The following is a 60,948-nucleotide window of genomic DNA, read 5'->3' as shown; positions in this document are numbered from 1 at the left end:
TCTCTTGATTTTGATTTATCACTCTGCTATTGGGTTTTTAATTTCAGCTGAGAGCTTTCAGTTCTCAGGGCTTTCTCTTGTTTTCAGATTGATTGTTTTTCATGGCCCTCTCGGAAGAATACCAAGGGAGGAGGGCCAGGGGAGTGTAAGAGTGGCCTGGTCTCCTCACTGTACCCTTTCCCTGTCCCCTGAGGGCCGCCTCTGAGGTCCCTCATGGCTCCTCCAGTTTGGACTCTGGTGCTGCTTGTGGGGGCTGCCTGGGGCCAGGCTCCCTTGCCCGCCCCTATCTGGTAAGCTGGGCTCAGAGGTGGGTGATGTATCAGGGGGTGGCAGAGGCCTGGGAGGAAGGCAGGGAGCCTGATGGGCTGGGGAGAAGTTACCTTACAAGCAGGGAGAGCACTGATCCTTGAGCCCCAGAGCGTGGAATTGGGGAGAAATGAAGGAGGGTACAGAGCTAAGGAGACAGACTGAGGCTGGGAGAGGAGGAGAGGCAGGTCAGACCCTTGGAAAACAGACAAAACTCAGAGTAGGCCCAACTGATAAGTGAGACTTCAAATAGGAGGCATCTAAGAAATGATGGATGTTGCCGGGCGAGGTGGCACACACCTGTAAATAAGCAGATAGGGAGGCTGGGGCAGGAGGATTCTAAATTCAAAGCCAGCTTCTGCAACTTAGTGAGATCCTAAGCAATTTAGCAAGATCCTATCTCTAAATAAAAAAATATAAAAAGGGATGGAGATGTGGCTCAGTGTTTAAGCACCCCTGGGTTCAATCCCTAGTACCAAAAAGAAAAAGAAAAAAAAAAAAAAAAAAAGGATGGTGTGGTGTCCTGGCGCTGGTGGGTAGGGATGGGGAAGTGGGCTGAACTTGAACAAAGAAAAGAAAGGGCTGTTCTATGTGGGGCAAGAGCCTTCTCTGTGGAATTGGTGAGGTGAGGAGGAAGGATCAGGGAACATCTTTGTTGCCCATTTATATGTTCAGTCGGGTGTAGCTGGCAAGATACCACCCACTACCCACTAGCAACCTGGGATCCATGCATCTCTACTCTCTGGGCAAAAACTTGGGCTATCTAAAAAAAAAAAAAAAAAAAAAAGACCTCAACCCAAAGGAAAGAGACCCCAGTGTGAAAGCCAGACACTGCATGAGAATTCCCACGCCCAGGAAACCGGGTCTGCGATGGGAGGAGGTAGAGGAGGCCTGCTTCTTAGGAGAGTGGGAAGAACTTTAGGGGAAGAGGCTGAAGGTGACCTTCCTGAAATCCTGAAGAAGACAATGCACGCTGACTGTGTGAACGCTGACATACTCAGGGAAAAAAAGAGAGAAAAAAAATTGCCCGTTCATGACTGCTCAGAGAACTCTCAATCAGAGTCTTCTAATTCTCTGGAATAACAAGAGTGATATTTTTGCTTTTTCCAAACCAATCCCAAGGACACAGAAGCCCCAGGATTTGAAACCTGCTGCTCTCAACCCAAGGGAGAAAGGTGAGTTGGAACCCGGATGACTCAGGCCTCCTCTCCCTCCCTAGGACTGAATGCTAGTCCCTAGCCCAGGGTGGCCATTTTTAGTTATCCTTGGGATAGGGCAGTGGCATAAACATGGGACCATTGTGCAAAGGGAGGCCCTTGGACGACAGAGGGCAGAGGGAACGGTGGGGCAGAGCTTCATGTTTATAAGGCAGAGAAAGGAGGGGACAATGGAGCTTTTCCTGAAAGGAGGCAGCTCAGGAAAGGGGTGCAGTCTGGAGTCCGAATTCTTGAATTCCAATCTCAGTCCTATGATGACAACCTTGTTGTCTGGCCCATTCCATTCCCCAGCCCTGAATTTCTCCCCAAAGATCTGTCTCCCAAATCTCTGCTTTGGATCCCCCAATCTTAGTGACAGCCTTCTCTAAGTTTAGTGACCCTGCTGACCTCCATCTCCCAGGGTGGGTCTGTGGTCTTGGCCCCTGCCCTCTGCCCTCTGCCCTCTCTGAGGCCTCACAGGGGCTCTTTCTTTCCAGCCATTATCTCCCAGTGTGATTTTGACGATAATTCCAAACCCCTCTGTGACTGGTCCCAAGAGTTCACTGATGATGGGGACTGGATCCGAGCCAGTGGTCCCTCCCCATCTGGCACCAGTGGGCCCCCTGGGGGGTACCCTAATGGAGGTGAGGGGTCTGTGGGAAGCCTCAGGTTTAGGGAGGGCAGATGGCAGGGGTCAGCAGGGAGCTGGGCACAGGCCAAGGGAGGGGGTGCTGCTGAAGCCTCAGGCACACCTGGGCTCTGAGCAGGGGGTGGGAGGGCAGTGTTGGGGACCAAAGGCTCCAGCATCCTGGGCTCTGCCTCCCCAGAGGGCTACTATCTGCACATGGATTCCAACAACTTCCGTCAGGGTGGAGTGGCCCGCCTGCGCAGCCCTGACATATGGGAGCAAGGCCCATTCTGTGTGCGCTTCGCCTACCACATGTTCGGGCTGTCATGGGGCTCCTGGCTCCGACTGCTGCTATTCATGGGCAAACAGAACAATCGCCCCAAATTGCTCTGGAAACACACAAATACCCAGAGCCCTTCCTGGATACCTACCTCCGTCACTGTGCCCGCAGGACTCAACCTGCCCAGCTGGGTGAGGCCGAGGGAAGAGCCCCAGGGCCATCTGTGGGGGGGGTGGGAAGGGGATGCCAGGGGTATTGGAGGACCCAGAGGGCTGGGGCAAGGAGGGGGTGTGTGGTCCCTGCCATCTGAATTCAGGAAAATCAGGAGCTAAAGGCAAAGGGACAGGAGGCCTGGCCAGGGGGCTCACAGAATCAGGGATTCCCTTGTCTCCCATCCTGCAGCTGACGTTTGAGGGGATGAGGGGCAACACTCCCTACTTGGACATCTCCCTGGATGCCCTCGCTATCCATCGGGGAACCTGCAATAGGGGTGAGTCCCTCTCCCTCCCTCTCACATGCTTCTTTCTTCCTGGCCTCTGCAAATCTATTTTGGCTCAGCACCCAGGTTTCTCATGAGTCAAGACTACTGGCTTCCTTCTGCTACCTCACCCCACACCTCTGATTCCTGAAGAAGCCATACCTCAAGGAAGGTGCTCTTCCAACATGCAGTTGTGGGGATACCTTGTCTAGAGTGACCAACCAGCCTGGCTTTCCCTGTCTCAGCACTGAAAGTCCTGCATCTCAGAAAGCCCTCCCTTCCAAGAAAACCTGGACATTACCACCACAATCCATCTAGTATTAGATGGATCTTTCTAAACTGACCCTAGAGATTGGAGAAAATTCAAGGAAAGGAAAATTTCAGAAGCTGGGTGAAAGGAATCAACACTCATTAACCAAAGGGACTGGACTAAATGCCCCATGCTCATAATCTAACTGACGACCCTAGGAGACAGAGGGGCACTGTCATTCCCAGTTTATAGATGAGAAAACTGAGGCTTGGGCAGGTCAAGTTACCTGTGTCAGGAACGCGGCCCATAGGCAAGGGGCCATGTCTGGCTGGAAAGCCAGCCACGGCTCATCATAGATCTGAGATTGGAACTCAAGAATTTTCTGACTCCAGACTACATCCCTATCAGAGCTGCCTCCTTTCAGAAAAAGCTACATTGTCCCCTCCTTTCTCTGCCTTCAGTATGCATGATGCAAATGTGCAGTTTTGACACGATGAATGATCTCTGTGGCTGGAGCTGGATCCCATCTTCCTCTGGGGCCAAGTGGACACAGAAGAAAGGGTCATCAGGGCAGGCAGACGTGGGACCTAATGATGACTTCTCCAGTCCTGGGAGTGAGTACTGGCCATGCTTTTGTCCTCGGGGCTTTCTAGGCTCTAGTGACCTCTGCACGCCCTACAATAGCTACCATGGGTCTGTGTAGGTGAACCAGAGCAGACTCAAGCCTTTTTCAGCTCAGGTTTCTAGAAGCATGCTCTGAGCACCCCCAGCTTTCCCACTAGCTCCACCTGGTGGACCCAACACAGCCTGCTCCTTACCTCCTTTCTTGGCATCTTTCCTTCCTTCCTCCATCCTTCGATATTTACTGAGCACCTACAACATGCCCGGCAGGGTCTTAGGCTTTTGAGAATCAGTATGCAAAACAGACAGGGAGTGGTGTTGGTGAGGAACAGGGAGACAGATATCAAAACAAAAAAGGAAATTACAGTAAATGACAAAGTTTTGGTGTGACAAGTGCTTTGGGAAAAATCAGTTAAATAAGGGAAAAGGATTGTGGAAGTACAAGGGTAGGAAAGTTGTGAATTTTAACTGGAGTGACCCGGATAGGTCTCCTTCAGATCACAGCTGAATACACTTGAGTTGAGGGAATGAGGCATGAAAATATTAGGAGTGTGGAAAAACATTCCAGACAGAGAAGCCTGCCATGCAAAGGCCCTGAGGTATCCCAGGCCAAGAGGGAAGAAGAGATTTGAAGTATAGCCATGGATCTAGAATGAAGAGACTTAGCTCAGATCATAGGAAAGGCAAATCATATGGAGCCTTGAAGGCCATTGTCAGGACTATGGCATTTATTCTGTGTGAATGGGAAGGGGGCTTTGTAGGATTTGGAGCAGCGGTGTGACTTGATCCGATTTATTTTTGTAGTGCTGGGGGTGGAACCCAGGACCTCTCACACTCTAGACAAATGTTCTACCATTTTGTTAAGAAGCCACTGAAGGGCTGAGACTGAAGCTCAGTGGTCGAGCACCTGCTTAGCACGTGGGAGGCACTGGGTTTGATCCTCAGTACCACATAAAAGTAAAATAAAGGTATTATGTCTATCCACAACAAAAAGTATTTTAAAAAGCAAAAGGATTAATTTTTTTTAAAAAAAAGGAGCCACTGAAGAGAACCCGCAAGAGTAGCCGTTGGAGGATATTTGGGGGGTTTTATTTAGCAGGAATCCAGGCAATACAGTCTTCCTGTTTTTCCACCAAATGCTACATCATGCTTCTTTTCCCACCATCTCTCTGTTCTTTTGCCTGGGGTTTTCCTTCCTCTTCCTGCTGTTCACTCCTTCCCTCTCTCTCCCTTCTCATCTCCTCTCTCAATCTTCTCCACACAGCCCACATTTCCAAGCCTTCAGGGCCCAGCTTTGAAGGTCCAACAGAGCTCACGGGCCCTCATTTCCTTTCTGAGAGTCCACTTCTTGTTTCTTCTCAGGCCTCTCGTCCCTTCCTTTCTGCCAGCTCGCCTTTGCATCTCTCAGCATCGTGTCCCATGCCTAGCAGTTTCAGCAAACGCTGTTTTTCTTTTAGTTTCTCTATTTTTTAGTTTTATCCATCTTGCTCCCATATATAGATATATAAATTTCTTCCTTCCTTCCCTCCCTCCCTCCCTCCTTCCTTCCTTCCACCTGAGCCACATTAAGGCAGGGTCTAAGTTGCTTAGGACCTCGCTACATTGCTGAGGCTGCCTTTGAACTTGGGATCCTCCCGCCTCGTCTTCCTGAGCCGCTGGGATGGATGACGAGCGTCTCTTTATTCTCTTCCATTTCTCACGTCTCCTCGCTCTCTCACTCAGTTTTCCCATTCCTTTCCTTCCAATTGTTTCCATCCTCTTCTCTGCTGTCCCTCTCTGGCTTGTTCCCTTACTTTAGCCTCCTTCTCTGCCCGCACTCTCCATCGCGCTCACCGAGGGGGACGCAGCGGGAGGCTGGCACCTGAACGCACGCATGCGCGGTTGGCACGTCCGCAGCCCCCACCCTCTCCCGGCTACTCGTTACGTCACGGAGTGAACTTCAGGCTGATTGGCTGCCTGAGGGAGCGGATGCGGGGCGGGGGACCTGCGTGCTCTCGTGCGTCGGTCTGGCCCTTCTAACAATTTGTGCGAATGGCTGTGTAAAAAGAGGGCTCGAGGGGTCAGCATCCGAAGCACTAGATTTCGGAGGCTGCTTCTGAGAGGATGCCCGTGTTTCCTAGGGCGGCGCCCTCGTCCTTATCTAGTCCAAGCACTCGAGGGAGGGTGGAAGGCCTCAGCCAGTCGTGACTTGGGGTACGCCCACCTCAGCGCTGCCTGATTCTAGGTGGCTGTTGGGGTTCCCCAGGACCAGGTCCCCATCTCAGGTGGGGTCCTACCCCTGCGTAATACCCCCTTCAATTCCAGCCACCCTACTTTATAGGACTTTTCTTTCATAGATGGCCTCTACATGCTCCTGGACCCCAAAAATGCAAGGCCGGGGCAGAAATCTTCCCTCCTGAGTCCCCCGAGCCGCTCCAATGGCTGTCTGACCCTTTCTTTCTACTATATCCTGCGGAACCGGTCTCCTGGAGCAGCCCTCCTGGTCTACGCTTCCACCTTGGGTTAGCGGCATAGGGGTGGGGGTGGGGGGGTGGGAGGGTGGAGGATGCATTGGATTTCCACTAGCATCTCCCAAGGTTGGGTTGATGGGGAAATAAGCGGGAAGGGAGGAGGAATGTCTCAGGTCTAGGGAAATCTAAGATATGTGGGAGATTTTCCATGAAGTGGAAATGAGGACACTGGATTCTAGAAAAATTGATACATAGAGAGGGAGAGAGAACTGTTTACATTTGGGGCAGCGTGCTTAAATATTTCTTTTGCAACTCACCCTTCTGGGTATAGGTTTGAAGTCATTTTTCAGCTCCTCTAAGCTCACTTCTCTCACCAATTTTTCCATTGTAGGCAGCATCCGGAAACACACTCTTTTTTCAGGACAACCTGGACCCAACTGGCAGCCTACTTCTCTCAATTATACAGGACCGGGACAGATACAGGTACAGAGGATCATGGAGTCAGATCTTTGCACATGGTAGGTACTCCCAAGGCACCAGGAGCAGAGGCCCTGGGTCTCTGAATGGAATAAGGTCAGATCCGGAGCCAAGTTTGGTGGCACAAGCCTGTAATCCCAGAGGCTAGGGAGGCTGAGGCAGGAGGATCTCAAGTTCAAAGCCAGCCTCAACAAAAGCCATGTGCTGAGCAACTCAGTGAGACCCTGTCTCTAAATGAAATTCAAAATAGGGCTGGGGATATGGCTCAGTGGTTGAGTGCCCCTGAGTTCAATCCCTGGTACCCACCCTCTCCCAAAAGAAGGATCAGTTTGGGCTTTGGAGGGCTGAGGGTTTGTCCTGTGTACTTACTCCAGGCCCATTCTCTCTCTCTCCAGTTTGCCCTGGTGGGTGTGTTTGGAAGGATCCCAGAGCCAGCGGTAGCAGTGGATGCAGTCAGCCTTGCTCCCTGTGGGGGTGAGAGCAGGGCTCTGGGAGGCCCCCTGGAGTTGGGGATGGTAGGGACAGCAATGGAGAGCACTGCCCCAGTTTCTCAAACCTCCCTCTGGACCTACTAGACAGCTTTCCTCAGTGCAACTTTGAAGACAAAGCCCGTCCCTTCTGTGACTGGACCCATAAACCAGAAAGTGGCGGACAGTGGTCCTGGGGAAGTAGAACTATTCTCAACAACATCACAGGCCTTGTGGGTGAGTTCTCTTATCAAGGTGAGGAGATTGAGGACCTCTCAACTCAGTGAATTGCTGAATCTGCAATTGATGGAGGACATTGGAGGTGGTGAAGGGAAGCCAGCAGTGTTTATTGGGAAACTGTTATGGGCCCAGAGCTGAAGAGATGACAGTAGACACAGTTAAGGGTTCTCATGGCTGTAGGATTACTGCAATTCCCTAAGAAAATGAGTCCTCCCACTTCATTAAGTCTAAGCCTTCAAAACTGACAATCTCATATCTCAGCCGAGGCATTGATGGGTGCATTTATGGAGTCTAGGTTGCAGGTTTTGTTTTTTCCCCCCATATTCTCCAGTTAGAAATCCAAAGTCAGTAGGAAACAATGCCATCATGTGAGGTGTTTGGTTACTTGCTCAGATGCCCACTTAGAAAGCCAGAAATAGCAAGTAGACTTGCTGTTGTGCCGGTGTCTCATCTTGCTGGCTCCCCTCTTTTTCCCAGGGAATCATTTTATCTACTTTGAGGTGGACAAGGTCTCCAAAGCAGGGCAGTCTGTCAAACTGACCAGCCGGCCCTTCTGTGCCCCCGGGGATATCTGTGTGGAATTTTCTTACCACATGAATGGCCCTGGAGAGGGCAGTACACTCATTCTCCTGCTGAGCAGCCCTGCTGGAAGTTCCCCTTCTTCTCTGTGGAACCGAGTTGGGCCCCAGAGCCCTAGCTGGCTCAATGCTTCTACCACCATCTCTTCAGGACACCGGCAGCCCATGCAGGTGAGAGATGGAGAGTGGGCCCCGTATGTGTCTGCATGGCCTGTGGTAAGGGGATTCAGAGCTAGGTGTGGGACTGAGAAGGTGGAAAGGGAGCAGAGAAGAGATGCATGAAGGATTCAAGGCCCTGGGTAGGTTGGACCGTTGGGGTGCCAACAGGTAGTGGACACGCCTGGCAGAGTTGTTGAGTTGCCATGGAGTCTTTTCATTTCTCTCTTCAGCTGATTTTTGAGGCCATCCGGGGTAGCAACCCCGCTTTTATTGTTGCTGTGGGTTTCATCTTGATCGGTCAAGGTTCTTGTCGAGGTAAGACAAAACCCTGGGCTCTAGGAAGGGTGCTAGGCCCTGGCATGATCACCCTGGCTCCTCTATAGGAGCTGTGTAAAATGCAAGTTCTCTTGTGCCTAGGACTCACATAGCGGATGTGTGTTTCTATGTCCTTCCCACCTCTACTGTCCCTGTACTGTCAGGATGCTTGCTTGAGCGAAGGTGTCTTTGATGCCATGAATCTCTGGAGCAGCATCCAGAACGCTTTCCCTAGTGATCCTATAGGCAAGACCTGTAGACTGGACAGGTCTTTCCCCTCCTCGTCATTTTTGTGTTTCCCGTACCTGGCACAAAGCAGGTGTATGTGGGGAGTGCTGTTTGTTGAGTGTTTGTTAAGTGAGTGAAGTTGTGGGTTGGGAATGAAAAGAAAGGCCGGTCCTTTGAGCCCACCAACTCCGGCTGGCTGTGAGTGAAAAGTGGGTGATATGATTTTGACTGAATTCCAAGGATTTGTTTTTCTTTGTAGCCACAACAGCAGCAGGGCTTTCTACCGCATCTCCAGGTTCACAAACTGAATCATTTGAAACCAGTGTCTCCACAGAAGCACCCACCACTACCACAGAGAAACCCACTGAAACCACTGAGGAAACCACCACCCCCACTACTACCACTACCCCCACTACTACCACTACCCCCACTACTACCACTACCTCCACTACTACCACTACTACCACTACCACCACTACCACCACTACCCCCACTACTACCACTACCCCCTCTACTACCACTACCCTCACTACCCCTACTACCCCCACTACCCCTACTATCCCCACTACCTCCACTATCCCCACTACCCCTACCACCTCCACCACCTCTACCACCTCCACTACCTTCACTGCCTCCACCATGAGACCCTTTGTCATCACCATCGAGATAACCACCCCCACAGAGCAAGTCACTGATATCACCGAGGAGATCACCACTGCCACGGAGGAACCCACTGAGGAAATCACCACTGCCACAGAGGAACCCACTGAATTCGAGGAGACCACCTCGGCCACAGAGGAACCCGCTGAAACCACTGAGGAGATCACTACCACAGAGGAACCCATCGAAACCACCCCGGAGACCACTACCACCACCACAGAGGAACCCACTGAGACCACCCCGGAGACGACGACGACCACCACCACCACCACCACCACCACCACCACCACCACTACCACCACAGAGGAGCCCATCAAAACCACCCCGGAGACCACCCCCACCACCACAGAGGAACCCACTGAAGCCGCGGAGGAGACCACCGTAGAGGAACTTCCCGAAGCCACTGAGGAGACCCCCACCCCGGCGGAGGAACTCACTGAAACCACAGAAAAGCCCTCAGCTTGTACTGAAGAATCCTGCCCTAGTACATCGGACCTGCCCGCTGGGCCATCAGTCTTGGTGAAGCCTCCACACTTTCACAAGAGCACCACTTCCCCGACTACCACCACCTCTATGACCACTACCACCACCACTACCACCACCCCCAAAACTACCAAAGGTATATGGGGACAGAACTGGGCCAAAGAGCTGAAAGTAAGAGACAGCGAGTAGGACAGAGTCGGGGAGAGGAATTCTTCCAGTGGGAAGTCAGCCTTCTTATGGGAAGATGGCCCAGTCCCATCCCTCCAAAGATGACAGCTTTGGAAGAATACTGCCCAGAGCTGTAGGGACATGGGGCAGGAGTGGGTGGAGGCAGGTGGGCATGAGCTCCAGGCTTTCTTCCTATCCTCCTTATGTTTTATGGAGAGAGTTCATATACCATATAACTCACCTTCCTACCCTACCCGCACACCTGGGTCCTCACTGCAGTTTTTTGGGTGCTGGAAATCAAACCTAGGGCTTCATACATGCCAAGCATATGCCCTACTACTGAGCTGCATCCGCAGCCCCTCACCCTTTTAAAGTCTCTAATTTAATGGTTGGAACATATATTCATAAGCTTATGCAACCAGTATTCCATTCTTTCTTTTAAAAATTTTTTGGTTGCAATGGAAATAATACCTTTATTTCATTTATTTATCCTTTTTTAAAATATATTTTTTAGTTGTAGGTGGACACAATATCTTTATTTTTATTATTTATTTATGTGATGCTGAAGATTGATCCCAGGGCCTCACACTTGCGAGGCAAGCGCTCTACCACTGAGCCACAACCCCAGCCCCATTTGTTTATTCTTTATGTGGTGCTGAGGATCCAACCCAGGGCCTCACAGTGCTGGCAAGCGCTGTACCACTGAGCCACAACCCCAGCCCCCAGTATTCCATCTTTATTTACATTTTTTTTTTATCCCAGAAAGAAACCCCATAAGCTCCTCCCTGCTTCTTCCCAGTCCCTGATGACACCGATCTCCTTTCTGTAACCATGGATTTGCGTGACCTGGACATTTCAGACAAATGGAATCCTATGTGAGCCTTTGTATCTGTCCTTTGTCGCTGAGTACGATGTCATCAGGTCCATCCATGTTGTGGCTACATATTCCTTTTGATGGAGGGACAATATGGGCCTACTTCTTAGAGGAGAACTTGAGTTTGGGGATGGGGGAGAGAGAGGAAGGCCCTGGGAACAGCTCCAGAGTGAAGGTTTGATGAGATCATGTTTTGCCTTTAGTGAAGTGCTCCCCAAATTCCCACTATGAATCCTGTGCCTGCCCTGCATCCTGTGAGAACCCCAAACCCAACTGCAATATACTCTGCCAGCCAGGCTGTGTCTGCAATCCTGGTTTTTTGTTTAATGAAGACAAATGCATCAATGCCTCTTCCTGTGATTGTGTCTACGGCAAAAGCTACTATAAGGTAAGTCCACAGGGATGCTGGTTCCCCTGAGGGAGACTGATGGTGGAACACCTGGGTCCTCTCTGCATTTGTGCACTGGGATGAGATGAACTTGGATCGTCCCCAGGGGTAAGCTCAAAGCTGTGGCTTCACAGTGACAGAGTCCTCCATTCAGCATGGGTTTTGTTCTTGTTGTTTTGGTTTTGTGGTGCTGGTGATCAAACTCAGGGCCTTGCTCAAGCGAGGCAAGTGCTTCACCACTGACCTTTACCCCCATCCCTCAGCCTGTGGTATTTTGATGATTCTCTCTGTTCATACCATATATCTGGGGTACGCGCGTCTTTTGGCACACCGTGATGCTAATCTGTGCTGATGAGCTAGTCACTCATGGTCCCTGGCTCCATCCCCAGCACCGAACCAGCAACAACCAAAATATGTGGAGAGATTTCTAGAATTCTCTTATGCCAAAGAAACTTGCAAATCCTGAAATCTTGGTAAGCTCAAAAGACAGAAGTCACTAACTCTCTTTGCCTCCCTGAATTGATGGTCTGCTGGGGAGATTGAATAGAGCACAGCTCCAGAGGGAACAGGCTGTGAGCCAGAGCTGTTTGGTAGGAGTGGCATGGGGGTCATGTTAGGTTGCCTAATAGCCATGATAAGAAAGCGGAAGGGATGAGGCTGATGGTAGAGCTCTGAGGCAGCACACACAAGGCCCTGGGTTTGAGCCCCAGCACCACTGGGAGGAAAAAAAGCACAAGGAAACATTTTTTTAAATAAATTTAAAAAAAAACACAAGGAAATTGGTAAAATTCATTTCAATAATCTATAGTCTTCCCTTGGAACCAGGAGAGATTTGTTCCAGAACAATCCTCCAAAATCCTAAAATCTGCCCAAGTCAAGTTCCTTATATAAATGGCATAGCATTTACCAACATATACAGATCCTCCTGGACTGTTTGAATCATCTCCGGGTTATTTATAATACCTGATGCAGTATAAATGCTATGTGAATAGTATTGTTTTAGTAGTTGCTAGGAGGTACATGTTCAGTACAGATGCAATTTTTAAAAAAAATTACCTTTCATCCTCTGCTAGTTGAATCTGCAGGTGAATCTCTAGCTATGGAGGGCTTACTGTACTAAATTTCACATATTATCATTTCAGTGTTTAATCAATAAAGAGTTACTAGGGCTGGGTGTGGCTTAATGGTAGGGCACATGCTTTCATGTGCAAGACTCTGATGTTGACTCCCACACTGGGGGTAAAAAAGAGACTAATTGATGAGATGGTTAATTTTAGTTTTTTTCCCTCATGCTAAATCTTCAAAATCCAGTGTATATGTTACACCTATAGCATATGTCAGTGTGGACTGGCCATGTATCCAGAGCTTAGTAGCATGTGCCTGGTGGCCTAAGTGACGGGGCAGGTCTAGAGTCAGGCCAAGCAGAGCTTGTGCCCAGGCTGGGTTCATTCACTGAGTGACCTTGGGCAATTTTCTTTACCTCTTTAAACCTGTTTCCATATCTATAAAAGTGTGCAAAATAGGATTGTTGTAAAGATGCAATTAAATCCTGACACATGCAAACTACTTAGTAAATGTTCATTATTATTATAACAATTTATGATAAATATCATATGCAGCCTATTAATTAAGTGCATTAAGCTATTCATTAGTACCTGGTGCTGCCCCTCAGCTGCAGGTGTTCTGCCCTTTGGCGTCAGAGCTCCTACTTCCCTCTTCAGGGACTGCTTCCTCCTGTACCCCTTTAACCAGTCTCCTGGGGCTCCCTAAATGGGTGATAGGTCTAGGTTCAGCAACAGCCTGGGCAGAAGGATCGTCGTGACCATCAGTATCAAGGGTCTCTTCACTGTCCTGGGATGGCATAGACGCATTCAGCAAATGTCCATTATTTAGTACTTTCTACCCACCTGGTATGGAGTCACCATGAACGTGGCAAGCTCCTTGGCTGTCTTCTTCTTTTTTTTTTTTTTTTTTATTGGTACTGGAGATTAAACTTGGGGGCACTCAACCAGTGAGCCGCACCTCCAGTTCTATTTTGTATTTTATTTAAAGACAGGGTCTCACTGAGTTGCTTAGCAAGCCTCAGCATGCTAAGGCTGGCTTTGGATTCGTGATATTCCTGTCACAGCCTCCCGAGCCACTGGGATTATAGACATGCACCACTGCACCCAGCAGCTCCTTGTCCTTCTAATGCTCTCAGATTTAGAGGGGCACACATTGGGCCTTGGTTGACTCTTCCGCTCAGCAATTATTTATTTATTTATTTATTTATTTATTGGTACTGGAGATTTAACCCATGGGCACTTTCCCATTGAGCTACATCTCCAGCCTTTTTTGTTCGTTTTTTAAAATTTTGAGTCAGGGTCTCACTACATTGCTTAGGGCCTTCCTAAGTTGCTGAGGCCGGCTTTGAACTTGTGATCTCCTCCAGTCTCAGCCTCCTGAGCTTCTGGGATCATAGGCATACACCACCATGCCTGGCTCAGCAAGTACTGATTGAACGAGAGTTTCTATTGTGACATGTTGGGGCCAAGATGGTGTGTAAAGACAGACATAATCCCTGCTTGGGACACTTATAATCAATCATAAAAGAAATCTAAAAGTGCAACTGTGGGAAGTCCTTGGAAGGAAGGTCCCCAGAGATGTGAGGATGACCTTGTCAGGGGGTCTGGGCAGTCTTTCTGAGAAAGCTGTCCTTGAGCTGAACTCTATTGGTTGTAGAAGAATGAATTAGAAAGACAGGGAGGGTCGACACAGTGGTCCATGCCTGTAATTCCAGCCACTTGGGAGGCTGGGAGGATCACAAGTTCAAGCCAGTCTCAGCAACTTAGCAGGCCCCTATCTCAAAATAAAAAATAAAAGGGCTGGGGAGATAGTTCAATGGTTAAGCACCCCTGAGTTCAATCCCCAGTGCTACACACACATACACACACCACACACACACACACACACACACACACACACACAAAAGATGGAGAAGGAGGAGAAAGATGGGAAAGGAAGAGCCTTCTAGGATGGGAGAATAGTACATGCAAATGTCCTGTGGTTGGAATAGGGAGTGCAGACAAGTTTAGGTGTGCACATTGGGCAGCACCCTCTTCCCTGGGTAAGGTAGAGGAGAAGGTGGAGGCCTCAAGAACTATGGCTCTGTAACTCTAGATCCCTTGCTCCCAGTTTGGGCAAGAATGGTTCAGCCCCAACTGCACAGAACGTTGCCAATGCCTTGCTGGCAGCCGTATGGAGTGCCATATCTCTGAGTGTGGATCACACACAGTGTGCCAACTGAAGGATGGCGAGTATGGATGCCACCCCTATGGTGAGTACCTCCTTGCATGCTCTCGAAAGGAGTATGACACCAAGATCCCAAGCTGTCTTTGGAGCAGAGGAGCAGGGGTGTGTCACCAGCTGGGAGACTTGGGGTATGGGATCCAGCCTGACTGGGCAGTGGAAGCAGCTTCCTGGGTCCTCCTTTCTCCCCTCTGTAGGCACTTCCACCTGCATGGTCTATGGTGACCCTCATTATGTCACCTTTGATGAGAGGCACATCAACTTCTCAGGCAAATGCACCTATGTCTTGACTCAGCCCTGCCGAAACTCCTCAAGTAGGTCCTGAGGGCCTGAGGTCAGAGGAGGGGGCTCTGAGGGGCACAGTGGTGGCCAGCAGGACAGGGAACAGAGGAGGGACAAGACAGGGCTGGGAGCAGAGGAAAGGAAGAGGCCATCCTGGAGCAAGGTCCTCTTAAGGTGAGGGTGGAAACCATCCCCTCCCCATCCAGAGCCAGGAGTCTAGGGCTTTTCTGGGGAAAATGCAGTCTGAGATATCAGTTGTGTCCTCAGCCAGCTCTTATTGAGGGCCCATGTGACACAGTGGCAATCACTGTTGAAGAGACTAGTGAAGGTGCACAGATAGCCTGGAGGGTGTCACTACACACAAGGGGAGATGCAGCGGTGCAGGCTGTTCTGGAGGAGGGTAGACATCCACCCCTTCCTGCTTGTGTCCTGCCTCCTCTCCTAAACTGCAGGGCCTGTGTTTTACCCACAGTGCCAGGCTTCGATCCATGGCACACACTTGAGATATTATTACTGGGCTGGTGTGTAGCTCAGCAGTAGAATTGCTTGCCTAGCATGTGTGAGGCCCTAGGTCAAATCCCCAACACTGCAAAAAAAAAAAGAAAGAAAAGTTTACTGAATGAGCCCTTCTCCCACCCAGACACATTCTTCAAAGTCTTAGCCAAGAATGAGGAATGGGGACCCAGAGGACTGACCTGCCTGAGCAAGGTTCATGTGATCCTGTCTGAGACTACCATCACCCTGCTCAAGGGCAGACAAACACTGGTGAGCCCCATCCCCCATCCACCCCTGCTGGGGCAGCTAAATGTGACCAAGACCTGCTCCTGGTCAGCCCCAGCCCAGTGGGCATTGATGGTGAGGCTCCAAGCCGCTGTGGTGGAAGAGGTTGTTGGGATGCCGTGAAGGATGTTATACCTTGTGGCTGTGGATACGGGAGTCTTGGGGTCTTCCTTGATCCCCCTGATCAGTCTCTCTGCCCCTTCCTCTGCCAGGTTAAGGGTCAGCGAGTCACCCTCCCAGTCAGACCTTCTAAAGGTGTCATCATACGTCCAAGTGGGCGGTTTGTGAAAGTGAAAACAGCATTTGGTTTGCTTATAAAGTGGGACGGCCACCAGCAGCTGTTTGTGACTATGTCCAGGTGAGGGAGCATCCCCGCCAGGCAGCTGAGGCTTCTCCCGACCAGGGCTCCTCCATCCACCTCCCTCTTTTTTCCATTCCAAGCACTAGCGCTCAGTCACTTCTGTTCCTCCCAAAGGGTAGGAAGCACCTAGCTCAAGTGGTCGGCCTTCCCTTGGACGGGGAGACAGAAGGAAATGGTTTCCGCACAGTGGAATAATGGCAGGATATACACACAATGCCTTGGGAATGTTCTAGAGGAGGAGTTGCTCACGTGCCCTGGGGCTGTCTTCTTGGCTCCCCAGATGGACAGACAAGGGAAAGACAGACTTTTTAGACCCACACACGTAGAGCGAGCCCGAGTGGTGTAGAGCCGGTAAGGTCAATCATGACCGGATGTTGGGGCTGAAGAGAGACCACACAGCTGGCTCCAAGTCTCGTGTGCCTGGTGTGCCACCCATGTCAGGAGTAGGTCCTTCTCTATCCCCTTTGAGCCTTCTCCTCCGGGCCTGCAGCTCATTATCCCCTCCACTCCAGTGACGGAGGCCCCTTCACCCCATTCATGCTCCCCCCTCTCCTGGGTCCCACAGTGTGTTCTCAGGCAAACTCTGTGGTTTCTGTGGAAACTTTGACGGGGACAGCAGCAATGACAACCTGAAGCCAGATGGTGAGCCAGCTGAAGACGATGAGGATCTGGGGAACAGCTGGCAGACCGAGCAGGAGTGAGGAGACCCCACTGGGGGCCCATGGGCTGCTCTCCTTCCCCACTCTCTCACTTTGGGCCCTTTTAAAACCAACCAGAACCAGGTGTGATGGCACACACCTGTAGTCCCAGCTACTCGGGAGGCGGGAGGATTGCTTGGATCCAGGAGTTCAAAGCCAAACTTGGCAACATAGAGAGACCCCCTCTCTTTTTCTCCCTGGAGACTCCAGATTTTCCCACCTCCTTTGGGCACAGCCTTGCTGACAAATGGCATAGGGCCCCAATTGGAAGTGAGCCATGGACTTCTTTAGCATTTGACTGGATCTCTTTTAGGTGCGAGGGTATCGAGACACGTACCCCAACTTGTGGGCGAGCCTTGCAGAGCACTATGTCAGGGTCCAAGTTCTGTGGCCAGCTTGTCAGCTCCAAAGGAGTGTTTGAGTATGGAGAAGGGCAGGCGGGGCTGCTGGGCACCAAAGTCCTCCAAGGTGGAGGCTGGGAAATGCCACTCCCTCCTCCCCTCTAATCTGGGCTCTTTCCTCAGGGAATGCCAGCTTCATGTGAAGGTCTCTTCCTTCTTTGACAACTGCATGAATGACATGTGCAACTTCCAGGGCTTCCATCTCATGCTTTGTATCCATCTTTCGTTCATGACTGCAGCCTGCCAGCACGCTGGCTATGCCGTGAAGCCCTGGAGGAAACCCCAGTTTTGCCGTGAGTTGTGACTGGAAGCTGGGGAGAGGACACCTCCCTGCAAATGCAGAGAGGCCATTCCCATGGGCTTGGGATGCGTTGAACCTCCCACTTCACCTGAGGTCAGGAAAATGGGCAGAGTTGGGAGCATCCCTGAGATAATCACAGTCACTTGCAAACTCAACAGTAGCCTTGTAGCTACTGATGCTGCACAGGACAAGTACACGTGTGTTCACATGCCTGGCCAGTTCCTCTGATATGGGCAGACCTGAGCTAGAAGGGCACCAAGCTGCCTTACAGCTCCAGGGATGGCTGGGCTCTCTGGGAAGGTGCTTTAGAGCTGACCCAGCCCCTGGACTCGGCCTCTCCCTGCATGCCTGGGGCATGTCTACACAGCAGTATGGTTGAGGCTGTACTTTTATGGCTCAGTCTGCTTCCATGAAAGTCCAAGGTAACATCCAGGTGACCACCTCTTAGCACAGACAGCTGGCCCTGTAGGCCCTAGGAGTCAGTGGGCTCCTTTTTAAAGCCTCTCTACTAAAGATTGGCGGGAGCCTTTCTAGCTGGGGACTTCCAAGCACATTCTTCCCTTTTCTGCCTCAGTCTCACCTGTCTCCTTACTTGAGCTTCTCCCTCCACAGCCCTGATCTGTCCAGCCAATAGCAGTTACTCTTTGTGTGCCGATCCATGCCCGGACACCTGCCATTCGGGATTCTCTGACAAGACCTGCCCAGACCACTGTTTGGAGGCCTGCGAGTGTAACCCGGGCTTCATCCTCAGTGGCCTCGAGTGTGTCCCTCCATCCCAGTGTGGGTGCCTTGACACTTCAGGAACCTACTTCAAAGTGAGTGGCTGGGGTGGGTCTCTCAGCCCTGGAGCCAGGGGGCACTTGCTCCCTGGGCCAGGGTGAGAGGCCAGAGAGAGAAAGCAGGGAAACACAGGAGGGCAGGGGATTTAGGCCTGGGGTTTGGGAAATTCTGACCCTGATCTAATCTCCTTTTGTGTGTGTGTGTGTGGTGCTGGGGATCAAACCCAGGACCTTGAATTTGATCTGCCATTGAGCTGCACCATGGAGCCCTCCAAGTTCCCCTTTCTTCACCTCTAGTCCTTTCCACACAGGCTGGGATGACATCATGGCACGCTCTTTCCCATGATACCTCTTAAGAGTCTGAGACCCTGTCCCCTCCCATCATCCCTGCTGCCGCTCTCAGCTGTCATTTTACCGATCATTTTGCCCAGATTTTCCATCCTCTGAAATCCTGAGTAGTTCTGTGTCTCACCTGTGCTGTTTTCAAATCTTGTCTCCTCTGGAGGGTCCCACTCTGCAGAAGGGCCTGTGTCTCTTTCTCTGCACACCTGTTTTCACTCTTCTCAGAAGCATCACTGAGAACTAGGCTCTGTGCCCAGCTCTCACCAGAGGTCTGGCAATGACACCAGTCTCCAGAATAACCCTCTGCCATCTGATGTTCACCTGGCCATCCTCCATGGCCCTGCTCCAGGCTGGACCCCCAAATGCTCCCAGTCCAAGTCTTGCTGTGGCCACCCCCCCCCCTCACTTGGTGCTGAAGATCGAATCCAGCCCTTTGTGAGCAGAAGCAGGCACTCTACAACGGAACTGTACCCCGTGCCATGCTCTGACCTTTTCCCAGTTCCTTTTATACCCTGCTCTACTTCTCAGCCTCTGCCTGTTGGGACCCTTCCCCTCCCTTGAGGCCCTGTTGAAATGCTCCCTCCTCCTTGAAGCCTTCCTGATAAGCAGAGTCAGGAAACTTCTCTCAGAATTCCCATTATCAGGTGCTTATTGCTGGTGTCCATGGCGAGAAGTGATCGTTGGGTGACCTGGTGGTTCCACTTGGACGCACATTGGAGATGTGTATCCAAGAGTTGACTTACATTTATTGTCCCCTGTTGGATTGTGAGTTCTGTCAGGACAGAGACATTTTCCATCTGGTTCATTACTGAATTCCTAACACCTCCCACGACACACAGACAGCTCAGCTGAAATAGTGAGCAAATAAATGATCAAGCGATTCCATCCCTGAGCCAACACCAGAGTTTTACAGCTAAGCATAGAACTTTTGAAAGACGGAATGCCCCGTGAGTAGGCCAGCCCTTGGAGCGGCAGTGGGCTCTTGTGTTGGACCTGGGAAAAGCTGCTTTCTTTTCTTTCTCCAGTTAGGGGAACAGTGGTACAAACCAGGCTGCAAGGAGTTCTGTGTCTGTGAAAAGAACAACAAAATTCACTGCCAGCCCTGGAAATGTAAGGCCCAGGAGGCCTGTATGCTGCAAGATGGCACCTATGGCTGCCGTGCCCGAGGTGAGAGGTCAGGAGAGCAGGTGAGCAGGGGGCCTCAAGCAAGGGGAAGATCCTGCCCAAATCTTCTTCCCCAGAGAGCTGGGACCCCAGAGGCTGTGAATTAGTCAGCTTGAAATTACTGTAACATTTACCCCTGAGATAAATAAGCTTATAAAGAGAAAGGGTTTTTTTGGCTCATTGGCTTCTGGGCCTGTGGTGAGGCAGCTAGTCACAGTGGGGAGTATGTGGCTGAACACAGCACTGCTTCCCTCAGGGCTGGGACAAGAGGAAAAGAAAATGAAGACACCAGGGTCCCTCAGATCCCCTGCAAGAGCATCCCCCAGTGACCTAAAACCTCCCACTAGGCTCCACCTCTTAACATTTATACCACCTCCCAAGAGCACCAAGCCAAAGACCAAGTCTGTAACATGGGCCTTTGGGAAATATTTCAGATGGAAACCATCCCAGGCTGGGAGGCGGTTTCCTAGGTCAGGAGCAGTATCTTCCCAGGTTCAGAGTGGAGTTGGGGAGGGTTGTCTCCCTCCTTGGCATCCCAAGCCAAGCCAACTTTATCTCCTAGAGAAACGCCAAGTTCAAGGATGGGCTGTAGGTACCATACCAATGTGGGCTCAACAAGGTGGCAGCCCTGGATCAGGGCTTCCTGGGCACGGTACAACAAGACTCCAAGCCCTGTCATCTCTTCCCAGGGGCGGCCACCTGCAGCGCCTCGGGCGACCCCCACTACTTGACCTTTGACGGAGCTCTGCACAACTTCATGGGCACCTGTGCCTACGTCATGGTCCGCCCTTGCAATGTCAGTTCCCGAGAGAACAACTTTCTTGTCACCACCACCAACGAGATCCGCGATGGGAACTTGGAGCTCTCCTACATCAAGTCTGTCAACGTGCAGATCTTTAACCTCAGAATTTCGCTGATTAAAGGTCGAAGGGTCATGGTGAGTACCGCTTCTCCCTCCCAGGCCCTCCCCAACCCAGCCTGCTGGTTCCTCTTCTCCTGAGCCCCTGAGGGTACCAGGCAGCCCCCTCCTCCTTGGACTCCCTCCTCTCTCCCTGAAACATCCGTCGCTCCTTCCTGCTCCCAAGATTTTGCCTTCCTTTGATCTTAATCCCCAGTTCCCGACTCCTCTACTGCATCCCCCACCTCTGCAGGTGAATGGCTTTCGGATATCCCTTCCCATGTGGCCTCTGGCAGGCCAGGTGATCGTTAGGCTCAGTGGCTCTTTTATTTTGCTCTACACGAACTTTGGGCTTCAGGTCCGCTACGATGGGAAGCACCTGGTGGAGGTGACAGTACCCTCCTCCTATGCTGGCCAGCTCTGTGGGCTGTGTGGTGAGCTCCCTGGGAAACTGGGGAAAGCTGGGACAGGGTTGGGCTCTGCAGTGAGGTCTTGGCCTCCCCACACATCTCCATTAGATGTCCTGAGTGTTGGTCAACCGATGAATCCCTTGAGGACACTGGGCCACAAGAAGGAATAAGTCTAGATGTTGGGGGGGACTTCCCACGTGGACTCGAAAAAGGGGTCATTGAGCATGGATGAAATCAGCTGGTGTTCGCAAGCTGGAGATGGGGAAGAAAGGGTTAGCTTTGATGTGCAGAGAGGGCAAAAAGTGAGGGGGCCCCCTTCTGGTTGGGAAGGTGGTGGCCTGGGCTGGGGTAAGCCTGTGCCTCTGTTGCCTCCGCTAACTGCCTCTTCCTTCAGGGAACTACAACAACAACAGCCTAGATGACAACCTACGCCCAGATAAGAAGCCCATAGGCAGCTCGGTGTATCTGGGGGCCTCCTGGAAGCACTCAGATGACTCAGAACCCGGGTGAGCATGGGGCAGGGGGCAGGGGTGCTGATACTGGGGGAAAACCTCAGAAGGCCTCCTGGAGGCCTTTGTCCCCTGGGTATCCCTGTTCCCTCTGTGCTGTCCTGCCTGCCCTGACACCGCTCCATTTCTCCTCTTAGGAAGTCCCCCTGGCCAGCTTGCCTTATTCCTTCCTGCTGTAGCTCTTGGCCTTCTTGAGGGTGCCATGTAATTCTCTTCTCCTGAGCCTCTTCCTGTTCCTCACTCACATGTGCTTCAGTTTGGAGGACATTTTCTCAGTCCTGAGTGTCTGTCCTTTCCTCCCTTTATTCAGCTGCTTCCTGAGGGGTGGCATATCCTCCAACTGCCAATATAACAGCACGTCGGACAGCTGGAATAAGAGCTGTGCCATCTTGGTGGACCCTCAGGGTAAGACACACTCCCTGCTGGCCCTTTGCCCTCCTCTCCACCCCAGGGGCTGGACACCTAGGAGGAAGACTATAAGGCAAGAAACCAGAGTAAGATCAGAAACACTGGAGTCTGGAAGCACAGGTGGCCTGGCCAGCATCACCCCCTTGGGAGCCAGGACTGACCAGGCCCCTTCTGTGTCTTAGCCAGTATTTCCCAGTAAACCCAGGTTTTGATGGAAAGGAATGTCCAGTGAGCCCCTTAGAAGACACAGGTCCTGCTCGTTCCCCAGGCTCACCCTCTGCTCTCCCCACCTTGTGTCTTCCTCCAGGGCCCTTCTCCATGTGCCATGACGTGGTGTCCCCGCAGGCCAGCTTCTACAGTTGTGTGTATAGCCAGTGTGGGACCAAGGGCAGCACTGTGGCCCTGTGCCACTCCCTGCAGGCCTATGCGTCCCTGTGTGCTCTGGCTGGCCATGCCCTTGCCTGGCGCAACAGCAGCTTCTGCCGTGAGTGACCTTACCACCTGCTCCCACAGCCCCCACACCCTGGTCTCCCTCTCTCCCACACTCCGCCTTTTGACCTGTACAGAGCACTCCCGCCCACCTGGAGCCTTCCTCTGTGGTCTACTCCACCTCTCCAGCCCAGCACCGGAGCCTCCTGCATCTGATTCTCTTCTCATGAAAAATTTCTGCCTTGCCAAGTGTGGTGGCACACACCTGTAATACCAGTGGCTCTAGAGGCTTGAGGCAGGAGGAACACCAAATTCAAAGCCAGCCTCAGCAACTTAATGAGGCCCTAAGCAACTTAGTGAAACCCTGTTTCTAAATAAAAATGTAAAAAAAGAGCTGGGGATGTGGCTCAGTGGTTAAGCACCCCTGGGTTCAATCCCTGGTACCAAAAAAAAAAAAAAAAGAAAGAAAGAAAAAAAGAAATTATCCAGTGGAAACAGCCTCCTTCCTTTTTCCCTGGGCCAGCTCTCTTCCCTTTCTTTTCTCCCCCCCCTTCCTCTTCCCTTCTTATGGTACTGGGGATTGAATTCAGGGCCTCCTACAGGCTAGGTGAGTTCTCTACCACTCAGCTACACCCCAGCCCCTTTCATTTTATTTTGAAACAGGGTCTCACTGAATTGCCCAGGCTTGACCTTGAACTTGTGATCTTCCTGCCTCAGCCTTCCCAGTAGCTGGGATTACAAGCTCTGTTCCCTTTCTTTCTTTCTTTCAGAAAAGTTCTTAAAAAAAAAAAAATTGAAGCCAGCCATACACGTGGTGTGCAGGCCTGAAATCCCAGTAGCTCTGGAGGCTGAGGCAGGAGGATCTCAAGTTCAAAGCCAGCCCTCAGCAAAAGAAAAGTTGCTGAGCAACTCAGTGAGACCCTGTCTCTAAATAAAATACAAAATAGGGCTGGGGATGGGGCTCAGTGGTTGAGTGCCCCTGAATTCAATCTCTGGTACCCCCCCCACAAAAAAATTGTGAGAAAACGTACATAACATAAAATTTACTATTTTAGCCTTTTTTGTTTTTTCTTTTGTGTTGCTGAGAATGGAACCCAGGGCCTGTTGCATGCTGGGCGGGCACTCTACCACTGAGCCACACCACAGCCTCATTGTAACACTTTTGAAGTGTGTAATGCAGAACATTCATGCTGGTGAGCAGCCATTTCCAGAGCTGGTTCTCCCCAACTGAAATTCAGACCACACTAAACAGCTCCCCATTCTTTTCTTGCCCCTGGCAACCACAATTCTGCTTCCTGTCTCTATGAATTGAGCTCCTTTAGGATCTCCACATCGAAGGAATCATGCAGTGGGTGTCTTGGTACCTGGCTTATTTCTCTCCTGTGGATAGACCACTTGGGTTGTGGGTCTGTGTATCTGTCAACAGAGAGTCTCAGGGACTCCCAGTGCTCCAAGGCTGGGAGCTGTAAATGCCACTCTTTTCCTAACACTCATGTCCTTCATAGCTATGCGGTGTCCTTCTGGCAGTCACTATAACTACTGTACCAGCCCCTGCCCAGCCACCTGCCTTAGCCTGAGGATCCCCATGAAGTGCCCTTCTATGCCCTGTGTGGAGGGTTGTGAGTGCCACGGAGACTTCATCCTGAGTGGGACGTCCTGTGTGCCTCTCAGCCTGTGTGGCTGCACTGACTCAAAGGGCTTCTACCACACGGTGAGAGGCCAATCCTGCCCGTTTCCACAAAGCAGGGGGGGGTGGCCCAGAAAAAGCTCAGAACAGGTGGCAAGCCAAGGCAGAAAGTGTCCCAGGGGTGGGGTGCACTCCCCTACCTCTAGCTTCCAAATTTCTGCTGCCTGTGCCAACCCCTATGCCCCACAGTTGGGGGAGAGCTGGTACCTGGAGAACACCTGCACCACCCTCTGCACCTGCTCCGTCCAAAACAACATTACCTGCCAGAAGACCGCCTGCAAGTCTGAGCAGACCTGCAGAGCCCTGGATGGGCTGTTTCGCTGCAGGGCCTCAGGTAGGAGGGCCAGCATGATACCTAGAGCAGTTCCCCCACTCTCCCCACATTCTCCCTACCTGTCCCTGTAGCATTCAGGTTCATATTCACAGCTAGCTCTACCAAATAGTTCTTGGCTCTTCTGAGGATAGATGGTCTTCCCACTGCCTGGAAGGGCATCTTGGGCTTCAGTTCCCTGCATTCTGATATAGCAACAGAAAACAGGTAACCTGTTACCCATTTTCTATTGTTATGTCAGAATGCAGGAGACTGGATAATTTATAAAGAAAAGAAATGTCTTATTTCCTGCCTTCCCTTCTTTTGGTGCTGGGGATGGAATGCAGGGTCTTGCCCATGCTAGCCAAGAGCTCTACCACTGAGCTACACCCCACCCAGGAAATGCACTTCTTATTTTGGAGGCTGGGAAGTCCAAATTTGAAGGGCTGCATCTGGAGAGGGCCTTCTTGCTGGTGGAGACTCTGCAGCATCAAGCACCACCTCCAAATACCACTAGCATATGACTTTGGAAGTTAAGTTTCCAGTGCCTGAATTCTGGGGAACAAACATTCTAACAGAGCAACTATGTTTCTCCTGCAGCAGCCGTGAACTTGGGTTGCATATAATAAATCCCTTCCTGGTAGAATTACACTCCCCTCTACCTCTAAGAGTCATACCAGTCTGGGGCCTTGGGCCTTGATTTTTTTCTTGAACAAAGTCCTCCTTCCTTCTTGGGGCTCCCTGGCCTTCCCAGGCAGGAAGAGTACAGGATCATTTCCCTTGGGACAGTGTTCTTATCAGAGATGGGGTGATGTCTCAACCACCTCTCTTTCCCTCCAGATGTGGGCGTGTGCCGGGTCTCAGGGGGTTCCCAGTTTGTGAGCTTTGATGGCGTTAGCCATAAAGCCATTGTGGACATCTGCACTCAAGTCTTAGTCAAAGTGTGCCACCCCAACATGAACCTACCTTTCTTCAAGATCAGTGCCAAGAGTTATAGCCAACAAGACAGTACCAGTCCCATCTCCCTCCCTGAGCTCTACATCAACATCTTCAATTCTAAGATCATCCTGAAAAAGAAACACCAAGTGCTGGTGAGCTGGGCACGATGACATGACCCAGAAGGAGGAGCAAGCTCTGGGGAGGGGACTCTGGTCCTTCCTCCCACTCACAGGTGCCACCCTCCTCTTTAGATCAATGATGCAACAGTCACACTTCCTGCCACATCCCAGATCCCTGGGGTCAGCATCACTTCTAGTGGCACCAACACCTTCGTCGATGTTGATAATGGACTACAAGTCCGTTTTGATGGCAACCAGTTCTTAGAGATCAAAGTCCCTGTAGCCTATTATGACAAGGTGAGGGTATGGCCTGACCTTGTTGGTGGGGAGCGGGGGAACAACATCCCCATCCCCCACGAGAGATCAGTGGCCAGTAGGAGGAGGGCTGTCCACTGCACCTCTCTGTGGTTCTCTGGGCAGGATGCTCCAGAGAAAACTCCCCTTAAGCTTCCCCTGCACTGAAAAGCCCTCTGCCCGCCCAGGTGTGCGGTGTGTGTGGCAACTTCAATGGTGAGGTGGACGACGAGCACATGATGCCCAGTGAAGAGTTTGCCCAGAACAACTCTGAGTTCATGAACAGCTGGAAGGACAAAGGCATTGAGCAAACGTAATTGTCCCCTAAGACCATTTTCAGAAAATGGTCTTAACCAGACCCTGCAAGGCCAGCCTGGGATAGGGAGACCAGAATGTTCCTTCATGTGTGTGATTTGGGGGCGGGGGGTGCCTGCTGAGTCTCACGGGCTGCTGGAACCTATTTGGGGAAATGCAGAAATGTTCCCTTAGAAAGCTGGGAGGCTTGGGAGTCCCAGAGACTCTCTCAGGTGCATTGGGAGTGCCAGATCATCATCTTCACAGGGAGGGTAGTGGTTGCCCCTCTGTTGATCCATTTTTTTCCCTTCCCAGTTGCCAGAAGCCCCCAGAGCAACCTCAGAACAAAGTGGAAAGTCAAGGCACCAAGGAGGAACCCAGACCGGAAAGCCAGGGCCACAAGGAGGAACACAGGACGGAAAACAAGGGCCACCAGGAGGAACACAGGACGGAAAGCAAGGGCCACAAGGAGGGCCACAAGGAGGAACACAGGACAGAAAGGCAGGGCCACAAGGAGGAACACAGGCCGGAAAGCGAGGGCCACAAGGAGAGTCACAAGGAGGAACACAGGATGGAAAGCGAGGGCCACAAGGAGGAACACAGGGAGGAACACAGGCCAGAAAGCGAGGGCCACAAGGAGGAACACAGGGAGGAACACAGGCCAGAAAGCGAGGGCCACAAGGAGGAACACAGGGAGGAACACAGGCCAGAAAGCGAGGGCCACAAGGAGGAACCCAGGACGGAAACTCAGGGCAACAAGGAGGAATCCACGGGCAAAGTGAAAGCCCTTTGCAAGCAAGTCGACTTCAAAACAGTCCAGAGAAATTGCCAAGCAGCCCTTGACGCCCCTGCCTGGGCCCAGTGTGCCGCCCGGGTGGACATCCAGCCCTACCTGCAGCTCTGTAGGGACAAGTTCTGTGACTCTGGAATCCTGACAGGAGCCCTCTGCCTGGTTTTCCAGGACTTTGGGGCCGCCTGCAAGACCCAGGGGCTCAAGCCCCCCATCTGGAGGAACAGCAGCTTTTGCCGTAAGTATCCCCTTCTGTCACCCCTAGTCTGCTCCCACACCCTGTTTCTCCCCTCCTGTTCCTTAGAGCTCCCTCATGCTCCCTCTGATTGCTCCTGACCTACTTCTGAACTTGTCATCTCTGACAAGGACTGGTTACAGTCCCCTCCCAACCAGAGCCCCTCGTATCAGAGCAGCTGCTTGTCGGCTCCTTTACTGATGCCATTTTCCCAAGCAAAGGAAGTGTGACTACTCTCCTCCTGCAGGGTTAAGTCCAAGCATGGCACAGTGGTGTCCAAGACCACCATCCTGGCCTCTCTCTTCTCTCCGACTCCCTTCCCACACACTCAGGTGTCTGGAAGGATCTGTCCTTTCTCCCCCTTCAGGCTGGGCATCTTCTGTAGCTCTTTAAAAACAGTAATTATAACTGAGCTTATTCACATAGCATGATATTCAACACTTTTAAAGTGTTCTTTTAGTATCTTTGTAAAATTGTACAACCATAACCACTATCTAAAAGAAGAACCCTCTAAAATTTAAAGCAGCAATTCATCACTTTTTTTAGTAAGTACAGTTATTCTCTGGTATGCACAGGAGATGGATTGGTTTCAGGACCCCTCTGAATACCAAAATCTGAGGATGCTTCAATTCCTTTATATAAAATGGCATAGTATTTGTGTATAACCTGCACACATCCTCCCATATATTTTTTTGTTTATGTTTTTATGGTGCTGGAGATTGAACCCAGGGCACTTTACCACTGACCTACATCCCCAGCCCTTTTTGGTTTTTGTTTTTTTGTGTGTGTTTTTTATATATTTTTTTTAAATTGTAGTTGGACACAGTACCTTTATTTCACTTATTTATTTTTATGTGGTGCTTAGGATTGAACCCAGGGTCTCACACGGGCAAGGCGAGTGCTCTACCGCTGAGCCACAACCCCAGCCCCCCTTTTGTTTTTGAAACAGGGTCTCAATAAGTATTAGCCTAGCATTGAATTTGTGATCCTCCTACCTAAAACCTCCCAAATCACTGGGATTACAGGGTGTACCACTGTGCCAGGCAACACACACACACACACACACACACACACACACACACACACCTTTAAAGTATTAGGCATGGTCTTACATACCAGTAGTCCGAGCACTTGAGACACGGGCAGGAGGATCCCTTGAGCCCATGAGTTTTGAGTCCAGCCTGGACAACATAGTAAGATCCTGTTTCAAAAATGAACAAACAAAAACAGATACCCAGAGAGAAGTCTCACCACTCCCTGACCCTGTGGGACCAGTTCACATCTCAGTATTTTTCCAAAGACCTTTTACTATATAAACAAATTCAAGGGGCTGGGAATGTGGCTCAGGCGGTAGCCCGCTCTTCTGGCATGCGTGCGGCCCAGGTTCGATCCTCAGCACCACATACCAACAAAGATGTTGTATCTGCCGAGAACTAAAAAATAATAAATATTTAAAAATATTCTCTCTCTCTCTCTCTCTCTCCTTTCTCACTCTCTCTTAAAAAAAATTCAAATTAGTATACCTCATTTTCTCCTTTTGTCTTATAAATAGTACCATACTAGATGCAGTAATTTGTACTTTATTTTTGATAATCTAGAGATCTTTCCATGTCATGTATGTAAAGAGCTTCCTCATTACCTTCTGCAGCTGCATAATAGTCTATTATTATATAGGTATTTCTTTTTTCCTTCTTGTTTTCTTTTTTTTTTTTTTTTTTTTTGTACTGAGGATTGAACCCAGGGGTGCTTTACTACTGAACTACTGATCTATATTCCAAGTCCTTTTTCTTTCTTTTTTTTTTTTTTTTAATCTTGAGACAGTGTCTTACTAAATTGCTGAGGCTGGTCTTGAACTTGCAATCATCCTCCCTCAGCCTCACAAGTCACTTGGATTACAGGTCTATGCCACTGCACCTGACTATCATATAGTATTTTCTTTTTGCAGTTCTGGGGATGGAACCCAGTACCTCACACTTGCTCTGCAAGCTCTATACCACTAAGCCACACCCTCAGCCCTATCCCGATTTATCACAATTTATCTAATTGCTCTTCTTTGAGGGACTTTCTGGTTGTTTCCACCTTTTTGCTTTTGCAATCAGTGTTGCAGGGGAATAACACACGTATGGTGTTCTATGTATGTGACTCTATGTGTAAGAAAAATTCCTGGAACTGGAATTGTTGGGACCAGAAATGTATGCATTTGTACTTTGGAGAGGTGTTGCCATATGGCCTTCCCAAGGAGTTGAAGAATTTACATTTCCACAAGCAATATACGAGAGTGCCTGTCTCCACTCCCTCTATCCTCACCAAGCCAGTGTGCCACCAACCTTTTGGATTCTTGACAATCTAATATGTGAAAAATAATGAACCTGGGGCTGGGGATGTGGCTCAAGCGGTAGCGCGCTCGCCTAGCATGCGTGCGGCCCAGGTTCGATCCTCAGCACCACATACCAACAAAGATGTTGTGTCCGCCGAGAACTAGAAAATAAAAATTAAAAATTCTCTCTCTCTCTCTCTCTCTCTTTAAAAAAAAAAAAAAAAAGAAAAATAATGAACCTTAACTTGCATTTTTCTTATTGTGAGCGAGACTGTACATTCTTTCATATGTTTAAGAGCCAATTGAATTTCCCTTCCTATAAGCTCTCTGATCTTGTTCATTCCAATTTTTCCACTAAGCTGTTGGTCTTTATCAAACTATTTTAGAGAAGTCCTTTATCTATTATGGAAAGTAGCCCTTTATTAGTGCTCCAAATTTTTTTCCAGTTCCTTTTTAAAAAATCTTTTTAATTTTTTTGCCATGCAGAAGAAAAAAATATTTTTATGGAATTGAAGTTTTTTTTTTTTCTTGTGGTGCTAGGGATTGAATCCAGGGTCTTGCACATGCTAGAGGAGCACTTTACCATGAAGCTATATCCCCAATCCTAAAAAATATTAATCCCTGTTTCATGGTTTCTGTATCTGAGACCATAGTTACAGATGCTGTCCCCACCAAAGTTAGATTTTTTAAAATTTTTTTGGCTCATGCTGTGCTCTAGGATTTTTATGGTTTCTTTTTTATGTTTAAATTTTTGACCCATGAGGAATTAGCCTGGCATGTAGAATGAGATATGAATCAACTTTGTTTAATTTTTTCCAGAAGGCAAACAAGTTGTTTCTGCACTATTAAATAACTTGATTAGCTTTCCCTGCCAACTGAGATGCTACCATTTATCAAATACTAAATTTTCATATATGCTTGGATCTGTATCTGGTTTTTAAATTTTTAAATTTTATTCATTAATTTTGCTACTGGGTATAGAACACAGGTGTGCCACATCCCCAGCCCTTTTTATTTTTATTTTTTTATGTTGAGACAGGGTCTAGTTAAGCTGCTTAGGGCCTCACTAAGTTGCTGAGGCTGGCTTTAAACTTGTAATCAGTTTCCCAAGTCACTGGGATTACAGTGTGTACCATCATGCCCAGTTGTATATTTTATCTCTTGCTTCAAACGTTCATCTGTATCTTCATGTACCAGTAACATGCTGTGATCATTGGGAATCTAAAATGTGTTTTAATTTTGGGTAGGGACCTTCACTAATCACTGCTATTTAAAAGTTGTCCTGGTACAGGGCACAGAGGTGCATTCCTGTAATCCTAGGGACTCAGAGGCAGAGATGGGAAGATCACAAGTTTAAGGTCAACCTAGGCAATGTGTTGAGGCCCTAAGCAACTTAGTGAAACCCTGTCTTAAAAAAAATAAAAAGACTGGGATGTGACTCAGTAGTAAAGCATACCTGGGTTCAATCCCCATGATCCTCACACACACACACAAAAAAAAAAAAAAAAAGAAAGAAAGAAAAAGAAAAAAATGTTTTCCTGGCCTTTCTAGTTTGCTTATTTTTTTTTTTCAGTTTGCTTGTATCTTTATCTCAGTTTTAAAACCACTTTGTCTACACAAACGTACACACACAACCTGGTTGGTCTTTTTTATTGGGGTCACATTAAATTTATAAATTCACTGGGGGAGAAATGACATCTGCATGTTGCTGGCTCTTCCTGTCCATGAACATGGTATACACACTTTGTTCACACTTTCTTCTAGAGTCCTTTCTTGAGCTCCCCTGACAGAGTTGATACCTCCCTGCTCTGTGCCACCAATATGCCTGGTACACATCTGCTAGTCACATACATACCATGCACATCAAGGTTGTGCTGCTATTGCGGGGGACCTCAGTCTCCCACACAGACTCCGGAGAGCCATTCTTTGACTTTAATGGTGCTGGGCATAGAACCCAGGCCCTTGCACAGCCTGGAGGAGTGCTTCTAACTTTTTTTCCCTCAGGTCCTGGCACATAACCCACACTCAGCAAATGTTTGATGAATGAATAAGGAGAGAAACCCCAAGCCTTGTTCGTCATTACCCCTAGCCTGGTTTCTAGAGGCCCTGACCTCTTAGACAACCTCTGGTCCCTTCCACTTACCCAAGTTTCTTTTCCACCCTACAGCTCTGGAATGCCCGGCCCATTCCAGCTACAGTAGCTGCCTTCCCTCCTGCCCATCTTCCTGCTTGAACCCGGATGGCCACTGCACGAATAGCAGAGGCCCTTCCAGCTGTGCTGAAGGTTGCCTCTGTCAGTCTGGCTATGTGATGAATGGGGACAAGTGTATGCCCAAAAGTAGTTGTAGCTGCAAGGACGCCCAGGGTGGCACCATCCCTGTGAGTGGGCAGAGGAAATGGGAGTGTGTGGGGGGGTCACAAACCTTGAGGATTGTACTTTTTCTTTCCTCAGCCTCTCAGCCTGGGGCACCCTTGTCTCTATAGCTGGCCCTGGGGTATGAAGGCAGGTGGAACACGGTTTGGGTTTGGGAGGTGAGGAATCCATACAACTGGGCACAGAAGTTTATAGCAGAAAGAGCATGGCCTTTGTGTGGGATGATCTGTGTTTGAATCCTGTTTAGACCCCTGATGAGTCAGATGACCTCTGATGCCTCAGTTTTCTCTTTGGTAAAATGGGTCCTGAAGAGCATATGTAAGACACCCTTTGGGGAGGATATAGGGACATAAAGATCCAAATGGCACTGTAACTGCTTCTCCCCAGGATTAATGCATTAGTTTCTGTATATCCATGAGAACAATTGATCCAGGACTCCCAACAATACCAAAATCTGTGGACATTCAAGTCCCTTTCATAAAATAGCATAGTGTTTGCATAGAACGTTCGCACATCTTTCTTGTAGAGTTTACATCATCTCTAGACAACATGTAATAGCTAGTATATATAATGTTAATGTCATGTAAATATTGTCATGCTGTATTCTTTAGGGAATAATGACAAATTTGGCACAAATGCAATTTTTTTTTCAAATATTTCTATCCAAGTCTGGTTGGATCCAACCCATAGATACAGAGGCTGACTGTGAGCTCTTGAGACAGTGGGCTTAGACTGAAGGAGTGAGAGGAGGAGAACTCACCCTTCCCTCCTCCCTTTCTTTCTTTTCTGGTGGTTTCTACAGATAGGCAAGACCTGGATCTCCACAGGCTGTACGCAGACTTGTTCCTGCGTAGGAGGAAGCATTCAGTGCAGGACCTTCCGCTGTCCCGCTCAGTCTCACTGCCAGCACAAGGAAGGAATCAACAATTGCGTCCCTGACAGTAGGGAGCTGCTAGGGAAGGGGGAAAGGGGTGCACCTGGGACCCAGGAGGAGTGAGGGGCCAAACAGGAACTTAGCCTGGAGATGGTGCCAAGCACGGTAGTCACGGGGTGGGCAATGGGATCAGGAGGCCAGGCTTCTGCCAACTCTGGTCACAGGCAAGTTATAGATCCTCTCAGGACCCCCTACCTTAAGGTCAAAAAGAGAGAGGAGGGTGAGAAGATCCAGAAGAAGGTTGCAATGGGGCTAGAGAGGGAAGAAGTTGAAGGTCAAGTATCCAGGGAGCCCAGGGCCCAAGAGAGAGGTGACAGGAGGTGCCATGGTAGGAGGAATTCCCAGGACTCATCTGGGCAGGGTCCCTTCTCAGTGTTTGCCTTTCTTGGCAGAATCGGATCAATGCTCCGTCTACGGGGACCCCCATTACCGCACATTTGATAGGTTCAGCTACCTCTTCCAGGGTCGCATGACCTACATCCTGGTAAAGACAGTGGACAAGCTCCCAGAAGGGCTGGAGAAGCTGGTTGTGGAGGGACGTAACAAGGTGTATTCCTCGGCCCCGGGCCTGATCTTCTTGCATGAAGTGATCACCTTCGTCTATGGCTATAAAGTCCAGTTCCAGGCTGGACTGACGCTTCTGGTTAGTAGGAGTCAGGCTGAGACCACCTAAAGCTGGTGAAGCAGGCGCCTTGCTTCTGGGAAGTTCCTGGATGATTGAACCACTGAATGACATACAGAGAGAGGGAGAATATGGGCAAAGCCAGGCACAGGCCAGAGCAGCAGAGGGCCACCTTGCTCCAACATGCCCCGCAGTGCCTGTCCACCTTTCCTCCCCCCCAGGTCAACAACCAGAAGATGGCCTACCCCTACAGTCCCAATGAGCGCCTGCAGGTCACCATGCAGGGCCAGCGGCTCTTTCTGATCACCGACTTTGAGCTGGTCGTCAGCTTGGGTGGTGGTGCAAGGATCAACGCAGGTACCAGAGAGAGGGGGACAGAGAGCGGAGGGCACAGTTCTGGGGTGGGGGTGAGAATGCCCTGCATAGACGGGTTCATCATGAGGAGAGAAGCCTTGCCTGGGAATGGGGCCCCCAGCTCAAGTTGGGGACCCAGGAGGAGGTGGGGGGCCAGCATGGGGGGCTCACTGCAGGGCACCCTCTTGCTCCCACAGTGATCACCCTTCCCAGCATGTACCAGGGGCTGGTGCGTGGCATGTGTGGGAACTATGACGGGAACCGCACCAATGAGTTCGTACTGCCAGATGGCAGGCTCACCCAGAACCTCTATGTCTTTGGCAACAGCTGGGAGGCGAATGCGGATGAGCCCCTCTCACGTTCCCCAAGGTGAGTGCTGGGGCTCAGGAGGACCAGGGTCTGACCACGGCTGCTACCCTCCCATTCTGGTTTTCGGTTCTAGTGGACAGAGGCCTCACTACTTCACCTTCTACCACTTCTCGTACTGACATTGGGGGGCGGGCACCTGCTCAATGGAAATCCCAGTGGGTCCTGCCCTTCCCTTAGCCTCTGTCCCCAATTGTTCCTCCCCAAGTTCACCTTCCTCCAAGGCCTCACCTGGTCCTTGGCTTCTCCCTTCCAGGGCCATACCCAAGGAGGAAGAGAGACAACAAGCAGATTCCAGCTCCCTAGGGTTGGCATGCAGCTTGGAGCAGCTGGCACTCATCAATAGCACCCAGGCCTGTAGTGTGCTGGTGGACCCCGAGGGTCCCTTTGCTGCCTGTCACCAGACTGTGGCCCCAGAGCCTTTCCAGGAGTGAGTCAGGGCCCAGGACTTGCAAGCATGGCCTCAGTTCCTGCTCCAGCCTTTCACTGGGTCCTGCTGTCTGATCCCCAGCCTCGCTTCCCTTCCTTCTCCCTGTGGCCTCACTTCTTGGTGACCCTTCCTTGACACTGCCCAATGTCTTCTGTGAGGGGCTTCAAGCCCTCTTCTGCAGGGGTCCTTGCCTCCCTGTCTGTGACAGCCCCCTCTCCCCTCCCTTTCGACTCCAGGCACTGTGTGGTTGATCTGTGTACAGCCCAGGACCCCAATGACCAAGAGGAGCTGCGCTGCCAGGTTTTCAGCGGGTACGCCATCACCTGTCAAGAGGCGGGCGCCAGCCTAACCAGCTGGCGGGACCACACCCGCTGTGGTGAGGCACTGCCCCTGCCTGGCAGCTGACCTTGACTCCTCTGCCAGCCATTCCCTGCCCGACCCTTCGCCCACCACGGTCCTCACCTCGGGCTTCCTGTCTTGGTTCCTCTGCCCCTCAGTTCTCAGCAAGCTGAAAGCAGCTCTTTTCCACCTGACCCTTTCCCACCCCCCAGGGAGCCTCCTCCTCCCATCACTGCATCCCCTTCCTCCTCTCCTGCACCCGCCTCTGTCCGTTGAGCTCCTTCACTGTGCTCATGTTCCAGATGAACCCCTCAGATGGGGTACCTGTTCCTCTGGCTTTCCTAACTCCAGGCAGCCATCTTGCACCCCCTCTTCCACCTTCAGCCCCACTGTCCCATAGCCCCATGCCTTTTTGGCTGGCCCCAACTCTTGGCCATGTCTCTGTCCCCTCAGCCATGACATGTCCAGCGAATACCGTGTATCAGAGTTGCATGATGCCCTGCCCGGTGTCCTGTGCCAACCTGGTGACCCTTGGGGACTGTGAGGGCCCCTGCGTGGAAGGCTGCGCCAACCTCCCAGGCTACGCCTACAGTGGTGCCCAGAGCCTCCCGCTAGCTGACTGCGGCTGCACCAGAGACGGTGCCTATTACCAGGTTGGGGCTGGCAGCGGGTGGCCCAAGGAAGCCAAGATGCACAGAGCCAGACCCAGCATGAAACCAGAACCCCAACTCTGCCCTTCTCCTTTCCAGCTGGGTGACAGCTTTGTGACTGAGGATTGCTCTGAGCGCTGTACCTGTGCCAGCTCAGGGGTCCTGATGTGTGAGCCCTTCGGCTGCAGCTCCGAGGAGATCTGCACCTTAGGCAACTTCACCCGCGGCTGCTTCCGAGGTGAGCCTGGATCTCTCTGCTCCAAGTTGTTCCCCGCCCCATCCTCTGCTCAGAGTTCCCACGTGGCTGTCAGGAAGTCCTGCCTCTCTTTTTAAGAAAGAAAAAAGGAAAAGGACCTCTCCCTCCCTGAGCATCTGTTACCTACAAAGCCCTGTCCCTTTAGTCCTTTTCTACAGCACCTGATGGCAAGCACAGCGTACCCATCTTGTGGGTATGAAGAAAGGTTAAGCATTTTCCCAGAGCCCAGGCTGGGGCTAGCGCCGGGCTCTGGAGGCGCTGCTGCCTTCCTGGGTCCAGCCTCCAGCCTTGCCTCCCCTGCACTGAGAATCACCTGGCCCCTCACAGCCCTCCAATCTTGCAGAAACCCCGTGTCTTCCGAACCCCTGTCAGAACGATGGTCAGTGTCTGGAGCAGGGGGCCAGCTTCATCTGTGAATGTGAGGTCGGCTATGGGGGAGCCCTGTGCACGGAGCCACGGGACATCCCTCCCCCTAAAAAGCCAGGTGAGGGCAGAGCCCAGGCCCCAGGCCCCATGGACAGCCCCCATAGAATTGTTTTAAATGCATAATATTAACACATATCTATTATAGATATAGATTACAGATATTATAGATATAATATCTATCAATAGATATAATAGGTAATAAATTATTACAGCATTTATATATAATAATATATATATCAAGTATAATAGGGATTATAGCATAATGATCCCAAGAGATTAGCAAGATAGGGGGTCTTCAACTAGGCCCTGTGCCCACCTCCTATTCCCATGCTCTGGAATCTTCTCTTCAAGCCCTAACTTTCCATTTCCTCCCTCCCCTATGGGATTTGCCTCGCCCCATTATTTCCCCCATCTGGGTCCCTTTAGGCCTTCCTGGATTTTCTACTATTTTTTCCTACCCAAAGCTCAAATTCCACTGTGTCACTGGGGCAATGGTTCTCCCCAAGTTTGTTCTACGCAACACTGAGTAGCGGGTAACTTGTTTAACATGTTCCAGGACTTACACCCAGAGATTTAGGTTCAGTAGGTCTGAAGTGGGCCCAGAAATCTGCTTTTGTAACAAGCAGCCAGGTCCTGGCTGGTGGAAGTGTTTCTGGGGATGTTTTGAGAAACCCTGGCAGGGATGATACCTGAGACTCTGGGGACCTACTGTCAAGGCTTCTGGGAGTTGTCTGGAACCAGAAAGGGCTGCTGGGGGGGGGGCAGGAGGGAGAACCAGCCACGCCCAGACATTTAGGGAGATGAGGTCCATCAGACCAACAGGACCGCCTTCTTCCCACCCACATTCCTGTTTCTCTTCCTGTATCCAGAAGCATCCAACTTTGTGGCCATCCTGCTGGGTATGCTGGTGCCCGCGGTGGTCATAGTGTCAGCAGCGATCAGAGAGTGTGTTTACAGGATGAGGAGGAGGAGGAGGAAGAGGAGGTGAGTCCTGGGCAGGGGTGAGGAGAGCCAGGTGGGATAGGTCAACAGGGGTGTGGGGAAGGACAGGTCTCACTGTAGGCCACACCTGCTCTCCACTGCCTCCTAGGGAGAAAATGAAGGACCAGAACAGAGGCCAGTTGGGGGACACAGGTGAGAGCCCACTCTGGGGCCAGCACCTGCACATCCAGAGCTGAGTCCACTTTGGAGGCCGGTTTTCTCCATTTTCCTCAGTGTTCCTCAGGCTGCCTTCAGAGCCACTCAGTTCTGAGTTGTCGTCGAACGTGGACATTAAAAAAAAATTTATTTTTGAGTTCTGAATCTCTATGATTATGGCAGAAGCAGTGGTCTATGAGGTGGGTCTTTGGAGTTGAAACTGGAGGGAGAGTGGTGGGGGCCAAGGCCTGGGTGCTATTGGGCTGGGATGTGGCCCATTAGGAGAGCTTAGCATGCATGAGGCACTGGGTTCAATCCCCAGCAGGAGGAGTGGCAGGGTGGCTAGATCTGAGGAGGAAAGCAGCTTGTCCCTTAGAAGAAACCATGGGAATAGCCATTCAGCTCTGGGAGACACCATCAACAGCAAAGGCAGAAGGCAGGGAAGTAGGTAGAATGAAGCCTGTGGCCTGGGGTACAGGAGAAAAGGCGCCACAAGTCCATCTTTACTCAGGAACCCTGCTTCTTGGAGGACAGGCCTCTGAGTTCCCCACTAAGGGGAATAAAAAGTCATTTGAGAAGCCCTCTCTGTATTTAGGGAAAGGGGGGTTACTGGGGATTGAACTCCGAGGGGCTTTACCATTAAGCCAAATCCCCAGCGCTTTTTTATTTTTACAGGATCTTGCTAAATTGCTTAGGGCCTTGCTCAATTGCTGAGGCTGGCCTGGAACTTGTAGTCCTCCTGCCTCAGCCTCCAGGCACCACCCCCTGGCATGACCTCTATGTTTCTAATGATGAAACTCACCCCTGAGTGAAGGCTAAGGATGGGGTTGTGGCTCTTTCGCGAAGTGAATGGCCCTCAGGGAAGGAGTCCACCCTCCCCATTTCTCCACCCCCCCAAAAGGCCTGGGAGTTACTTTGGGAACTGAGGATGGGGTTGGGGCCAGTTTTGGAGTAGGAGTGGGGCAACCCCCAGCCCAGGGTGAGATTGAGGGGCTTACTTTCTGCCCCTCCCTTGCGGGTGGGGGCTCTGTCCTCCCATCAGGTAGCCTGGGAAGACAGGCTGGCCCATCCTGCTTGGGCTCTAAGGGAGACAGGGAGGCCGAGGGAGGGTGGGGGTGTAGGTTCCTGACAGTCTGGAACCTGGGTCTGGGTCTGTTGGAGCAGGATAGACCGAGATACTCCAAAGATGTGACTCTGTGCTTACCCTAGAAGACCAGCTCTTCAGCAACTTAATGGGGAAAGGGCCCAGGAAAGAAGGGGTGCCCTGGGCTGGCCACCCTGCCTGGCATGGCTCTCACTCCCTTGGTGGAGGAGCTCCACACATGGGGCAGCAGGGCAGCCTCTAGAATTGAGCGGAGCATCGTGGGCTCCTGCTGCTGCCTGCCCCCAGCTCCGCTCCTGCACCTGGACTTCATCTTTGCCTGGGCTCCATTTCTGCCCTACAGCCTGGACTTCATCTTTGCCTGGGCTCCATTTCTGCCCTACAGCCTTAACCTTTATTCCTTCCCCCAGCAGCCCTGGAAGGTTACCTTATCTAGCCCGGAAGTCTGTTTGGCAGGGGCAGAGGGTTGGGGGTGCTGGCCTCTGGGTGGATCTACTCCCTCAAGAAGGACAGAATCCCTTCCACCCCATCTTGGGGAATCAAAATACATCGCCAAGGGAGAGAAGGGGCAGAGGACCCAAGAGCGTTAGGGACTCCGTAAGAGGGCTGAGGAGGTGGAACCAGCTCACTGTCCCAGACCCAACCTGCACTGACCCCAACATGACAACAGGGGGCGATGGGAAGCAGAAGTGGAAAAAAGCTGCTTCAGGTAGTAGGGCTGGCCAGAGCCTGCCTGCTGGTGTCCTACTGGTAGGGAGAGGAGGCAGAGCAGAGCAGGAGTGGGGGTAGACCCCAGCCTCATCTTCCAGTGTGGGGAGGACGAGTGGGGGATGGGGGTGGGCAGACACTCAGTTGGTCCCTCGCTCCCCAGGCTGGGAGAACCTGCCTGGGCGGCATACTGAATGAGGGAATTGTCCTCCAACTGCCCGCCATCCACCATCCAGCACACACGTGGGGGGCCTCTTTAGCCACTCCCACCTCTTCCCTTCCCCCACAGCCAGTACCTTCTCTCCCCAGTGGCCTCTCAGCCAACCCCAGCTGTCAACATCTGGCCCACATCTGTCTCCCCCTCCAGCCGTGCCCCCTCCCTTTCAGAGGGCTGCAGGGCAGGGCTATGGGCTCAAGGCCTCCCTCCCTCACAGCCCCCAGCCAGGGCTAAGAGGAACCAGGCAGGGGTGGGAGGGGGCAGCCCCACCCCGGAGATGCCCCAGGCTCTTGGCACAGCTAGCTGGAGCAGTTAGAAGCAGCTGCCGGTGACTCATCTCCCAAGGCCCCCACCCCACCATCTCAAACACGCCCCAAGCTGGGAACTGAGTACTCAGGCCCCCACAGCTCTGCCCTGACCCAGACCCCACTGTCCTTGGAAATCTAGTCCATCCTGGCTCGCAATCACCCCCAGAACTGGGACATGTCCCATTTTCTTTTATTTATACAAAAAAAGTTTCTTTTTAAATATAATTTAAGGACCCCTCCAAGCACCAGCGTCTGTCTCTGGTTTCCACCACAGCCCCCCTTCCCCACACTTCCCTCACTGACACAGCTTGGGGGGATTTGGGGGGCAGGGAACCATCTGGGACTGTGGTGTGACCAAGGCACTGCTCTGGAAACAAGACACTTCGAAGGGTCCCTGTTTCAACCTTGGGCAAAGGAGGAGAGGAGAAACAGGTGCCCTCCAAAACAAAAAATAAGGACTGGGATGGCAGAAAAACAAAACAGAAAGAGGGGAGGGAGGAAATGAAGATCAAGAACAAAAAAAAATAAAACTCAAGAACCTTCAATATGAAGGCAGCAGATGGGGGAGGGGCATTTACAAGGAAGAATGATTGAGTTCGGTGGCAACAGCAGCAAGTCGGGGCATCAAAGATCAATGACTGTGTCATTGCATGACACCCCTTCCTGCCTCCTGGGACAGCGCTCCACTCCCAGCTGGCAGGCTGGTCACCCTCTCTTTGGTCTGCAAGAACATGCCCATGGAGGTGAGGGAGCACCTGGGGAAGCTGGGAGATTATGGGTGCTTCCTTTCCCTCTGGTCACACCCAGTTCTGAGGGAAAGGTGCCCTCACCCTGGGGTTTGGGGTTTCCCGCCCGGAGGGGACGGGATATGATATAGCACAAACCCCAAGTCCTGTCTCTCCAAATTGCCAACTCTCCACACCTATGGGTTCAAAGTGCAATCCAGTGGGGCCAGGGATGGGGGCCTCTGTGAGACCCCACCCGACTTTACCCCAGGAAAAAGGGGAGGCCATGCCCCTGGGGTGAGGAATTCCTGGAGGTCAGTACTGAGGGGCTTGTCCTGTCCCACCCGGAGCTCCAGGCTTGGCTTGGGACTTCATATGCTGGACACTGGCCAAGATTTTCTTCTGGTGTCCAGCCAGAGTGACTCCAATTCGGAGCAGATCCCTGTGGAATAATAGGTCTAAGTGAGCCATAGGGCTGGGGGGGTCACCCTTCTTGCTTAGTTCCAGGCCCCCCCCACCCCACCCTTTCTCGGCTTTGGAATTGTCAGCCAATCAGGAAGGCCAGTGGGGCAGACGGGTAATAGGTCATTAGTTATAGGGCAGTTTCTATGTAGGTGCGGGTCAGGGGTGTGGGAGGATGGCCTTGTGTGCAGCTGCAGTAGGTGGTGGGGCTGGGTCTCAGCTCGGTCTCTCCAAAGGGTGGGGCATCAGGGCGGAATTGCAGAAGCACAAAGTGGCAGGGGGAGAAAAGGCCGCACAAACTGCTTTAGAGGGGAAAGGAGAAGTGAGAATAAATAGGCCAGGAAGAGAGAAAGGAAGAACTGGGTGGAGGGGAAGGGGAAGCTCCTGGTTCCCAGAGTCTGAGATAAGGGACAAAGGAGGGTGAGACTGGATAGGACCCCGAGACAGGAGAAGCTGTAGCAGGTTAGGGAGGTGAGACCCTGGCCCAGCAGGGCAGGTGGGCAAGGGACTGGCCTTGCCAGGGTTCCTCAGACTCCAGACTTCTATTGCTATTACTCAAACCTGGGTAAGTAGAGGCCTTGGGAGAGAAATGGGAAGGCAGAAAGGAGGAGTCCCAGGGGCCAACCCGGGGAGAAGAGTTGTTTGGGAGGCCGTGGAATCATAAAACCATTTAACATTAAAGCCGGGAAGGATCTCCAAAACCTTCTCCTTTTATGGGTGGGAAAAGAGAAGCGGAGTTGACACGTTAGGGTGAGAGTTGGGTCTGGAATGTAGATAGAAGCACAAAGATAGATACAAACTGGGAGCGGAAGGGCTGACCCGGGCTGAGGCGGCTCCGGGAGATGAGTGGGGTGTGCTGATCCCCGAGGCCCCTGCGGGCAGCCCCGGTAGCTGTTACTACTTGGGGGGTTACTCTAGGGACGTAGCTGTTACTACTTGGGGGGTTGCTCTAGGGACGCTCTGGAGTCCTTAGCTCTGCTCCACGGAGGGGATACTGGCCCTGGAGGTTGACCCCAAAGACCCCTGCTGAACCTAAGGGCCTGGCTCTGGCCCCCTTGCTCGCTGCCCCCAGGTGCCCTCTACTTTTGATCCCTTCCACTTACTCGGCGGAGATCTGGCTGACCAGCTCAAAAGAGCCAAACCCAGCTGCTGCAAAACTTTCTTCGTATCTCCCCATCTTGATGGCTCGAAGCCATTCGCCCACAGAGCCAAAAGCTGAGTAGTGAGGCTGCCGCTGATCCAGGAGAGGGTGCGAGGCACTGCAGGGGGGAGGGGGGAATGCTGACCTCTGCTCTGGGGTGGGGGGAATGGGGGAAGGAGGAGGGCTCTTCTTTGGGGTCCTCACCCGCCATTCTCCCTGGCCACGATTTTGAGGCTGGCAGGGTTCCGGATCATCTTGTCGAGGGCGCTGACCACCTGGGGGAAGCGGGGCCGCGCATTCCGATCCTTCTGCCAACAGTCCAGCATGAGCTGGTGGAGGGAGGTGGGGCAGTCTGGGGGCGGGGGCAGCCGATAGTCCTGCTCAATGGCATTGATCACCTGGGTGATGGGAAGAAACGCAGAGTGAGGCTGTCTCGCTGTCCCTGGAGAAGGGAGATGCCAAAGGGCATCCAGGAATGGCAACATAGCCCATGCCAGGATGGGAGCTACAGCCCCCAGAATCACACATCTGGGAGTCTTTCTGGCTGTTCTTGAGGCTGGCTGTAGCTGGACACCCCAGAAGTTCTTGGACTTTGATCTGGATGTGTAACCTCCAAATCCTGCCCTCCACACCTGTATCCCTCTGTGACCCAAATATGCTAGATCAGACTCTTCTGAGCAGATCACCTCTTCTTTATGCCATGCCCCGCCAAACTGCCTGTAATGAGTCTGGAAGCTTCCACCCCCACCCCATATTCCAGGTGAGAGAACACCCCAGAATGCTTGGTAGGACCCAGGGACACTTACGTCCTGATTGCTCATGTCCCAGTAGGGCCGTTCCCCAAAAGACATCACCTCCCACATCACAATCCCATAGCTCCAGGCGTCGCTGGCAGATGTGAACTTTCGGAAGGCAATGGCCTCAGGGGCCGTCCATCGGATGGGAATCTTTCCTCCCTGCAGGACGAGGAAAAGATGGACTCAGGGACACCCAGGACCCAGGCACACAGCACCCGGCCCCCTGATTTTGCTCTTTTCCCCCTAGCTCAGGCCTTCTTTGTTTCTGGGACCTAAGTCCTCCCCTCCCCAACTCTGTTCTTTCCTTAAATATCCAGAAATTGATTCTCCTTCAGTCTGAACACGTATCCTGTCCTGGTCCAGAGCTGCAATTCCTCAGCCTCCTACCTTTCCAACCTGCCCTCCCCATGTAGCCCTGGGAATCTGGTTCATCCCCTGGTCCCCAGACTCACCAGAGAGCTCGTATAGGTGGGATCAGAAGAGTTCTCCTCCAGGAATCGGGAAAGGCCAAAGTCAGAGACCTTGCAGACTAGGTTGCTGTTGACCAGGATGTTGCGGGCAGCCAGATCTCGGTGGACATAGCTCATCTCAGCAAGGTACCGCATGCCAGAGGCAATGCCCCGCAACATGCCCACCAGCTGGATGACCGTAAACTGCCCATCATTCAGCTGAACAACCAAAAGGAAAGAGGAGCTTGGTTAGGACCGCTCTGCCCACTCTTCTCCCTCCCTGTGTTTCCTAAACCCTATCTCCCTGGAGAAGGGAGATGCCAAAGGGCATCGGTCTCTCAACTCACCTGTAGGGAAGCCTACTAACTTCCCCAGTTGAGCCCTCCTTCTCTCTCACCTTGCCTTTGATTAGCTCTTACTATGACATCATCATACAATGCCTATCCTCCTTCCTGTTTCAAAGATCTGCATTCGGGTCTTTCTTGATAAGACTATTAAGGAGATAAGCCAGGCACAGAGGTGCATACCTATAATGCCAGTGGCTCGAGAAGCCGAGGCAGGAGGATCATGAGTTCAAAGCCAGCCTCAGCAATTTAGCAAGGACCTAAGCAACTCAGTGAGACTGTCTCTAAATAAAATATAAAAAAGGATTGGGGGGGCTGGGGTTGTGGCTCAGTGGTGGAGGACTCGCCTCGTATGTGTGAGGCCCTGGGTTCGATCCTCAGCACCACATAAAAATAAATAATCATGTCCATATACAAAAAAAGGATTTTTTTTAAAAAAAGGATTGGGGATGTGGCTCAGTGGTTTAGTGCCCCTGGGTTTAATCCCTGACACCAAAAAGAAAAAAAAAGACAAGGAGATGATTTAAATTTTTTTTCTTCCATTTAACTTAGTACAGTGCTTTACACTCAGAAAATAACCAGTGCTTTTAATCTAACATGCTCCTTAGGTGACAGCCAGAGTCCGGATAGTTAGAAGTGTGCTCTGGGCTGCGTGTCTACCGGTAGAAATGTCTTCATCCTGATCCAGCCTCAAACTTCAGCACACTGTATGACTATGCAAGAGAACAGTGAGAAACTGGGGCACACAGCACCAAAGCTGAGGTCTAAAGCCCAACCTTGACTTTTTCAGAGTCTACTCTCTGGCTGGGGATATGGTAGAATGAGCGCTTGCCTGGTATGCACAGGCCCTGGGTTCAGAGCCTGCCCTGCAAAAACCAGAATCAAAACTCTTCCAGAGTGTCCATCAGGTAAACTGACCAGGCAGACGGAATTAACTGATCCTGCCTTCTGGTTCTGCTGGGTTACAAGGGACCCTCTGTAGCCCTGCAGGTTCAGGGACCCAGAAGCCAAGAATCAAATTCTGAATTCATCCTCCAGTCCTGCACCCACCTGCCCTATGTTCCCCATCTCAGTTTATGAAAACGCCACTTGGCAGTGGTCAGGCAGGAGATCTCAGAGTTTCCTGGGATTCCTCCATGCTCACCTGCCACTTGCAATCCACAGGAATCTGCTGGCCCTGATGATTCCTAAATGTGTCCCCAGTCCAACCACTTTGCTCCACCCCTAAAGGGCTGCAGCAGTCTATTCACTGGCTGCTTGTGGTGGCACTGGCTCCCCAGCACCCTAAAGGGACCTCCTTCAATCATCTCACTGTCCAGCCTAAATTCCTCCAAAGGCGTCTCCTCCCACCCCCATTGCAAGACCTACTACTGCTCCTCTGCTCAACCTCACTAGCCTTTTTCTTTTTTCTTTTTGTATCAGGGATTGAACCCAGGGGTGCTCAACCACTGAGCCACAACCCCACCCCTTTTTATATTTTATTTAGAGACAGGGTCTTGCTGAATTGCTGAGGCTGGCTTTGAACTCGTGATCCTCCTGCCTCAGCCTCCCCAGCCGTTGGGATGACAGGCGTGTACCACCACACCCTGCTACTAGCCTGTTTGTTAAACATGCAGAGTTCCTTCCGGCCCATTGTGGGTGTCCACTCTCATCCCGCACCTCGTCCCCGTCTTCTCATGACTGGCTCTTTCTCATCTACCCAAATGTCATCTCCTGTCCCTTCTACCTCCTCACCTCTCTGCAACACGACCTCTGTAGAGTCCCAACATCACATCACAGACTCCTTATGACCACAGGGAGGAGTAAGGCTGTCCTCTCGACACTCCAGGATCTGTCCCAGCAACACTTATATAGAGGGGGCCAAAGTGACTGTCCACCCATGGGACCCATGTGAAATACAGGGCAGCCATAAATGTTTTATTTCCAACTTATCAAAACATCAGAAAGAGCTTCGCTTACAGGAAATATAAGAGAAACGAGCTAAATGACCCCAGTAGGAGCTGGGTGCAGTGACACACATCTATGATCCCAGTGACCCTGGAGGCTGAGGCAGGAGATCACAAGTTCAAGGTCAGCCTGGGCAACTTAACAGGATCCTATCTCAAAGTAAAAAATAAAAATGGCTGGGGGAAAAAAAAAAAAAAAAGCTCAGTGGTAGAGCACCCCTGAGTTCAATCCCCAGGAAAGTAAAACCAAATAAATAAATAGCCCCACAAAGATGAAGCCATACATTCAGAAGGTGGGACATTCATGGGGACAAGAAGCCCAGGTCCTCAGCATGTCAGTGTCATGACAAGCTCAGGTGCAATGTCTGGTCCTGAATTGGATCCTGGGTTTGAAATAACCAACAATAAAGGACATTTTGGGAACAAGTGGGAAAATGTGAATATCAACTGGATGTTCATTAGATGGTACTAAAGAATCATTGTAATTCTGTGAAATGCACTGTCATTTTACTATGCAGAAAAACATTTTGATTTTTATTTATTTTTATCTATTTTTAAATATTTATTTTTCAGTTACAGGTGGACACAATGTCTTTATTTTACTTTATGTGGTGCTGAGGATCAAACCCAGTGCCTCACACATGCTAGGAGAGCACTTTACCTCTGAGCCATAACCCTAGCCCTGATTTATTTTTAAAAGACACCCAGTAAAGCTTAAAATTCAGCAGAAGTGACAAAAATAAAATAAGTGCTTCCCGCCTCATCCCCCGCCATCGTTCCAAGATCCCTCTGATTTTCTTTCTTTTTACACTGCAATGGTGTGTTTACTTATTTGAAAAGCTCGTTTGTTTACTTGTTAACTGCCATGAGACTGTCTGCTCTCCAAGAGCAGAAAACCCAGCTGCTGTACTCATGGCATTGTTCCCGGGGCCTGGGATAGGGGCCGGTGCATAGCAGGTGCTCAGTAAATATTTGTCAAAAGAGCCAGGCTCGGTGGCGCACGCTGAGGCAGGAGGGTCGCGAGTTCAAAGCAGCCTCAGCAACTTAGTGAGGCACTAAGCGAGACGGTGTCTCTAAATAAAATACAAAAAGGGGCTAGAAATATGGCTCACTGGTTAAATGCTCAAGTTCAATCCCCAGTACCAAAAAATGTTTGTCAAAAGAATGACCGCTTCTCAGCTGGTCTTGCTCACTGCTCTTGTCCCCAGCCCCTACCTGTGTGGGGTCAGCTGGCCCCACACAGGTCCAAGGAAAGACTATCTCAGGAACTTGAACTTTCCTGAAGGAACAACCAAGCCAGAGCTTGGCCCGAGGAGAGGGCTGGCGGCTGATCTGGGCTCTGCTGTGCTGGGCTCTGATCCCCACTGACCCCTGCTGTTTGGCTGCCCTGGGGGGGTACAGGGTGGGTGTGGGTAGCGAGTGGGGTGTCTTACCCGCAGGAAAGAGTCCAGGGCTCCGTTCTCCATGAACTCAGTGAGGATCATGACGGGCACGCTGTTGGTGACCACGCCCTCCAGGCGGATGATGTTGGGGTGCTCAAACTGGCCCATGATGGAGGCCTCGCTCAGGAACTCGCGCCGCTGCCGTTCGGTGTAGCCCCCCTTTAGGGTCTTGATGGCCACACAGCTCTCCTTCTTCCCAGGGGCCTTCAGTCGCCCCCGGCACACCTCACCAAACTCGCCTTCAAGGGGGACACCAAGAATTGACTCCCCTCCTGCCTGGGTGCAGCCCTGCCATCCCTCCTGCCCGCCCCCCGCCCACTCCCAGGTGCGCCCTCCTCTCACCTGCACCTATCACCTCCTCAATCTTCACATAGGAGACGTCGATCTCTTTGGCGAACTCCCTCACAGCCTCATTGGGGTCTTCATATGTGAAGGGGTCAATGTAGACCTTCGTACCTGAGGGGTCACACAGGGGACCCCGTTAGCCAAGAGTGACTGCCATGGGACTCGGACACCCTGACTCGTGCTCACTGCTCAGGTCCCCAGCCCCGACCTCTCTTAGCAGAGGCCCACCTACCATGCCCGATGAGATACTGCCCGTGTTTGTCCGAGTATTCGGCCTCCCTCCCGTTGCTCTGCTTCCTGTAGCCAATGGGGAAGAAAAGGTAAACCGAGTCATATCTCTGCAGAAGGAGCAGGGGTCAGAGAAGACTTCAAAGGAAAACAGCCCAGTGGGGCAGACAGAAAGGCTGGCCCTGGAGCCCAAGGACAGGTGGCCATTCACCCAGGGCTTCCAGGGACCTCCAGGACCCTCCAGATACCCAAAACCCTTACCTGAGGCAGAGGACAGCAATGACAATGACCACCAGGACCAGGACCACACCAACGACCGCTGTGCCTGCTATCAGGGCCAGCTGCTCCCGCCAGCTCTCACTCTCTAAGGGAGGAGAGGCCTCAGTCAGTGGACCCCAAGAGCCCTGTAGCCCCAAGTCCCAGCCTCAAGCAATGAGCTGAGGTCTCCTGAGGACAGGCTCCAGCCCAGCAGCACAGGTTGGGGAGAGAACAATGGCCTTCAAACTGCTTTCCATATCCCATGGGCTCCTCGGAAGTCCCCCAGGACAAGGCGGGACATTTTTCAACTTTCTAACTGCCAGAGTGGTTTTAATTTGGTTTTGATCAGATTGGGATCCATAAAGAGTCTCATTTGAGTGAAAGATCGAAGATGAAAATTAAGATTTCTAACCAAAAAATGGAGACCCAAATGTCCACCAATCAATGAACAAATAAAGAAAATGTGCTATACTCACAAATTTCATACAATGCTTTTGTTTCGGTGGTACTGGGAATTGAATCCAGGGGTGCTTTACCACTGAGCTACATCCACAGTGCCCCCTTTTTTGGGGGGTACACGGGGGATGGAACTCAGGGGCACTCAACCACTGAGCCCCATCCCCAGCCCTATTTTGTAATTTTATTTAGAGACAGGGTCTCACTGAGTTGCTTAGCGCCTCAAAGTTACTGAGGCTAGCTTTGAACTTGCATTTCTCCTGTCTAAGCCTCACAAGCCTCTGGGATTACAGGCATGCGCCACTGCGCCCGGCCCACAGCCCTTTTTATTTTATATTTTGAGACAGGGTCTCACTAATTTGTACAGACTGGCCTTCAACTTGCAATCCTCCTGCCTCAGGCTTCCCTCACCACCTCGCCCAGCTCATACAATGGATTACTAGGATTAAAATTCAGCTGCAAAGAGGCTGGTCCCCTAGGTATGCGACTGTAATCCCAGTGATTCAAAAGGCTGAGGCAGGAGGATTGAAAGTTCAAGGCCAGCTTCAAAACTTAGTGAGACTTTGTCTTAAAGTAAAAGAAAGAAAACGGGGCTGGGGATGAGGCTCAGAGGTAGAGCGGCTCTGGATTCAACCCCCATTACCACAAAATATATAAAGAAATAAAACCAACACGTTACCTCATTTGATCCTCAAAGCCCCATGTAATAAAGGCTTCATGATTTTCCCATTTACTGGATGGGGAATCATGAGTGAAGGGCTGTTAAAGGTCACACGGCTGGTAAGCCACCAAGCCAACCTCACACCCAGATGTTGGTGTAGCTGGTTACGCCCTAGATGCTCCCTCTGCACTTGGCTGTGCCTCATGGGTTGAAAGAGGAAAATGAGGCTGTGACCCAAGAGCATCATGGGACAGAGGCACGGCCTCCCCCTGTGGCAGGGGCAGCACCCCAACCCTGGTCCAGCTCCCCAGGCTCACCATCCAGCTGGGTCTGACTGTGATGTTCCTGGCCAAAGGGCCCGTAGCCAGCCTCAGAGCGTGCCCGCACCTGGACAAGGTAGCTGGCTCCCCGCTTCAGCCCCCGAAGCTCAGCTCGGTTTTCTGAGGTCTTTAAAAACCGTACACTGCTTGGGCCCTCTGCACCCTGCTCAGGAGGAAGAGGCTGTAAGACAATCTCCAGCTGCCACCATTCTTCCTGCCCCACCCCCACCCCTGTGCCCATTGGCCCTGTGAGTGGCAGGACCACCCACTTAAGAGCTCACCCAACCTCTGTGCTGCGTGTTTTGCACTCATTATGTCAACCTAACCCTTGCAGCAATTCTGTGATGCTGATACTGTTGTCAGTAGTTCACAGATGAGAAAACTGAGGCTCAGAGAGGCCAAAGGGCTGGCCTAGGGTCACACAGCAAATGCCCACCCGATGCCTTGCAATTCAGGTGGCACCGCCATGAATGCCAGATCCACAAATCACCACCACCACCAGGGCCAGAGCCTGGTCTTACCTTCTCATGGTACTTGACCTCGTAGTCCAGAACAGCCCCATTGGGCGCTCGCGGCACAGCCCATGCCAAGCTCAAACTGCTGGGTGATGACCGTGTCACACGGATGTCAGACACTGCAGGGGGCACTGTGAGAGACAGGCAGCCATGGGCCCCAGCTGCGAGGCAGATCTAGCCCTTATACTGCTCTGCAGGCTACACCTGATTCAGTCCTCAGGCTGTTTCAAGAATGTCTTTGGACCTCCTCTGCCCCTAGCCTTCTCCGGAGCCCGACCTGTCCTTAACTCTCCAGCCTCCCTTCTCCTCCATTTCTGGTCCCACAAGCCTTGGCCCTCCGTACCTCCCAGGGATCCCACTCCCACTCCCACTCCCGCCTCCTACCCCCACCAAATCTCACCCTCCCGGTCGGTGGTGACGTTGACAGGCTCAAATGGGACAGGCCCTGTGGCTAAAGAGGACACACCATTCAAGGCAGTGACCTCAAAAGTATAGGTGAAGTCAGGACGCAGCCCTCGAATAGCCACCCAGGGCTCCACCAGGTCCCGGGGGCCGGGGTCAAAGGTCAGGTCTCCCCCACAGGGCAGGCAGGACCCCCCTGGACGACACTCTCGGCAGCGAAGTGCGTAGGTGAGATCGTCCCGGCCGCCAGACTCGAGGGGCGCACTCCATTCCAGGTGCAGGGAGGAGCCATTCAGATGGGGAACCACACTTCTTGGAGCAGAAGGAGGGGCTGTAGGAAATCAGGGGGTCAGACAGAGAGGGGAGGGCAGCCAGGGAACATGCAGACATGGAGAGGGCAAGGGGCATGGGGAAGCTGGGAAGGATGAGGGCTGTGATGGGGTCCACCCCAGAAGTCCATACTCCCTCCCTGATAAATGGTACCGGGCTGATGGTCACTTACTGGTGCAGGGTGCGCCTTGGGGGTCCGCACGGGCCCGGTAGTACCCAATGCGGCACTGGCAGACAGAGGACCCGATGGTGTTAGAATGACTGTTGGCCGGACATGGCTGGCAGGACCCCTCTCCTGACTCGGGCTTGAAGGTGCCCTGGCCACAGGCTAAGAAGAAGAGGAGAGAGTGGGTTATCAAAAACATGACGGACGCAGGCACTGTGGTGCACACCTGTGATCCCAGCAATCCAGGAGGGCAAGACAGGAGGATCAAAAGTTCAAAGGCAACTTCAGGAACTTAGGGAGACCCTGTCTCAAAATAGGAAATAAAAAAAAGACTGGGGCCAGGTGCTGTAGCATATGCCTGTAATCCTAGAGGGTCAGGAGGCTGAGGCAGGAGGAGTGCAAGTTCAAAGCCAGCCTCAGCAACTCAGCAAGGCACTTGCAACTCAGTAAGACCCTGTCTCTAAATAAAATACAAAATAGGGTTGGGGTGTGGCTCAGTGGTTGAGTGCCCCTGAGTTCAATCCCCAGTACCAAAAAAAAAAAAAAAAAAAAAAGTCCAGCTACCTCTAAGGTTGCATGTAATGCTAAGGTGGAATGGCAGACATGAGAAACCTCTCCTCTGCCAGAGAAACCGAAACCTCCTTTTGGAGAAGGGGTTGTAACCTTTTCTAACCCCGACCTTGGCAGCAGTCTAGTACAGCCCTCAGACCCCTGCTCGAAATAACGATGTGAAATACACAACACGAAACACACAGGATTACCAAGGAAACCAAGTAAGCTACAACACAATGATCAAAGGATTAAAGGAAACAAATTTGTGATGTAGCAACCAATGTATTTCTTGGTTAGCAAGAAACAGGGGCAGGCTGGGCGCGGTGGCACACGCCTATAATCCCAGCAGCTTGGGAGGCTGAGGCAGGAGGATCATGAGTTCAAAGCCAGCCTCAGCAAAAGAGAGGTGCTAAGCAACTCAGTGAGACCCTGTCTCTAAATAAAATACAAAATAGGGCTGGGGAAGTGGCTCAGTGGTCAACTGCCCTTGAGTTCGATCCTTGGTACTAAAAAAAAAAAAAAAAAAAAATACAGGGCAGGTCTCAACCTCGTGACACTGAGGTCATGATGAGCAATGACAATATTCTGAGATCCTGTGGCACCTGGAATGGACTGTAAAACCTATGAAGTAGATAATGCATCAGCCTCAAATCCTACTTCAAATACTGCAGCTCACATCCCGTAGGGCATGAGTGGCTAATTTTAGGTAAAAGCCGTGAAAATAAAGTCTTTTTCCCCCTCCACCACAGTTCACAGGTGCCCTCCATTCTACCTACAAAGCCCAGGTTAGGAAGACCTGCCCTAGCCAGACACAGTAGCCAACTCAGGAGGCTGAGGCAGGAGGATCTCCTGAGCTCAGGAGCTCGGGGCCAGCCTGGGGAAAAGAGTGAGATCCCCATCTCAGAAAAGCAAACAGAGAAGCTCTGCTCGAAAGAAAGGACAAGTGAGAACTTATTGAGTCCAAGAAAACCCACAAGGAACCAGAATGGAAACTATATGTCCTGTCCTGAGCCCAACAAGGTGTCCCCCTAACTCAAGAACAGTCCTTCAGGCCAGCTTCCAGAAAGCAACCAAAAGAAGATGAGTTGGACAGAGTAAGGGAGAAGACTTGGAATCAAGAAGAGCTCAAAACTTAGCTGGAGGCTTTGAAAACTAAGTGGTCAGAGAGTAAAGAATGTGGAAAAGTTTAAGATTGGGGTGCAGGACCCTCGAAAGGCACAAGCAAGCTTCTAGTCCTCACCTCGGCACTTTGTGTTGCCCTCGGTGGCCTCGAACCCTGGGTTACAGTTGCAGCCGATGACCGGCTGCTCGGCCCACTGGCCATCCTCTCGACAATAGAGGCTGGGGCTGGGGCCAGGGGCAGGGACAGCGTCTGCTACACAGCTCCCAGCCACAGGCACCACAAGCTCCCGAGGCACAGTCTCTGGGAAGTGGGTCAGGTTCACCGTCAGTGGGGGGCACTTCTTGTAAAAGAGGTGCAGTGACAGCAGAGCCATGCAGGCGCCCTGGTCCTGGAAGGCCAGGTAGAAGCCGGCCTTGCTGAGCGGGCCCAGACGCAGTGTCTTGACGTTCACCTTCCCAGTCGCCTCAGCCCCGGGGCGCTTCCTTGTGAGATGCTCCGCAGCCACTGTGTCCACCTGCAGGGTGGAGGGAGACTTACTGCCGTTGTCCCCAGCTCCTCCGATTTTCTGGTAGACTGACTTCATCCCAGCTCCGCGTTCCTTGACCTCCTTGGTTCCTATTCTGGAACATTCCCTCTGCCTTCCCCAATATGAACATTCCTGCAGGTCCCAAAGCTGTCCATTCATCCTTGCTCAGTTCCTATGATGTGTCCAACCCCGCAAAACCCCCTTTCCAGTCATTCACATGTTCTACAAACATTTATGGACACACAGGCCATGCCAGGGCCTGACCCCAGCTAAGGAGACAGAAATGAATGAACCACAGTAGTGACAGGCACGTGCACAGACTGATATAGGACCCAGGGCAGGAAGAATCAGTCGGTCCCAGTAGGATGAGTGGGACCTGAGTGCTGGAACTTAAAAAGACAAGTTGCTTCCGGAAACTAGCAAGTGCCCCTGCCAAAGGCCTTGGAAGCTCATTCATGGCGCTTGCGGCCCGGCCCGGGTACCTTGATGTAGGGGTTCTCCATCCAGGCCGGCGTGAGGGCTGTGGCTGTGTCTGCATCGCTCTCATAGTAGAAGACGGTGAAAGTCTCCTTGCAGGAGCGGCCAGCCCGCGGCAGAGACAGGCACTCGAGCATGGTGAAGCGCAGCGTGGCATACACGTGCACAGCGCCACGACGAGGGACCCAGCCCGTCCGCAGCCAGTGAGCCAGGCCTGGGGCTCGCTGCAGGTCACACACCTCATACGTGCGCACACTGTGCTGCTCCTCGTCCAGGCCGCTCAGCTCCTCCCACTGTGCGAAGAGCAAGAACTGGGCTCAGGGGTGTCCCTCCCAGGGTGAGGAGGGATGATGGACAGATGGTCGCAGGGGCTGAGGGAGCTAGAAGCAGCTTGGAGGAACCCCAGTTCAACCTGCCTCCAGCTAGGGGTGGGGGTGGCATGGGAAGCAAGTGGCTTGGCGCTCCCCCCTCCCTCAGTTTCCCTCCTGGGCCCCAGTTCCTAGTTCCAGCTCTTACCTGGCCCTCCACCTGAGGGAATGTCACCCACTTCAGATCGGCAGTTTCCAATTTTGTGTTCAGTAAAGTCTCTAAGAGAGACAGAGAGACCAAGTCAGCATTTGCAGTGTGGAGGTGGGGGACCCAAAGACCAGATCTCTTAGGCAGGAGATTCTGTGTAGCTCCAAGCTGGAGTCAGGGGACAGGAGGAGGGGGCAAGCCATCCCCTTTGCTCCCCCTCTGACATCATGCCTCTGGTTTTAGTGCCAACTCCATCTGCGGCAGCTGGCAGTAACCATGCTGATCTCAGGACTGGAGGAAGAAGGGTTCTAATGCTTGAAGGGGAAAAGGTCCATGGCTCACAAAGTGTTAAGAGAACTCTGCTCTGGCACAGACCCCACGTGGGCAGGGGGGCTGCTGGCGCCCACCATGGTCCCTATAGAATAGCCTCAAGCTCCACTTCCCCTTGCCAAAGTCCCAGAGTTGGCCTCCCTGCCATCCCAACTCCACTCCTCTTCCAAGTCCCCACCCCCCTTTCACACCAAACACTCCAGCCCTTCCCTCCTTCAAGGTGGTGCTGTACCCCTGAAGCACAGCTGCCCCCCCCCCTGCACTTTACTGCCATCAGAAGAGGAAGTGCTGGAGGCCAGGACGCTTGGGTTCCCGCCCTGGCTCCTGCCAGAGTTCTCACATCTGGATTTGGTTACGGGAAGGAAAAGGGAGGAAATTTTAGGGGTGTGGGGTAGGGGTGAACACACCTGGTTGGGCCGGGCATCAAGGAGGGGAGGGGGCAGGGCACTGGCGGAAGGAGGGGGATTAGGAGAAACTTGCAGCCTCTGGCAGCAGAGGGTGGAGGGAGGGTGGGGGAATCCCCACAGAGGCCAGGGCAACGTGGGGGGCAAGAGACTGGGGACCTGGGAGAAGCAGACAGAGCCTTCCCAGGGGAGCCAGCAACACACCTGGAACAGGGACCGCCCACCCCCATAGGGATTGCAGGGGAGAAAGGGTGGGGCAGCCACCAGATGATGTCCAGTGGGCAGGGGGCAGGCAGGAACCTGATCAGCTCAAGGTGAGGCCCAAGGTCCTCATGGGTGGCAGGAGACAGCCCAGCATGTTGGGGACAGGATGCCCCGGTTCTGGGAAGCGGGTGGATAGAGGCTGCCGTCTCCACCCTCCATTGTTCCAGCGTGGATAGTGTTTTCCTGTCTCCAATTTACACACTGTCTCTGCTTCAGGGCTGTCCTAGGTGCTTGGAGATCTGGCTCACTTTCTCTCCCGTCTCAGACCTGCCGCCTCCAACTCTGATCAGTTAGTTCATTTGCCTCTCTTCTCTTTCCCCCACTCTCTGCTCACCTCCATTTCTCTGTTACTCTCTCCTTCCTCGGCTATCTCCCACCTTACAACTCCCCTAACGGTACACCTCGGTGCTGGGCAAATTACTTAACATTTCTAAGCCTCAGTCTCCTCATCGGTACAATGGCGGCAATAGGACCTCCCTCTCCCAGGGTTGCGGAAAGTGAAGATAAAAGATAAGGTGTGTAAAGCAAATTCGCTCCTCATAGTCATGGGGCTTGGAAAGCACCAGGATAACAAGCATGAGATTAGGCATTTCCTCTTTGCATCTCCCCACCATGCTTTGTCCTGAAGGTTTCTCAGCCCCCTTGGCCGCCTCTTCCCATGGCCCACAGTTCTTCTCTTCTGGTGTCTCTGCTCATTCCCTCCCATACTCAGCCTTTGATCCCCAGCCCAGAGCAGCACACTGCCCAGCCAGGGGAGAAGGGTTTTCCAACTGCCTTTGATTCCTCCCGTCAGCAGCCCCCCATGGCCCACTCCCCAGAGACCCTTTGATTCTCAGCAGTGAAAGGGAGGGGGCCTCACCAAAAGGAGATTAGGGATGCAAGAAGAGGGTTTAGAGGACTCCTGGCTGCCCCTCCAGAGGAGGGGGAGGAGAGGAGAGAGTCTCATGGACTTTGAAGAAATATTTGGACAGGAATACAGCAAAAAATTAGAAACCTGTGGTCTAGAGGCTTAGGTAGCTGGGCTGAGTGGGGATGACTTAAGGCCATCTAGGGCAGCTTCTGCTGGCACTCAGAGATGGAGGGAAGCCGAGAACTCAAGCAAGCAGAGAAGGGGGCCAGATGGCATTTGAACGGATGCGGGTACAGCCTGGAGAAATGCAGGAGGGGGCCCCCTGGGTAAAGGCAGTGGCCTGGCAAGCCATTTGGGGGTCTGGAGTGTGACTCTGGAGAGTGTCCATACTGACGGGGTTGAGGAGTTGTAGGATCCAGGTGTGAAAGCTAAGGAATTGGCGGTGGGGGTCGTTTTATGGCCTAGCACATAGTTCTGCTGGTCTGCAGTTGTTCCTGCAGGAACGTCCCTCCTTCATGTCTGGCCCGAGGTGGGAAGTGGGTTAGAAACTTTGGGGATAGTTTTGAAGACTGGGGTGGGGAGGAAAGGCAAAGCTGCCAGGGGCCTCTGGCGTTAGGGGTAGGAGTTTGGGGAGCCTGGGGTAGGGGAACGTCCGGGTCGGAGCTCTCGACTCCATCTCTTTCCCAAACAAAAGAAAACTCCACTCCCCGCCGGGCCGCCTCCTCCCCGCCCCCTCCCGCTCCAGCACTATTGGTCCGAAGCGTTTGGGGTCCGGGTGCCCCGGTAGGTACAGGGAGAGGTCAGCCTCTCCAATCCGAGGCCCAACTTTGGGGGCCCCAGAAATGGCGGGGTGCCCCGAAGGAAACTCACCTTCTAAAGCGGCGGTGAGCGAAACCCAGCAGAGCAGCGCCCGGAGCTCCATGGCGCCGCCTCACTCGGGTTGGATCCGATCCGAGTTTGGGGGGCCCTAGCCCCCCCAGGTCTGACCCTCCCCTGAGCGGGTGGACGCCAACTCCCCGCGCGGGACTCTCGATCGGGGCCCTCAGCGCTGGCCCATGCGGGCGCGCGGGGCACCCGGCGACAGCGCCCAGGTGTGGCCCCGTGTCCCTGCCGCGCGCGCAGGAGGCGTCCTGGGGGCGTCCTGGCAGTGGGAGCGCTGGGCGGGCGCAGATCAAGACGTGGCTGGAGTCGGGGTCCCTTCGGGGCTTCGGGGTCCCGCCCCGGCTGGCTGGAGGTGGGCCGGCCGCTCGCGGTCTCCCCCCCTCCCTGGAGTGGCGCTGCTCGCGCCGCCGGGCCGAGTGCGCTCCGCGCGGGCGGGGAGGGTGGGAGCCCGAGCTGGGACCGAGCGGGAGGGAGGGAGACTACGGCGCGGGGCCGGGCGGGCCGGGCCGGGGCTGGGACTGGGCCGGGCGGCGCCTGCCCGGGAGGGAGGGGCGTGCAGGGGGCGGGGGCAGCTCCCCCCAGCCCGGGCTCGACGAGGGGGTCAGGCGGGCTGATTGGCTCGCAAGCTGCTGAATAATTCATGAGGGAAGCGGAGCGGGGAGCCCAATGGAGCAGGTCTGGAAGTTGAGAGAAAGTTTGGAGAAGGGGGAGGGGCGGCGGGCGGGCAGCCGGAGGACCGCCCAGACGTGCGCTGTGGCCGTGCGCCCTGCTTGGGACCGCGCGTGTTGGGGCCAGGGTCTTGGGACCCTCGGGACAGGCTCGAACCCAGCAGGCACCAAAGAGCAGAGAAACACGCAACAACGCGAAGAGCCGCACAGAGGTGCGAGTAAATGTGCATACGAAGCTCATTCTGACCTTGCTGTGCACTTGAGATTCCAGTCCTGGATGTGCCCACTATCCCCGAATTGGTGCAGGAGACTGCATTTGGGGGAAAGGGGAGGGAGAAAGGGGTAGAGGCTTTTGAGAATGGAGGACCTCCCAGAAGTCCCCAGGCAATAATTGCAGCTGACGTTCTGTGACGTTCAACTTCATGCACATTAAGTATTGAGGTCCTACTGTGCGTGCAACCCAGAGCTGAAATGTGCAGAGAGGGCAGGGGAACTAGGCTGAGATGAAGAGGAATCTAGAAAAAACAAGGAAGCAAGGGTAAATAAAAGGTAGGCGTGACCGATGGTGATGGTCCGGATAGCTCCAAATCACTCTTCTCACTCTCACTCTTGTGTGGGCGCGGGGCGGGAGTGGGGGTGTGGGGGGTGTCCCTGCCGCCCGCAGCCACGACCCAGAGGACTGGGGCTGGAGGGGCTGCTGCTGCTGTCTTTCCTGAGGCTGTTTCCTGTCCGTCTCCTGGGGGCCCTCAGGATGACTGGGAGGGGCCCTTCCTCTCATTGCCAACTCCCCCTATCCATCAGTTAGAGGGGAGGGTCCAGGAAAGCCATGTTCCTCCCACCAATCTACTTCTACTTCGGGTGTCTATAGTGGAGGTTCCAGGGTGCTGCTGCCAGAGTCCGGCCCCCAAGGGCTGGAAGGAAAGAGCTTAGACTGAAGATGATCAAGGAGGACAGTATCTGGAGGCACTGAGGAGCCAAGTCACAGGGAAGGAGGCATCCGGGACACCTGGGGGCTGTCAAGAGCCCTAAGCCCCCAGAGACTACAGCCGGCCCTGGATGACCTCTTGTCCCTGTGCACTTATCTTCCTGACACAAGTGGTGCTCCACACACCCCTGCCCTTCCTCGCTGCCCAGCCTAGGTCCTGCTCGGGGTGGGGGGTCACAGAGGGCAGGAAACAGCCGGCTTGGCTGGAGCCAGGCAGACCGGCTGGGGCTGGGAATTCCCTCCTCCCTCCCCATCCAGACTCAGTCTTCCCTGCTTGTATCCAGCTCCTCCCTCCTGTTTATCCACACCCACACTGCCTCTGCACCAGGATTCGTACCTCTCACTTTTGTCTTCAACCTCTGGGTGGGCTCTGCCCTCCATGCACCCCCTGCTCCAGGTCTTGGATTGCTTAATTTTTCTCATTTAGTGGGAGATAAAGTTCACTATGCAGAGAGGAGTCAGCCTGAGGGGGGGGGGGGGGGGGCCTGCACAGGGAAATGAGGCCTGGTGACTCTGAGGGATGAAGAGGTAATACAGCTTTAGTCAGACCAGGACCCTGTGTACTTCACCCCTGAGGATCAGTGCCCCTCATCTAGAGGGAAGACAAGGAAAGCCTCAGTTAGAAAACACCAGGGCTGGTGGTGTAGCTCAGTGGTAGAGCTCCTGCCTAGCAATTTCCAGTACTGAAAAGAGAAGAAAAGAAAACACAACCTATCCCTTATCAGGTCTTCAAATCCCATCCCCAGCCTATAATCCAATTCCTAGTATCTAGTGTTTATCTTTTTTTAAATTTTTTTTTAAAGAGAGAGAGAGAATTTTAATATTTAGTTTTTAGTTTTCGGTGGACACAACATCTTTGTTTGTATGTGGTGCTGAGGATTGAACCCGGGCTGCACACATGCCAGGCAAGCGCGATACCGCTTGAGCCACATCCCCAGCCCAGTATCTAATGTTTATCAATAAAAGGATGAATAAATGAAGTTCTTCTTGAACAACTACCATGTGCCAAATGAACATTGTTTACAAGGTTAGTAAAACATGGCTCCCAGCCAAAAAAAGAAAGAAAGAAATTTTCAAAACCTGGTGGAAATTAATGACTTAATATATATGATCCAGTGAATTATTAGCTAATAGTAACAATCCCATGATTTCCCCTTTCCATGGAGATGACGCCTGAGATTTATACTTGAATGCTCTGGAGTCACCCTAGGTCTATCCTGTGGGTGTGAGATCATTTCCTCCACCCTCAGACCACCAGAATCACTTTCCAGGCAAGCTAAGTACCAACAGAATTGTCCCACACAGGTTGGCATTCGTGTCACTACCTGAATCAATGCTTATCCCAGAGACCTGAACAAATCTCAAGCCCTCCTTTCTTCATTATCAGGATACTTGATGCTTGGCAAATCCCAAATGTTAGACTGTCACTCTTTTTTTTTTAATTTTTTTTTTTTTTGGAGGGGTACTGAAGATTGAAATCAGTAACACACAACCACTGAGCCACATCCCCAGCCCTTTTTTGTATTTTATTTAGAGACAGGGTCCCACTGAGTTGCTTAGCAAGCCTCCATTTTGCTGAGGCTGGTTTTGAACTCATGACCCTCCTGGGTCAACCTCTCCAGCTGCTGGGATTACAGGTGTGCACCACTGCGCCTGGCTAGGCTGTCACTCCAGTTCCCCTCTTGGAGCCATAGCTGTTATCCCACATTGCCAGGCCAATAGTTATATGGCGCATCCATGACTAGAAGTAGGGTTCCAGGCTGGGCATGGTGTGGTGGCACACACCTGTAATCCCAGCAGCTTGAGTGACTGAGCCAGGAGGATTGAGAGTTCAAAGCCAGCCTCAGCAATTTAGCCAGGCCCTAAGCAACTTAGTGAGACCTCATCTCTAAATAAAATATATAAAAAGGGCTGGAGATGTGGCTCAGTGGTTAAGTGCCCCTAGGTTCAATTCCCAGTACAAAGAGAGAGAAAGGAGTAGGATTCTCTTTTGTTATCTACCCTGTGATAATTGTTTTGCACAATCTTGGAGTTGTGACTTTTCCTATATGTAATAAAAAAACCAACAACTAATCATGCCTTTTCACCATAAATTATTGAAGTTGTCACTTTGCTTCTTATATCTCAACCTCCCCTCTCTTGGTCTATCTAGCCCATTTAGGTCCAAAGTTCAAGTTTACTTCAAAACTCATGAAGTTTAAACTTCAGCATGCCTCACCTGCTTGACTCTTTCCATGGCTCTGGTTAATGAGTGCCATCAATTTAAACAGTTCTTAGGGTAAGCCACAGCACACAACACTTAAATGGCTAGAAATCTTATAGCTCTTATACAAAAGAAATTTAATAGAGGTACTGACATTATCAAAAGTAAAGTGTAGCTCGGGGCAGTAGCACACACCTGGAATCCCAGTGACTAGGGAGGCTGAGGCCAGAGAATTGCAAGTTTAAAGCCAACCTCACTTAGGGAGGTCCGAGGAAATTTAGTGAGACCCTGTCTGAAAATTGTAAAAAATAAAATGGGGGCTGGGGATATAGCTCAGTTGCTAGAGTGCTTGCCTTGCACACACAAGGCCTTGAGTTCAATCCCCAGTACCACAAAAAATAAAATAAAATAAAATGGGCCATGGGTGTGGCTCAATGTTAAATACCCCTGGGTTCAATCCCCAGTACCAAAAAAAAAAGAAAGAAAAAAGTTTTAGCTAAGTGCAGGGCAGCATGCCTGTAATCCCAGGCATGGGAGTTTGAGGAGGAGGAGCACAAGTTTGAGGCCAGCCCCAGCAACTAAGCAAGACCTGTCTCAAAAATAAAAAGAGCTAGGGATATGGATCCGTGGTAGAGCACTTGCCTAGCCTGTATGAGGCCTTGGGTTCAATTTCCAGC

General features: G+C 52.0%; 2 protein-coding genes across 2 annotated transcripts; one reads left to right on the top strand and one right to left on the bottom strand.

Annotated features, from left to right (window-relative positions):
- The first annotated feature begins 1,339 nt into the window (after positions 1-1,339).
- Positions 1,340-37,210, top strand: Zan (zonadhesin). The gene is given in 47 exon segments (XM_077802892.1): positions 1,340-1,481; positions 2,000-2,146; positions 2,330-2,601; positions 2,813-2,900; positions 3,600-3,752; positions 6,096-6,260; positions 6,601-6,692; positions 7,082-7,160; positions 7,262-7,390; positions 7,871-8,142; positions 8,361-8,445; positions 9,008-9,462; positions 9,640-9,952; positions 11,062-11,246; positions 14,421-14,562; positions 14,732-14,848; positions 15,457-15,581; positions 15,809-15,954; positions 16,523-16,654; positions 16,969-17,076; positions 17,180-17,349; positions 17,970-18,172; positions 19,504-19,645; positions 20,332-20,579; positions 20,794-20,974; positions 21,345-21,456; positions 21,770-21,864; positions 22,175-22,351; positions 23,802-24,007; positions 24,173-24,317; positions 25,134-25,384; positions 25,484-25,648; positions 25,834-25,964; positions 26,678-26,967; positions 31,449-31,660; positions 32,458-32,596; positions 32,982-33,232; positions 33,433-33,568; positions 33,763-33,934; positions 34,188-34,361; positions 34,598-34,672; positions 35,154-35,307; positions 35,309-35,353; positions 35,450-35,588; positions 35,950-36,090; positions 36,905-37,016; positions 37,123-37,210. Coding segments are annotated over 47 exon segments (7,701 nt in total).
- Positions 37,211-39,692: 2,482 nt separating this feature from the next.
- Ephb4 (EPH receptor B4) lies at positions 39,693-56,867 on the bottom strand. The gene is made up of 17 exons (XM_026413217.2): positions 56,404-56,867; positions 53,686-53,756; positions 53,175-53,462; positions 52,284-52,680; positions 50,498-50,653; positions 49,994-50,326; positions 49,600-49,724; positions 49,076-49,241; positions 47,645-47,747; positions 47,388-47,452; positions 47,153-47,266; positions 46,802-47,049; positions 43,082-43,297; positions 42,639-42,788; positions 42,037-42,230; positions 41,795-41,950; positions 39,693-40,671 (listed from the first exon to the last, which is right to left on the bottom strand). The coding sequence occupies exons 1-17, from the start codon at positions 56,453-56,455 to the stop codon at positions 40,545-40,547; spliced, it is 2,961 nt and encodes a 986-aa protein (XP_026269002.1). The 5' UTR covers positions 56,456-56,867; the 3' UTR covers positions 39,693-40,544.
- Between the last annotated feature and the right edge of the window lie 4,081 nt (positions 56,868-60,948).

The sequence above is a fragment of the Urocitellus parryii genome, chromosome 9, assembly GCF_045843805.1.
Source record: "Urocitellus parryii isolate mUroPar1 chromosome 9, mUroPar1.hap1, whole genome shotgun sequence".
Taxonomy (NCBI): Eukaryota; Metazoa; Chordata; class Mammalia; order Rodentia; family Sciuridae; genus Urocitellus; species Urocitellus parryii.
Note: the sequence above shows the minus strand (reverse complement) of the source record. Positions and strands in the feature narration are given on the sequence as shown.

Excerpts from the sequence above, each read along its gene's own strand:
- Ephb4 (XM_026413217.2), bottom strand. The coding sequence starts at position 56,455 with ATGGAGCTCCGGGCGCTGCTCTGCTGGGTTTCGCTCACCGCCGCTTTA. Across the intron at positions 49,725-49,993 it reads CGTCACCACCGACCGGGAGG|TGCCCCCTGCAGTGTCTGAC; the intron begins GTGAGATTTGGT and ends TGTCTCTCACAG. Across the intron at positions 47,050-47,152 it reads TGAGGAGGTGATAGGTGCAG|GCGAGTTTGGTGAGGTGTGC; the intron begins GTGAGAGGAGGG and ends TCCCCCTTGAAG.